This window comes from Strigops habroptila, chromosome 4 (genome assembly GCF_004027225.2).
Source record: "Strigops habroptila isolate Jane chromosome 4, bStrHab1.2.pri, whole genome shotgun sequence".
Lineage (NCBI taxonomy): Eukaryota > Metazoa > Chordata > Aves > Psittaciformes > Psittacidae > Strigops > Strigops habroptila.
Window position 1 is genome coordinate 54,713,311 of NC_046358.1, and position 71,720 is coordinate 54,785,030.

A 71,720-nucleotide genomic window follows, 5' to 3' on the forward strand; every position below is an offset into this window, starting at 1 on the left:
TCTTGCAGTAACACTCATGAGTGTATCACTCACTCATTAGTAATTCTTCCTCCATTTTAAATATGATTTACTCATTGCTTGTGTATCTGTCTTTCGTTGTGTGTAGGTGACAACAGGCGCATCAGCCACATTGCACAATGCAAAGCAATGCCTCTGGAACCAGTTGGCAAGAACTTCAGGCTCCTCTTCTAGCTCAGCTACTTGTTTTTTCTATGGTCTCACTTTCTGTCCCTTGGTCAAATCACTACTACCAGTTGTTTTGTATTTGAAAAAATGGTCACGTCCCCAGATGACCCACTTCAGTGCTGTGAATGAATGCACACCCCGACCCATTGAGGACAAACTGCAAAGTCCATATCTGTTTAAGCGCAGAGTCGATGTCTCTGTCTTCCTGCAGATTTCCATGCTATATACAATACTTCCTAATATCAGCTCCTTACCGTGTCCCGTATTACACCCATTATGGCTCCCCTGCTTCCTTCTGACAGACCCCCCAAGCTCATCTCCAGATCCCAATGACTGGCAGTTTCTATAAGAGAGCAGCGAATTCCCCACCTTTCGCTTCGTAGGAAACCACTTGGACGCTGATGATTTTGATAAAACTTGTAGGAACTTTGTATCTATGAGATGTCGGTGTTTTACAGTCTTTCCTTGTTACTATAGCTGTCAGATGTGCCCTAATTCCTACCTGTGAAGTGACCATCCCAATGTGAGGATACTAAGTATGGCTGACAAAAACTCATACTCCATTCTGGAAAGCAGAGCTCTGAATATCGTGGCATAACACGGTAGAGCTGGTTGAAACTTCTTAGGGCTTACTATTGTGTTATATACTGCTCATGTAAAAAACATGCAGTTGTTAAATAAATTATGACTTAGTCCCAGAAAAACCCTGGGAAACAAACTGGAAGAAACCCCTTATGAGGGCAACATTTCTTCATTTCACATTTCAACATTTCATCACGGGGAGACAGAAAACTGAGGGGTACTGCAAATGAGGAAAAATCAGTAGGCACAGCCAGTATCAGAGAAATTTTCATGGAAAGTTTGGCCAAATCACTGGTTCACTTTGCATCCGAACACATCATATTCCCCTCATCCTGCCTGAAGCATGAGTTGGTTCTGTTACTGGGAACATTTTTTTCATGTAAAGTTGTCAAACGTAAATCAGCCTTGAAAAGGAATAATTAGAGCAAGTTTGAAGATTAAAACCATGGGAACGAACTGAAATATACAACAACTTTTCTGTAGCTGTGATTTTCTGCGGGGGAGGAAGGAGATTCTTGTTCTCTCTCACTCACTCTCCATTGGAGCATTTTCTAGTGAAGGGACAGCATTGTCGCTCACTCTCAGACTCAGATTTGCTCATGCCTTTTTTGTGACTGTGATGATGTCTCAAAGCCTTTTCTATTAGCCTTTCCCATTATAAACCTTCTTTAGCTTGTAACAGTTCAGATGCTTTCTGCTGTAAGGATAAAGGAGCTCTTCAGTCCTCACACACTGCAATGATTCTGATTACTGGGAGGATATTTGAAATATAATATTGTGAGGAGTGGTATAATTATGTCTGTATTTGAATTGAGCTATTCTAAGAGGCTTTGCAAAGGCAGACTTTCATGGCTGCTATAGGCCCTTGGGGTCAAGAAGTTCATTAGGAAATAATCAGGACCTGAAAATGGTCTGGTTGTTTCTCAGATGCTTGGCAAATTCTGCCAGCTTCTCGGGAATCTGGAAATAATTGTTCTCATTGTAAGCACTCAGACTGGTCCGTATGTGCTGGCATCAATACCAGTGCCCCTTAGCACTCCTAGTAGTACCACCACCATGTGTTTTTTAGTTTTCCTGGCTACCTGATATGGTTGCATCCTGCAACTGCATTCACACACCAAAAACTATCCCTTCTCCTGAGCCTGGATTTCCTTTTTTCTCTTTCTCATTTCATCCATGTCCTGTCGGATTTTCTTCCCAGTACCTGGTACAGTCCTGTTTTGGATTTAAGATGAGAATAATGTTGATAACACACCGATGTTTTAGTTGTTGCTAAAGTTTAGCTGTTGATCAAGTACTTTTCAGCTCCTCCCCCCATCCCACCAGCAAGGAGGCTGAGGGCACAAGAAGCTCTAAGGAGACACAGCCAGGAAAGCTGGCCCAAACTGGCCAAAGGAATATTCCACGCCATATAACATCATGCTCAGTATACAGACTGGGGGAAGTTGGTTGGGAGCTGCTGATCACTGCTCAGGAAGTGGCTGGGCATTGATTGACAGGTAGTGAGTAATTGCATTGTGCATCACTTGTTTCTTATATTCTCATTGTTTTCTCTTTATCATTATTTTCCCTTAATTTTCCATCATATTAAATTGTCTTTATCTCAATCCACAAATTTTACTTTTTTTTCCCAATTCTCTCCCCTACCCCACCGGGGATGGGGGAAGTAAGAAATGTCTGTCTGGTGGTACCAGCTACCTGCTGGGTTAAAAAATAGCAATCCAATGAAAATTAAATAGCATCCCAAATTCTGGTAAGATTAAGGCACTTTACTTGCTCTTTACAGCTATTAGTCAGAACTGGCCTCTCAAAAACTTAGAAGGCGAAAGAAGCAGAATAATCTTCCCTCTTTGAATTTAAGGTTTGAATTTTAGCCCTTTCCAGTTATCCCTTCCTATTTTACTTTTTATATATTCTTACATATGTGCATTCTCAATCCTTGCTTAGCCTTGCTCTGTCTTGCCCCCACAGTAAGGGGACTATTGGCAGTGCCTACAGTAAGGCACACAGCAAAGTCCTTGCACAATTGTGACTTTGGTTTGCTATTAATCTTGAAAACATGAGCTCCCTTTCTCTTTTCTGACTTCTTCATGTATTTATTCCAGCAACTTAATAATGTAAAATGTGCTGTACAAACAATGGATAAAGCCACTGCTGTTAGAGGAAACCCAGCTTTCCGCTTCTCAGACAGCCTGACCTACTCCAATAGCTCTCAGGAGAAGGACAGGTTTCTTCATGCTCTTCCCACCCATGCAAGCATTGAGGCCCAAAACAAGGAGTTTAACAACAGTTTTTCCAGGATAGCCTGAATCCAGCTTTTCTGAAAAGTCTTCTCATTTTGTCTTGTTCATGGCCGCAGCACTCAGCCTAGTTCCCTCGTCCTAGTGATACCTGCTGGGTGCAGAGTTTCTTTGGAATCTGGCCTGACGAGGGATCAAACAGGTTTCAACATCTTTTTTAGAAATACTACCAGTCAAACTTAAGCAGAGAGTAATCTTCTCAACACAGGTCTCAAGGGAGGAACAGAACCAAATTTGGGTTCCTTGGGAGCACAGGCTGCAGGCAGCATCAGCCAAGCACAGGCTCAGAGGAGTGCCAGTAACCTCAAGGGCCATTCGTGTTGGGATTTCCATGAGCTTGAAATACAGTCTCTTGCTAACACACAACAGTGCTCCCAAAGCAGCCCAGAGAAATGCTACAAAAATCACATAACCTTTGCCAAGGCCAGTTTCAATGCAGCAGTCAAATGTCGTGGGTCTCAGTAACCACATCCAATCATGCAAGAATGCCAGAGCCACTGGAGCCCTTTCACAAAAAGCGGGTAATCTCCACATTCTAATTTCTTCCATCACAACACAAAATCAAGGCTTTGCCATCCAAAAAAAATAAGCTGACTGGCTGGGCGGCTCATGTGCAGAAACATCTGGACTGAATAGGGAATAACATACAGAAAACAGCCAGCAAGAGTGTCAAAAGTTCAGCAAAGCAGTAACTAAACATCATCCTGTTTCAGCCCTATAGACAAAGATATCACCAAAAAATGAAGTAAAAAATCACAAGCCTGTTGTGCAGGAGAAGTCACGAGTACATAACTTCTTAGAATGCATGGTTTCCCATTGCTCTCCCTCAGTGAAGCTCCCTATAAATTATGGTCTCTTAAAAGTCAAGCTCAGAGAATCAAATATCGAACCCTGCAGACAGCTCCAGCCATCAGGCAGACAGAGGAGGCCTGTGACAGTGGCAAGACATAAATATGTGTAATTTCAAAGAAACAATGCTAGAACTTTTCCATCCTCTGCCTAGCAACATGGTCTCACCAAACAGCTAGCAAAGGGCGTGTGAGCATCTGCTATAGAAAATGCAAAGACAGCAGTTTGCTCCTGCATGAAGTTGATAATATTGTATTAAATCAAAACCTGCATTTTAGGACTAACCATGTATCATTCTTCAGCAAATTACTGTCAGGAAAAGAAAATGCCTTTAAGAAGAGTCACATACTACAATAGCCATACACTTACATACTGAGTAGCAAAGCAAACAACTTTTTAGCTTCTTATGACAAAGTATCAGATTACTTCACTAAATTTTACTCGAGGATTACAAGGCATCCTAATAAGCTTTACTTTCTTTTGAATGAGCAAGAAAAACATAATAAATTGTAAATTATATTTTTAAAACACTTTGGAGGATTAAAAAAATCAAATATTCTGTGACATATGATGGTGAAGCAACATCCGTACCTTGTCCTTGGGGAATTTCAAGTATTACAACAGCTCTTAGCAGTAACCACCATCAGGAGGAAACCAAACATCTAAAATGGGAGTTAAACTAATCTACATATTACTATATATTTGGGTTTTATATTAATACCATGTTAAAAAGACATTGTTTAAGATACGAAGTCATATGTGGGAAAGCTTGAGTACTCCAGCTTTTCCTTGACTCATTATTGCACAGTTCAAAATGCTACCCTGACTTGCATGCTTATATTCTATTTTGTCTGCAAGATTCTGCCTCATTGAGTACACAGCACAGATGATACTCAGTGAACAGTATTTTCTTCATTGAACTCTTCAATGAACTCTTCAGCCCTCATGGCGCTACATGTTTCTCAAACCCTGTGGTATCACCCACTATTTTGCCCTTGGATTTTCTTCTAGCACTCATCACCACCACGTTCAAGCCCAGCAGAAAGCTGAAATGACAGCATGATTCTCCCTACCAGTAGTTTTCTGCCATGAGTGGATACCAGCAATCAGACCACTATGTGGTAATTTTGAATGTTTCATGGCTTCCACCAAAGTTTGTAACCCGGCTTTTAAGAACAAACTTTCTTTTGGGAGGATGGAAGGGTTTGATTCCAAATTCGTTCTGTAGAGAGGTTTCTTCCTCCCTCTCCCCATGTAATCTTTCCTCCAGAGCTGTTGATTAAAACACTGATTCACTCACCACCGCTATCAGCAGGCTTCAGCAGAAACTCCTTCTCAGCACCATCCAAAAATAAACTTCCAAATAGTTTTTATTTGAAAGGCAGCTGCAGTTTTATAGACAGTTGGCCTCACCATCATAACTTTCTCCATTACAGCTTCTCTGCCTGTGCTGAACACCCTCCTTTAACTTCCCCACTCAGTACATTAACACATCACTGATCATTATTAAACCATGACAGCAAAAGACTGTCTCGAGACACCTACCTTTTTGATGAGGCTGTACAGTTCCTCAGCTTCCAAAGGCCAACTGGGAAAATGCATCATGGGCTAAAATTATGTTACTGGAACGCACTGGTTTTTGGAACTAGCTCTGTGTTGATGCATTCTGTGTTCCTGTAGTTATCTGTGACATCTATTAGGAGGCATCATCAGGTTTGAGCCAGCAAGCCTGAAGATGTGCTTCTCTTTAAAGATGTGTAGAAGTCCCTTGCTTTTCAGCAAAGCACTTGAATATGCTTTTAATTTTGTGTCCGTGGCATTGGAGCACTTAACCGGTTTTTTGGAATTAGATTGACTATTTCTAAAATAGCAATGGGCAGCTACCAAACACGGTTGTTCTAGTTCATTTATACAAGATATTCAAGCCTACCTGGGAAAACAGGTCAGGTGTACCGCACAAGGCAGGGCTGTGCCCTGTGCTGCACTCGTCTTCAGGGGTTTCACTGCATCATTCAGGACCCAATAAATAATTCAGTGGGGTTTCATTACTCCACCAGTCCTGTTTTGTTTACTAGAATATCATCCTATGGTTCAGCACCCATCTGTCTTTAGGCATACAACCTGTGGAAAATGTAGTAAAGTTCACAAAGGCTGGAGGGAATCTTTCATGCTGGAGTCCTACAAATTCACAGTACCTTTGATTTTGAGTTTGAGAGAGAGAGCCAACTGACCTGAGAAACTCAGCATAAACTAATCTATATGTATATCTTGTTTCCTTTACAGACTGTGGCAAAGTTCAATTCTCTCACTGGGTTACTTTGAATTAAAAAACACACTGGAATTTGGGCAGCTTCTTCCAAAGATCAGCTCAAGATGCTGTGTTCCTCTTACACATTTAGAGTAAGCCCTGAGAACTCTATTCTCAGAATGCAAACAAAATAAGGTTTGGTGTATACTGCAAAAGTCTGCCAGTATCTCTCTCATGCAGGTGTTATGCTAGTAGACACATGGATTGTAACACAAAACACCGCAGGATTTCACTGTCACAGGAATACTGTATATGGGGTGAAGAAAAGTTACCAAATATTTTGATGGACCAGCTAGACAAGTGAAAATGTGAAGTCTCTTGTTATTATGCTCAACAACATCACTCCTATGTCTATGAACTCACCTTTGACCTTTTCCATTAAAACATTTATTAGTAGTCCCCTACTTAATGGTCAATAATAGGAGCTCCTGCAGAATATAAATTTATTACTAAACTATTCTGGATTAAAAATAAGAAGCATATATTAATGTCTTCATTTACATCGATAGCAATACAAATGATGGATTTTCCTTGTAGAGCACCAGCAAAACTGATAAAAATCCAGAAAGATATTCCTGCTTTTTGGTCACTTCTCCTCAGGAAGAGAACAAAATCAGACTGAACGTCAGTAGCAAGTGCGACTTTATGTGAAAAGGACAAAGTTAGAACTCTGACTCACTCATACCTCTTGATAACTGAGTTGTACCAGAGAGTTTCCGTGTCTCCTATGCCCTCTAGCTTCTAGAAGATGTATTTACCAACCACTCTCAACTTGAGCATGTTTATACAGTTTTAGTTTCTATGCAGTCACTAAAAACTTAAACAGAAAGTGAAATGCCTTCCTCTTTCTTCTTCCCAGATATAATTATTACCTGAGACTGAAACAAAGACATGACAATGTTAGTCTAGATTCTCATTTACATTAAAGGCACTTCAAAATTCTGTGGCAATATAAATGGGCTTTGTAGGTACACATTATATTTATATAAATTTGGGTCCTCTGGGAGTACTGTAAAGGAGATTCAGCTCACCTAAGAAATGCCATCTGAACTCCAGGAATTGGATATACTGATCCTGAGAAAAAAAGTGAGCTGTGAGACGTATGGGATATTACTTCTTAGTCTGACCTAATTGTAGAGTTAAATAAGGTCATTAAATGGTATACAGCAAAAAGCACCTGATGTACGAATCACAGTATTTTCTAATCAGTATGCTGGAGGCTGTACTTTGTGAAGCCACATCAGGTTGAATTCTTGAATTCAGAGTAAAACCTGGAGAGGGAGAGGGGGAAGGAATTAGCCAGGTGTCCACAGCTAGAGATCCTGCAGTGTGCAGGAGAAAGAGGTTTTCTTGCACAGTTTAGAAGGACCGATGGAGCATGACTGGCTTAAAGCCATCTGGCTGTGAGAGACAACCCAAGTTAACTTTTACCTTGACATAGCATCAAGAGCTGCTGAACTAGTATTTCACCTGCCAAATCACTAACATTTGTAAGAGCAGGGGCTTTACCTCAAATCCTACCTGCCATATCGTTAGAGTAGCACCACTGGCAGCCTGCAAAGCATAGCTTCTGCAAATGTTGCAAGGAATAGCCAAAGAAGTAACAAAACTTTTGGTGAGGGGAAATAGTGGTGATTACAGTGAGAGAAAGGCCTCAGAGAACCTGAGGGTACCTAGGCTGTTCTTTCTGTGAATGAGACAGTCTGGCAACCTGTGCTACCAAGAGATGGGACACTGTGCTAAGGCTTTTACTTACCAGAGCTGCAGCTGTAGATGCTGTTGTGATAATGTGGTATTCCACCATCTTCCAGAAAGTCACTGGACTAACTGAATAAGGACATTAATCCTATCAAGAACTTCAGCCACAAAGACTTTTCACTTAGTTAAATAATAAGCGCATGTGGTTTTAAAATACATGATTATGAAACCAGTGCTTTGACACCCGAGGAGGAAGGTAACACACAGCTCTGCAACTGCCTAGTGGAAAAAGGTACATATCAGACACTTTGTCTCTTCAGAGAACCTTAGTGAGGAAGCAGAAGCAAAAGGCAGCTTCACATAATGCAAAAAAACCCCTTGCACATTGAAGTGTGTAACATTCTCAGGGACAAGTCTGAACTAGAAGTAGCCAATGCATAATGTTTATGAAAAAATCTTTGACCTCACTGTCAATACACATAAAGTGTTTCAAATTGCTTGGTCTCTGATCTGCTTATCTGCAAGTCTTTTAAATGAAAACCAAGGCAGTTTTTGTTTAAACTCTGCAATTCCAGCATTTTGAAGGTCAGATCTATTTCCTTTTTCCATTTAATTCTCTGCTTCTATTACATTAAGAACACAAATCAATATTCATTTTCATAACTAATTTAACTCTTAATTAGTATCTTTAACTATAGAACAATAAAGAAGAATATTCCCCCCTAGGAGGAAAAGACTGCATTAACTAAAAGTAAAAACCTTGATTGGAAAATACACACACATTCAAAAACGTCACTGGCAGCACTGTTGTCTTCTGCTCTCTAGGAGAACTGACATGCTAAAAGCAATGTCTAAGCTACTGAGCCTCTTCCATAGATAAAATCTGCCTGTGCACATGAAAGCCACTGCACTGGTGCTGTCATCCTTCCCCCTCACACACTTGCTTGGGATTCATTTGCAGTAACAGGCCATGCCTACCCACTAGTAATAATAGCTATGATGTCATTCCATATAAAAACATGCTTATATCATGAGCTAAAAATGAAATTATAAACTACCTATGTAACTACTTCAGGAACATATGCTAATTAGAATAATTGGCTCCCTCCACAAGAAGAGACAGTGAAGACCTAGAACAGCCTTTCAGGCATGTCAGCAGAATAATGGGCAAATTAATGTGACTGATATAATTGATTTGGACTTTCAAAGTGTTTGCAAAGCTATGAAGAAGCTATAAAGACTCCATATAGCCAAAGGATGAAGTTCTTTCATGAAGCAGCGTGCTGGGTTGACCCTGGCTGGATGTCAGGTGCCCACCAAAGACACCCTCACTCCCTGTCAGCTGGCCAGGGGAGAGAAAATATAACAAAAGCCTCATGGGTCAAGACAAGGACAGGGAGAGATCAGCCACCAATTACTGCCATGGGCAAAAAAGACTTGACTTGCGGAAATTAATTTATTACTAATCAAATCAGAGTAGGATAATGAGAAATAAAACTAAATCTTAAAAACACCTTCCCCTCACCCCTCCCTCCTCACTGGGGTAAATTTAACTCCCAATTTTCTCTACCTCCTCCACCCAGCAGCGCAGGGGTCAGGGAGTGGGGATTGCAATCAGTTCATTACACATTGTCTCTGCTGCTCATTCCTCCTCCCACTCTTCCCCTGCTCCAGGGTGTGGTCCCTCCCATGAGAGACAGTCCTCCATGAACTTCTCCAACGTGAGTCCTTCCCACAGGCTACAGTTCCTCATGAACTGCTCCAGCATGTGTCCCTGCTATGGTGTGCAGTCCTTCAGGAACAGACTGCTCCAGCGTGGGTCCCCCATGGGGTCACAAGTCCCACTAGCAAACCTGCTCCAGTAAGGGCTTCTCTTTCCACAGGGCCACAGGTCCTGCCAGCAGCCTGCTCCAGTCCCTGGGCTTCCCGCAGGATCACAGCCTCCTTTGGGCATCCCCCTGCTCTGACATGGGGTCCTCCCTGGGCTGCAGGTGGATATCTGCTCCTCCATGGACCTCCATGTGCTGCAGGTGGGTATCTTCTCCACCGTGGACCTCCAAGCACTGCAGGGCACAGCCTGCCTCACCATGGGCTGCACCATGGGCTGCAGGGGAATCTCTGCTCCAGCACCTGGAGCACTTCCTGCCCTCCTTCTGCACTGACCTTGGTGTCTGCAGGGCTGCTTCTCTCATGAGCTCTCAGTCCTCTCTCCAGCTGCAATTGCTCCTGTGCAGCCACCTTTCCTCCTTCTGAACTACGTTATCCCAGAGGTGCTACTGCTGTCGCTGATGAGCTCAGCCTTGGCCAGCGGTGGGCCCATCTTGGAGCTGGCTGGTATTGGCTCTACCAGACATAGGGAAAGCTTCTAACAGCTTCTCACAGAAGCCACCCCGGTAGCCCCCTGCTACCAAAACCTTGCCACATGAACCCAATGAAAGTATAAATGGCCTAAGAGGCAGTGAACAAAAAACAAGAAAATATCCAGTTTTCTAAACAGCAAAAGAAAAGTGTCTCTTACAATCATGGTTTATGACTTGCAGCAAAGCTATACAGGAATACAGCTGACTGTGCAACAAATACACATCAGTGGGATCTACCAGGATGGGGACAAGTGGGGCCTATGGGCTGTCTCTATCAGCCCTGAGAGAGAAGGCGGTACCTTGCAGCATGATCAGTGCTCTGGGCCACAGATGCTATAAAAGGGACAGCAACTGTTGAGAGGCTGCTATACAGCATGGAGCTACACTTGCCCTGCTGCTATGACAGGAACCTCAGGAGATGGACAGGCCATGCAGTAGGAAGCAGCCTTTATATGCCTCTCTCCCAGGGGCCACAAGGAAACACCCTGGCCACAGGGCAAGGCTGGGGCTCCAGCCCGTAGGAGGAGCAGAAGTTATCAATCTGCCTTCCTTCTCTGCAGAGGGGCTGGGGCACAGCCTGCCCCTGGGGCACCTGCCAGCCCTAGAGCAACCTGCCCTGAACCAACCTACCAGCCCCTAGCACCTGGGACATGCAACCTTTCCAACCCAACTGGCAGAGGGGACTCCGAGGTACTAGAACACCAGCAACACTTGACTAGCACTAAAAGGAGACAAAACACCATGTCAATCAAAACAAGGTAATGCACTGAAAACACTACTCTGACTGTCCTCTCCACCTTCCTGTGCTCTACTGTGAGCACCTTCCTGTGCTCTGCTTTAACCTCTGGCCTCTCAGGGCAATGCCTGGGGTGTTTGCAGGCAGCTCACAAACAACACTGCTTACTGCATCTGCATTTCCTAATTACACAAATTGTTTAGTGTTTAAAGCCCTCATTGCTTCCTCTCCTTTGCTTCATCCCAAAGCAATTTCCTTTCTATAGCATAGCTACTGGCATCTCAAGCGCTTATGCTTGCTGGTAACCTTGGGAGAAGTTACTTAAGACAACCTTGGTAGGGCTTACTCAAGACTGTTGTACCTATGTCTCTACCATACACGACTGTCACCTACAGACAACCACAACTTGTGTAGTCTTCTCAGAGAAGTATGGCTAGTAGACTGTCAAAGAGCAATTGGAAAATCAAATGGATTTCTTGCATATATGCTGTAGTTCATGGACACTGAATAGATTAATGCAATGTCAAATTGCCTTGTGTGCTTATGTGAGAAGATGCTCTTAGGAAAAGGCATTTAAAAGAAGAAGAAATGTGACGTAACAAAAGTAAATAGAAAAGCCAAACCAGCAAAGGTGTAATTGTCTTGTGTGAACAGCCAATATGAGTGTAACAATGTACTAAGTGGGATCTGTATTTTCTCGTACACTGGAGGAGGGAGAAGCCTGCCCAGAGGTACACATTCAGACTTTTAAAGGCAACATCTGTTTTTGTGGAGGTGACGCTAATAAGTTACATACCTCAGCCCCACCCAAATGAGCAATTGGTGCAAACAAGAATTGTCATAAAGCCAAGAACAGAAAGAAAAGAGAAATGTTACAACAATTCTTAGTACACCAAGGATAGATTTGAAATCTCCTAGAAAAAGTATTGTGACATTTGGCATCATTTAGAAATTAGAATTATTTATTTTCTGGGGAAGAGAAAAAGAAAAAAAAAAGAAAAAAAAAGAACAATTCTGTGAAGAACGGGGAAAGGATGTGGTGCCTTTCAGAACAGTAAAGAGGCAGAAAATATATGCACTATGCAGACCCACCAGCAAGGGCAGCATGCACCCAACTGTCAGAAGCAGTGAGCACGATGAGCTTGGAACAAAGTTGCCAGCACTCAACAGGGACAAAATCAGGCTTGAAATGCCCAGTTCATCTCTAACAAGTATTTACCTGTTCTGAGATAGTTCAGTCTAGAAAAATGCACAGACCCAAAGTCTCCAGCGTGTTTTAAACTCCTCACCTTGCAGAGACGTTCAATCTGATAATTAGACATGACAATGCTGGATTAGATAACCAATACCAAAATTTACTACTGCCTGCTACAAGTTGCTTTTGGCAGTGTTCAGTGTCAGAAGCAATAGCATTAGCACTGCTTCTTTCTCACACTGCAGATAATGGAAGCTTTCAGGAAAATGAACTAAATCCTACTAGCAGAAGGAGAAAAAAGGGATCTAAATATCTGGAAGAGCCACAGTGAAAGTCCACTTGGGTTATTTCAAAATGATGCTCTTTCAATACATGCAGTGATGTCTTGGTGGATGATCCTGAACTAAAAACTCAGTTGCTGTCCCCTCAGCAAAAAGCACACAGCTGAACAGCTCTCACATCTCTGTTTTGGCAGCTGCAAAAATCCATGGGGACATATGTTGGTATTAGCTCCTCTGTTATCCATCACCTGGTACTGTACCAGCCGGCCCAATATCCCATGTGGTGCCGTGGCCCTGCACAGTGGCTCTGGGGGCCCATGACACCCTGGGGAGCCCACAACACCCTCCTGCATATCCCCATCCCCACAGCGCGCTCCAGCAGGCAAGCGAGTGAGTTTGCCTCATGGCATCAGCCCAAGTGGCCATCCCTGCTCACCCACCTCATGCCCAGCTGGAGGCTGCACCCACTGCAGCAGCAGATGGGTAAATACCTCACCTGGGAGGGATCCCTGTATGTCCTCACTGTGCTTATTTACTGGCCACAAGATGGTGCTTTTTTACTTCCCATAAACTCAGAGCAGAGGACTGGGCAAAATTCATAACCTTTGCTGGGCCCACACAGAACTTGTTCATACTTGTACTAGAAAACCAAACCACTAGAAAATAATCTGCAAAATTAAAGCCCCAAACCTCTATAATGTCATGAAGACAGTCTACAGTAAATTATCCTCAGATATTTCTTTCTTGTAAATTTCTTCCCCTTTTGCCTTTACTTTCGAAGTACACTCCCAAATCCTTCGTTTGCACACAGCTTAAAAAAACCCAAACCCAAATTAATTTTCAAATAATTGTTAAAGAAAACACACCCTGACAAACATCTACAAACATCAAAAACAAACTATGGTCATGATGATGCTGCCTTGTAAACAAGAAAATAAACACTTGTACATGACTGATCTGTATTGTCTTGGCTAACTGAATACTGTGTAACTTGGGTTTGATGCCACTCACACATACTGCACCAACAATGTATTTTCTGCCAGCTTTCAGCATGCTTAGAATGGCAATGTAATTAAAGTGGAAAGGTAAGTACACTAGAAACCATACTTCCCCTTATTAAAAGCTAATTCCAAAATATACTTACTCCTGGGGTAGAAGTTTGGGGTCTATTTAAGAGATGACAAGTTTAGGTAATATTATTAAGAACAGCACTTTTAAAAAATTGAAACAATTTCTTCCACTTGTTCACAGTCAGCCAAAGCAATTGACAAGTTTCCAGTGGCTCTGCAATTCCTCCCACTATGTTCACATAAAATTAAAAAATAAAATAAAATAAAATAAAATAAAATAAAATAAAATATTAGTGTTCACACCTCTAGCTTTGTCTTGTTTCAGTAAAAATCTGCTTCTCCTAAAGCTCTCAGCAACTCAGTTTTATGGTGTAAGGTTGCTATCTCTTCACATCATGGAAAAGGATGTAGAGGTCCTCACCTTTTTTCCTATTTGCCCTTGCTTTCATAGTGCTATGGTCCTCTGGTCTTTACAGGCATACTTATTTGGTTAGTGTATGGCATTGCTGTGCTGCTAGAGACCTTAATGAGAAAAGAGACAGAAAATACAACTGGACCTTGGGATATGAAAGTAACTATTTCTTCCTAAGGGAAATAAAAAAACAACCCCAACAACAACAAAAAACCCAAGCAAAACAAAAAACACGTATCAAAAGTTTCATCCAACTTTCCTCCGACAAGGACAATGTAACTAGAATCTGGTTACCAGCACCAAGGTAACTAGAATCTGGTTTACATGTTTGGTTTGTGATCTGGTGTAGAACATTAGTCTAAAGAAATCAGAAAAAATGCAGAACTTTGTTAAACTGAAAAGGACTAATAGTTTTCAGAAGTGTCGTGGTTTAAGCCCAGACAGTAACTCAGAGCCATGCAGCTGCTTGTTCACTCCTCCCCTTCTTTCCCCCACCCCCCAACCCCTGCTCCTGGAGGGATGGGGAGGAGAATTGAACCAAGACAAGAAGAAATGGACACTATGGCCGTCATACAATTACATGAAGCAACCTCAGGTGTTAATAACTTGCCTGAGCATTTAGATTTTAAAGCCAGAAAAGGTCCATGAACATTTCCTAGCTTCTTATTGAATATGAATCATTAGATTGCAAGTAATAACTGTGTAATCATCCCAATAACTGTGCTTAGGCATTTTATCTTGAGGAAGATTAAGCTGTTGGGTGCTGTAGTAGGGAACAAAAAAGACAACCAGCCACCTGTGGCCAGAGACTGACAGGGAAAGTTGTTACTGAAGTAGCCAAGTGATCTCAGCACATGACCTCCACTTTGTGCAAAGGAACATGGGGGAAAATTCCTGGAACCTGGCAAAAAGTGCTTCCGAGCTCCAAAATTGGCAGTTGAGTCTAACCCAACCAGACCCTCGTACAGGTGGCAGTGGTTCACCATGAGGGTATAGTACACCAGTTGCAGCCAATCCCAGATACTTCAGAGGAAAATGGAAAAAAGCACTAGACTATCTCTTCACAACCTCAGATTTGCAAGCCAGGTCTGATCATCTCTCCTTTCATAAAGCCATAAAAGCACTGGAACTTTTCCTTCTGAACTGGTTTATATCTTCCACAAAGTCTGCTTTGTACACTGACTTACCAGGGCTGAAATGTTCCCCAAGGAGTAAAACCATAGCCATGAATGAGCATGGTACAGAAGCGTCATCACTGGACGGCCTTACTGGCTTGTCTACATCTGGTTGAGCACGCTTCTGTTTTTGCTATTACACCTGCAGCAGAGACAGACAGAGAAATCATGAGAGCCTTAACCTCTACTTTGCACAGTGAGGTGATCTTCATCTGAACTGATGAAGCAGATTTTAGAGTCTGGCTGTGGAGCACAAAACAAATCCAAACAAATATCTGACTCAGCTACTAAACTGAAACAGCAGCAGCTTTAAGGGGGAAGTTGGCAGCACCACTTAGAAGTCCATGGCTTGCTTCCAGCTACCCTCTTCTCCACTCACTCTAATTATTTATCCCTGATCCCTAAATAAACACTGCCTCAAGATTGCTTAAAAGAAACGTACATTTCCATACCTCCTTTTTCTCTTCCTTTTTAATTCACATTTTTGACTTTAGGCAAAAATCTATGTTTCATCTGAACCACATTCTGTATAAAGACATTTAGTGTCAAACCCCACACGATGACATTTGTCTCTATGGTTTTATTAAATGTAACCTTGACTCCTTATTTTTCTAGCAAAAGTCTCACTAAATTGTGTCTTTGGGGGGTTTTTTGAGCTACAGGTTTATGAATATACATATAAAAGGCAGCTAGTCTGCCTGTTCTGAACTTCTGACTCAAATGCTAGTATTTATAGCTGATAGGGCTGTAGCAGATCAATGGGCCACCTGATCTGCCATGATGCTGGCTTAGTGCCAAGTGTTTCCATAAGTGTGTTCAAATGAAAAATCAGTTTCTCAATGCAAGTGTATCTAAAATACTTTTTTTAATTTTGTGTAAATTCACAAATGATACAATATTGAAGTGTTGTTCTTTTTTTTCTTTTTTTTTAAACATACTGTACAATCAGGTTAGTTCAGTGTTTTACATCAAGGCACAGCACACTGTATAATACACATATGCCTTGCCAGGCAGCAGTTTTAGTATAATCCCCGAGTTGTGGCAGTAGTGCCAGGATAAGTAGCATGGATCACATAAGCTGGAAGATAAATAAATAATAGATGCCGTCACATTTTATTTGAAATAGAGTTGCATATAAAAAGAATATACAATAATTTAACTTTAATAACTAGATTCTCTTGTACTATACATAACAGAAGTGTTTTCATTTGTAATAAATAAAACATTTTCAATATTAGGATGCAAAATTAATCTTATTTTTATCTTTCTTGATTTATGGAGAGGAGTCGCTTTCATTAGAAATTAAAGTTGAATTTTCAGTTTTCATGGCAATCTGAAAGAAAGAAAACCAGAGTTACTAGTAAGTTGATAGTGAAATGTTACAGTAAAATAAAGCAAATAGTTCTAACCAAACTGTTGCCTTTAGTAAATGCACTGTGAAGATAATTATCTAAGCAGAACATCTACAAAAGCTCTTCACAGTGTACACACACTACTGATATATTTGCAACATCTTTTCTATGCTGTTACTTGCCCAGCATTCTCAGAGATTATCACCGTAGGTCTGTTATTCATCCAGGAAAACTAAAATTCCCATAATACCACAGGTTGCCTGCACTGCAGATTCTGTTTATTGCAATGTATTTACCATATCCACATTAACATTCAGCTTCCTATATTTGAACGCTTCTTCTTCGCCTGCCAAAGGCCTTGGATCCCACGTTGGTTGGTACAAAGTTGTTCTTGCCCATTCCTCCTGACCTGCTCAGGAAGTCTGCCAGGCGGTGGGTCACACAGGTTGCTGTGTTGCACGCCCTCTTCTGTGCTGTTACGCTGCTTTTCAAAAGGAAGATAAAGAGTTAGTTCCCAAAGTATCTACCCTACATACAACAAAACACCAGTAAAGGATGCTATGCCTATGAAAGATTCTTCTACAGATGAAAAAGCAGGCTTGCTGTGCAGCAGGCACTTGTACCTTTTGTGTGCACAGCTTACAAGCTCTAAAAGATGCACCTTTATGCTTTTCTAAGTGTCAGGGTCAGTTTACAAAAGGTGGCTGAGCCCTTCCTTTCTTGGGCAACTGGACTGAAGACTAAGCCAAGCCAGGTTTTCAGCAACACCTGAGCCATTGCCTGCCTCCATCATGACCAACAGAGAGGTGCTGAGGAGGTCCAGGTTTGGACCATTTAATCAGTCCCCATTTCCTCCAAAAGCTCAGGTCTGTGCTTTGTTTGTAGTGCTGCTGAAGGACCATAGCAGACACTGATCTTTAATGTCTCACTTCAACACCTATGCTATGTAATACCCAGAAAACACATGAAACCCTAGCATCACAGGAACTGCGTCAGTAACTCTGGTAGTGCTGTACCTGCACAGAATTGGCCAGTTCCTTCCAGAGCTGAACCGCACATAAACATACTTTTTCCCCATGTTCCCAGGGAATCTGGGAACCCCTCTTTCCTGGAGTTACACCTGCCTACTACAGCATTTCACAATGCTTGAAGAATTTCTACTTAAGAAATTACTTTCCTCTCAGATAAGCATTAAATGACAATTTATTAATGTTAACAACAAATACTGTTAGTAACATCAATGCCAATTTTTTGGAACAGGCCTCTGATTAAAAGATACATTCAGTGCTGCAACAGAAGAACTGTAAAGAAAACTGATTTTGTCTCTTAACTTATGATTCACCTTAATTGATATAATGATACAAATACTGTAAAGATACTCAAGTTTAAAATATCCTAGTTTAAAGACCTATTGTAAATTAAGAAGGAAAAAGGGAAATAACGCAAAATTCTTACCTGGAAGTGTTCAGAACCCAGTTTTAAACAGGTTTACATTTCTAGTTTGCTTGAACAAATCTGTATGGGCCTTTCCTGATTCCTTTGCTTCTCAGGATCCTTACTAACAGTATTACATGCATGTCTGACTACATTAGAACCTATGAATGTATGTACATAATTTCAATTTCTAAGTTCTTCCAGATTGTCTAGAATTACTAGCATTGCCTCTCTTGAGCATTTAAACAAGAACGTGTACGTTTTTTCTAGCCTTACCTAGACAGTTCACATTCTAAAACAAGTTATTAAACCAAGCAGATCTAATCCTTATAGAAAAATAGGTTTATTGAACAAATGCATGGGCAAGCACAAAAGAGGAGCCTACTTGTACATTTAGCAGCCAGAAATGACAAGCCTTGTTTAGATTATTTTCTTTTAATCAGGGTCTAAGAAAATCATTTGAAATGTCAAGGAAGTGCTGTTCATTTTTATTTACTTTTTTCCCCTAGCTTGGTATGCATGTTATGTTCCCTGTCTTCCTAACATTAGGTCCATCTCAAACATTCTCTGTCGAAAACAGAATCAAAAGAACATAGCAAAGTTAGCAATCAAAGTTAGATCCACATGCATCAGGTTAAAAAAAGGGAGAAGGGGAGAAATAAGCATGTCTAGTTGTCTCCCAGGGGTTCCCCATATTTTGCATAGCGTTCGTGTTCCAGGTCACTCAGCACATTTCGTTTCTTGCCAGGAGTTCCAGCCCCGACGTCAGTGCGAGGATAAGTTTGCAATTTGTGCAATTCTTGGGACAGTTTGCCCAGCACACAAGTACTCAGACTGGCACAGCGTTTGGAAATGGGTCTATCCAGGCTGCAGGGGGAAAAAAAACATGCCCAAAGGAAGAGAAACCTCAAACATGCACATTCATGCATTTCTTCCCTAGAGAAATACATACAGTTAGTAAATGTAAAATAAAAACAAAAAATAAACCCTCCACGTCACATTCCATGCAAGGAAAGTTCATACAAATGCAGTCAGAAGAAAAACACTGTCTTTCAATAAATTCAACTTTGTTGAAAAGCAAGTTCATTAGCCATTTGGATGGTCACAGTCAGAGATCAGTTTTACTTCCCATGTATTCAGCATGCTGTTCAGCCTCTCATACATCACCATCATGCTTTGCAATACAAATCCTGTTAGGATAATGCAAATGCTCTTGCATGCCTTTGGTCTACAGGGGAGAGTGGTGCTGCGTGCATTGGGAGGAACACATCCCCCCTGCCAGGGACTTTCCATGCCTTACAACAGCATGCACTTTCATGACAGAGAATCCAAGAGTGACTGAATGGCCCCTAGCATTCCCACTAGGAAGACATACCTTTTGCTGTCATATTTTAACATAACCCCCTCATTCAAGCTCAAATCGCCCTCCACTATCAGTTGTAAAAGACAGACAGACACAGGTTAACTGCGTGGAAGCTGTTCTGCTGATACCAACATTAGGATGTCTCTGCAGTATCATCCTTTAACAGTTAGGTGACCACTGTTAGCCATAACCCCAAAAAAAGAAAAGAAATCTTGACCTGCAGAGCATCTGCTCAGACGGCTCTTGCTAAATACAAACCATATAACATTCCCCACTGCCCTTCTCCTGCCTCAGGACTGCAGTCCTTACCTGTTCCCTTCAGAGGCTTGCTCCAGCTCTTCCGCTGTTATCTGTATGAACTCTTTCACCAGCGCATTTAATAACCTCCGAGCTTCGTAATCACTGAGCGTCACTCGATCTGTTATGGACTCCAAGCCAGGTCTAAGCAGAGGCAAACAAAACAGGGTGAATAAAACCCGGACTGCTGCAGAGAGCCACACACAGGAGAGAAGGGTTTGTCACACAGTACTGCATGTCATTGACGGTGTCTTTCATGGGTGTGAATATGGAAAGCATCCTCATGCACAGCATCAGATGTTTTATATATGTGATAAAAAAGCCACAGTGTCAAAAATTTCATCAAAGAAGCCAGCTTTTGCGTTCACTGAAGTCTATACACCTCCTAGGTATCGAAAGAACATTAAGTATTTTCATACCATTCAGATACAGCAACAGGGCCAGCTTCTTACCTGACTGGGGCTGCCTGGAAGCTATCCATCTGGCACACCACCAAGGCATAAACAGCAAGGAAAGATGAAATCTTCAGCACAACCATGATTTCCTCTCTACAAGAAAGAGGTACATCAAGAAATGGCTATTTTCCAACCCTCTCAGTCTGCAGGACTGAGTTCCACCAAAGAGGTCATCACTTCCTAGCCACAAGTAACACAAATATTAAGAGCCTTTTTTTTCTTTTTTTTTTTTTTTTAATATTACCTTTCCATTTCTTTTGAATAGTGCTCTTAGTAGCCAAAAGTAATCATTTTGGTTTTGTTCAAAACCAAAAACTTTGTTTTTCTCAAAAGTTTAAGATAACTTAGCACTATTATAGGGGATATAAATGCAGCTTTTCGGACCTGCAGTTCTGTACATCCATCTGCATTCAACTTACTGCAGACTTTCCCTCAAACTGATGGAAAACACATTTCTCTGACTACTTATTGCATACAATGTCACAGTCAGTGTGTTTGACATGAACAGGTATAGCGATGGGACACAAGTCACAACAAAAAAAAAAAAATTGTCAGTGTTTAATATTTTTAAGAATGAAGTGCCACTGTCAGCACTTTACCTGAACTGCTTGCTTCCTGGCAGCTAGTCAGTAATATCCCAGCTCAGATTACACTAGGAGAATTAACTAGTTTAATTTCAATAGCTATTTCTATTCTGAGGCCAGAAAAAGAATAAGTTAAAAATTAAGTCACCAGAATAAAACCTGTAAAAAAATTGTCTGCTTTGAGATACACCTCTTTTTCTCACAGCATCAATGTCTTAGACTCTGATCTAACACAGACCGTTAAGTACCAACCACACCAGGTCCCAGCCCCCGACAGGGCTCACCGGAACGACGAGGCCCCTCCCGAAGGACGCCCCGCTTTCCCACGCGTCCCCGGCAAGGAGCACCCGGCCGGGCACCGGGGACAGCTCCGTACGGAGAGCCGCCCACCCGCCCGGAGGGACACCCCACGCCGTGTCGGCGGGAAGAAGAAATAGACCGAGGACTAACTTTCTCCCACGCTCCTTGCACACGCGTGCACAAACACACGAATGAAGAAGGCATTACGGCCGCGGGGAAAGTTCCGCATCCCGGGAGGAAAACGGAACGGGACTTACGCGACCGGCCGCAGTGAGGGCGGCGGCGCGGCGCGTGGCGCGGTGCTTACCGGCGGGGCCGTGCGGCGCGGAGTGTGGCGAGGCAGGAAGCCGGTAGTGCCGCCGATCCGCGCTACCACTCTGCGCCCGGCCGCTCCGCTTTATACCTGCCGCCGCGGTAGCCTGCGTGGGCGCCCGCGCGGGGCAGCCAGCCAATCACCGCCTCGGCCGCCCGACGCCAAAGGCCGGTTCGGCAGTGACGTCATGCTCCGCTCCGTGAGCGCCCCATTCACAAAAACACCCCGTCGGGGGGGGAGGCACTGCGGAGGGGACGGGGGGGCCATTCACGGCGCAGGGCCGCGTTCCGGCCCCGCTCCCCGCGGGATCGCTCACGCGTGGCGACTTCTGCAGAGGAGGGACCGCATTGCAGAGCAGGCGCGCTCCCTCCCCGGGACTCCCCCACACCCCGCCCGTCGGCAGCGACTTCGGCGGGGAACCCGGTCGTACACATCCGCCCCGACAGCAACTGCGCTTGGGCGGGCGGGGATCCCGCGGCGGCCGGGTCCGGGCAGCATGTGCCGCGGACAGGGGCACCGCACAGGGAGGGCCCACGGCCGCCACCTCTCCGGGGCGGGCGGGGCAGCGCTGAGCCCTGCCCGAGGAGTGCTCTCCGGGCTCCCCGCTTCCCCGGCCGGCTTGCGGCAGGCATCCCGTCGGTCCGCCCGGAGCAGGGACCCCTGGCACCTGCGAGCGCCCCCGCGGCGGCAGCGAGCTGCTCCCCGGGACCGGTCAGTGGCGTACCCGGGGGCTCTAGGACCATCACCATCACAACTCCAGGGGCAGGTGCAGCGCCTTTCCGCGCACGGAAGAGGCACGGGGGAAGGAGGGGTCGCCTCCCCCCGGCGCAGCGCGCAGCCCCGCCGGCGGGGATTACAGGGCAGCTGCCCGCCGCCCATGCATCACTCGCGGAGGGCCCTCTGTCACGGCGCGGCGGCGCTGCACCTGCCGCGCAGGATGTTTGCCCCGGCGGCCTGTTTGCCCAGGCGCGGCAGGTACCCGCCCGGCGGGGGGGGCGCGGGGAGACGCGACGCGACACGGGTGGGAGAACACAGCTGTCAGCCGGGACGGGCGGGGGCACGGGGAAGGAGCGCGCCGGGGGGACTGCTCTGCAGCGCCTGGACGCGGAAAGCCCTTCCAGCGGGCCCCGGGAGTGCCTTCCCTGCCCGCCGTAAGCCGCAGGGCGCTTGCCGAGGGCGGCGGCACCGGCATTCACTGCCGGAGCGTGCCGCCCGGCCAGGCCCGGCGCGGCTCCGCCCGTCCCTCGCTCCCTTCCGCTGCCGTTGCATTTCCCCGTCCCCGGCAGCTGCGGCACCGCCCGGTGAGTGCCTCCCGTGCCTCGCCGCTGCAGCCAATGCTGCGGGCCCCGGCGGGGCTACCGCAGCAAGCGGAGCCCCGCGCACGATTGCGCGGTCGGATCGCGCTGCGCCGCACCGCGGGGTAGGTGCCGAGCGCAGTTACATTGCTCGTTTCGCCACTTAAAATGAATGGGGGGCTCTCTCGAGGACCTCCCAGCGTTCCTTCGTTTTTGCTTTTCAGACACCGAGGTCACGGGTCACTCCCGATGGCAGGAGTTGTGCGTTTCACCGGGCGGCGAACAGCCACGGGGGGAACCGCGGGGCCGGTGCTACTTTGTTGATGCGAGTTTAGCTTTGAAGTTTAAAAAGGAACACGAACATACTGAAAACGGCACCGCGAGTCGCTGATCACCCCATGGGGGTTTCTGCTTCCTTCCTTGGCTGTACGCCTCTAGGAGTGCAGCACCCGCTGCCGCCCGTCTCCCCGGCCCCCCCAGCTCCGGGGCGCCGCTTCTCCGCGCTCGGTTTGCAGAACGATGATTGCAAAACCGTTTGGGTTCTTGGGGTTTGGGTTCTGGGTTTTTGTCTGTTTTTCCAGATGACGAGTAGTGGTTTGTTTTTTCCTAACACGTCTTCGTAGGTTCCATGAGTTACAGCCCTCCCGGGGTGGGGGCGTTCGTGCGCTCCGACCTGCCGTGCTCTCCCGCAGCCGCAGCGATGCGCGGGCGGGGAGGGCGGTTGAGTGCCCAGGGTGGGGACTGTGACTGGCGCCAGCTCGCTCTTGGCGCCCAGCACCATTCGGCGGTTCTAAGTGCAGTGCCCGCCGCGGTGCGGGCTCGCCCCGGGGCTCCCCTCGCCAGCCGCCTTGGCTCGCCGGCGGGTCGCCGCTCGGCTGCCCTCCCTGGGAGGCTTCCTCCTCCCCCCCGCACTGACAACTTCAACATTTCGTTGTGAAGAGCAGCTCCATCGCCCGTACACTCACCACGGGACGCCTCCGGGAGAAGCAGTTTAAGTATTTGATTTTAAATCTCATCCGTTTCCACGAGTCCTGCTCTGGTTTTTAAGCTAGTTTTTCTGAGGTTGCACTTACAAACATTAGGTAGCACCTGAGAACCGGCTCAGCATCGCTTTTGCTGTTTTCACGTGACTTGTACAGCTACACCAACAGAAATAAAGTGTAGGAACTTGAATGACCAGGCTTCCCGTCGGACATTTCTCTCTAACATCACTGTCCCTTCTCCTCATCCTATGTTAACAGTTAATCGTTCACATGCCCTTAGGGGATTTAATTACTCTTGTCCACATAGAATATTCCTGGTTTAACCTTAAAAAATGCAGACGAGTCTAGTGTAATAGCATGTTTCAATGTTTCAGGGAAGACAAAGTTAAATTTCATCTTGTGGTTGATGCCAGGCAGTTCAAGCCCTTCTCTTGCCAGTGGGACTCAGCCTCGGGCTGGAGCCTGCAGCCATTACAGGATTTCAGAAGCTAATATTTCTACTTTAAGCTTTCACAGAAAAAAACCCGTAAATTTAAAGCAACAGGTACGAATGCCAGTAGATCTACTTTTGTGCATGTATAGACGAAATAGCACTTGGATGTTGGCAAGCACTTCGGCTGCTCCTTGCCAGAGCTCGTGGAGGGACTCCCAGCTGGAAGGCTCGTCCTGTTTTTTTCCCCTCAGCTATACGTCATCTGGTGTCACCAGATGTATTTTCTTCCTGCAAACCTCTCTTCCTTTCTACGTAAGATGGAAAAGAAAGACATTTGACCAGTTTGTCTATTTTTGAAGCTGTAGAAAAGATACAGATCATTGTCACAGGATAATGGTCTCCTGTTGATAGATAAATCCAAAACTAGAGGTTAAGTATCCATGGAAAAACTAGCACAGAGGGGTACTTTGGAGCACTGCACTAAGAAAGCAGGACATTTACCAAAACAATCTGTTCCAAGGAGCTTGTTCTGCTTAATGTATCAGGTAAAATAATCAGTGGGTATAGGTTCAAAGCAGATAAAATGAAGAGCTACAGAATTACTGGATTCATTTATTTATTTATTTAAGAAATCAGATGATCTAATGCAACCTGCAGCTCCAAGTAAAAGGAATTTCCTCTTCAAATAAATTTATTTAAATTTGTAGGGAATAAGAAAAATCTGCCCTATTTTAAAGTTACTTTCTTTCTCTACACTAGATAAAACTTCTTACAGTATTCTACTGTTAGATATTATTTAACCAGTACATATTAAAGTGCACCATTTTTGCCACTGTAAATATTGCCATTCTATCATCAAGCCATAGACTCTGCAGTGAGGTTCTTTACTGTTTCCAGCTGACATGCTGTTAAACAAAAACATCATATCTATACGTTATGTTAAGATTTTTGTTCAATAATAAAATGTAATTCTTCAAGATAGACAAGACTGTGAGCTGCATGGACAAAATTTCTGTTCCCAAGAATGGTTCATATCTGACAAGAAGGGACCCTATAAAAAGGAAAGGGTAGACAGTGACAATGCTCCAATCCATTGACACAGTAAGTTCTTCACGAGAGAGGTAAGCATAATTCAGTTCTCTGCTCTCTCTAAGCCTGTTCTTCACAGCATGTAATTAAGCCTTTTTCAGATAAGGACAATTCATGATAAAAGCAGTTGTGAAAATCATGTGGTTTTACTTTATGAGGAGAAGCTGGGAAGTTACTTACAGCTGTTTCTGGTGGATGCCTGGTCTGTCTAATTCAGCACCTTGTCTCAAACAGCAAGAAAATACTGCCACCTAAGAAGCCTCTACAAGCCACCTGGGACAAAGTGAGCACTGTTGAGCTCCTGTGAAAGCGTCTTTCCAATATTTCATTGTAAACTGTTCTGCAGAAAATGAGAGTTAACAACATGGTGCTGTTATAAAAGCAAGCTGTATGTTAAACAGGAATATCATGCTTAGGGCCTGAGAGGTAATCCTTACACTCTGCTTGTTGCCAATAAGATGTAGACCTGCAAGTGTCCTTTGTTCAGGACAGCATGCCATACCTCAAAAAGACTTCGGCAAGTTGGAGAAACTCCAGAGAAATACCAGTAAGAGTTATCAGAGATGCCATAACATGATTTAGAAAACAAGCTCGAAGACTGGGGAAACAATGAATAGATGGAAAGACTATGGAGAAATGGGATAACAAAAATATAAATACTTGCCATAAAGCACTAATAATTTACACTGTGATACTATATTCAAAATAACAAAAATATATGGACTTAAAAGGCGACAAAGGAGATACAACAGATTAGAAAGAGCTTTCTACAATTGAGGTTAATGACATATAAGAATAGGTTGCATTGTGGTTACGGCGTATCTTGCACTGGAGGGTTTTATGGCATGGTAGTGTAACATCTGTCAGGAATGACAGGTATAGTTGATCAGCTCTGGGCAAGGAACATAACTAAATATGTTCTCTTCATATTTTTCACCTCCAATTTCTGTGATTCTGTAATTTTAATAGGTAGAGACTGGCTTAAACTCTGAAACATAACACCTTACCGATCACCCAAACTTTTGTTAGCATTTGCTTTTGCAAAACTTGCATTCTTGATTGGTCTAATCGTTTCCTTAATTCTGCTTCCATAGCATCCAACAGACCATCTTCAGATTACAATAAGCTCACATCGAGCTTATCAACACAAATAGTATTTTACTTATCTCTCTTGTCGTTTGGGTTTGAATTTGGCCCAAACATGAAAGTCTCTTTTTTTATAAAGATGCAGTATTTCCCTGAGAGCAAGAATGATGATATAGATTCCAACACTAAAGCATTTCCTTTTTAATGGACATTAAATCTGGGTTTGGGCTTCTCCAGTGACTACTTTTGAGAAAGTGGAACTGCTGCTGAACTAGTTACTGAGAAACCTATGAATCAGTCTGGAAGCAAATTTTCTTCCAGAATGCCTTCGAAAAGCTTCCAGACTGATGTATGGGGGACATTTTAAACAGAAGATCAATGTTGCACTGTTTTAATCTCATTGAAACATTTCCACTAAGATTTTTTGCTCAGTAGGTTTTGCAGCAGTTTCCCTGTATATACTCAAAATCCAGTGCAGAACAATCTCTTAAAGCTGGGCCGTACTGTCCTGCACTGAGGTTTGCTTGGCAAGGCAGAAGGGGCAGACCACAAGGAAGCTGGCTGTGGCTTAGTCGTCTTCTGTTCCGCATTACCATAGCTCAGCCTCCAAGCAGGTTCACAGAGGCTCCAACCGTATCTCATGCTACCTGGCAGCACTCTTACACCCTCTGACAACTGCCAAAACAGCCATGCTCCAGCCTGACCTGGTTCTGTCCCAGCTGCATCTCCAACAGGCTGACATGGGGGATCCCTCCAGAGGAACTCACAGCTCACCAAATACAGCCAGGGTCAGACCTGTAGCATTACCAGGGTAGCACAAAGGGGATGAACTATGGAGGAAAATCTCACTCTGAAAATATTTGAAAACTGGCACCTATTTCCACTTTAGTTTTATGCATTCTGCAGGTGAGATAAGAGTTGAACAAACTACTTATCTGGAAAACAATCTCAGACCAGAAAACTAACCTTGTTAAGCAATAGCATTGTTATAAAACTTGACTGCTTGCACAAGTGCTATTCTACTATCTTATACATCATCAGAGCATGTCAGCAAAAATAGCATGAGAAACTACATCTTAAGTCCTCAGGGTAATCCCATGCTTGTTCTTTACAGGATATAAGAAGGGTGGAAGATCTCATGTCATCATTTCATTCTTTGTATTGGTAGTACTGAGGTCTGAGTAAGCCACAGTGTAACAGTTTTTCCTAGTCCCTTCTAGGACCAGTCAGTTGTCCTGGCATTGTTAGGTTCTACAGCAATACATCAATACATCCCTGCTGTTTCCCGTACTGCCCTCTGCGTGAGGAGGACCAGGTGCAATTGTTTCTCAGCTGGCTGAGACAGGAACTTGTGCAGTGGCAACAATTTAGCCTGTACTTTCTGCTAAATCGGGGACCAAAAAAAGATCTCTCCCCTTTCAGTGCTGGTAAATAGTACATGAAGGCAAAGGCTATCTCAACGTAGTATTTGCTAATCTACTTACAGCAGAGTTTCTGGCAACCAATAGCCATATGAGAATAACAATTAAAAAGATAAATTTCTAAATTTATGCATAAAATTGACCTAAATATACTCTGAAAGGGCCAGCAAATAAAATATGCCCAAACTATTTTGAAGCTACAGTTTTTAAGCCAGTGTCATAGCTTCCTGCATCTGCCTGACAAACAGAAAATGTTTAGGCACAGTAGGACTGTGATAAAGGAAAAGAGTCTTTTTCAGCAACTGATCACCAAATTCACAAGGGAAAACATTAGATGTGGTTTTCTGTTTTAGCAAATCTGTAAAGCACCAACATTATCTTAGGCTTAGCTAAGGAGATAATTGTAACATAGAAATCAATTATTTGCTATGATGATAAAGGTGTGTTAAAAAGAGATAAAGTAAGTGCAATAGGTAACATCTGCACACGACTCTAAACATGTCAGTGGGCTTATGAAATTAGTTTCCTCACTGAGAAGCATGCCTACTTTGGTACACCTGTACACATCTCTTTCTTTTCTGTGCCGTACCTCAAAGAAAAGGAGCAAAATCTTTACATTTCTGGCTAAAAAGAAGTTGTTTTCTTGTATGACATTACTTCACTGGACAAGAGACATTGTTACAGGAGTGGAAAGCACTTCAGCCTGATCAGAGTTTACCTGATCAGGTGATCAGTGCAGCAACGATGTCAATGCTAACGAGTAAGAAAACCAAAGCCGGATTAAAACAGTAGCTGAATACAAGTTCGTGAGATATTTAATGGAATTTCGGATCTAGTTAATTTTTCTCCAAGAATGTAAGGGAATCACCATCAGGATCTTAATACCATTACTAAAAGAAGAGCCACATTTGTCAGTACATTTCTTCAAAAGTCAAAGCTATGTACGTAAATGTGTAGTCACTCCCCACCGAAGAATTGCATTCTGCTTTTCTTGAGAGGGCGGGAACACAATCATTTCCTGTTACTTGATTGTTTCCAGCTTCTCCTTACAGAATTTACAATGCAAAGTCATTGTAAATCTTGATGACTAGAATGTTTTAGAATTTAATAAAGATACGTGCTTTAATGGCTTTTTTTTTTTTAGTCAGACATAGTTTTTATAATTGAAATCAAAAAAACTTCACTCATCCTAAGAGTTTGCTATTTGATCAACCATGATTAAGATGAGTAGAACCTTCCCAAAGAAGCAATTCAGTACAAGCTGCCCCCACACTTGTGACAGAAAGAAAGACACACAAAAGGATCAGTCAGAAATTGGCAAGGAATCCTGCCCTTGAATAGCCATTGGAGTCTTGCATCCCTAAACCTGGATTCATAAGTGATTTCATCTGTTCACAAGGGTTTATTTATCGCTTACTTTTGACAACTTTGTCATATTTATCCATGCTGGTCTTTTTTTTCCTCCATTTAATCATGCATCCTTTAGAGGTTCCTGGATCTTTAATCTTGGCTGATTCACCACCTTTTCCATTCAGCTTGACCAAAATGGATTTTGCTGTTCTGCAATAATGCTCTTCAGTTTCACTTTCTCTGTTACAATGGATACCATCACCATCTCTCTTCCAGCACTAAGGCTTAAGCACTATGGTAAGGTTAGTGTTGACTGTTCTCTCCCCTGCTTGAAGATAATTGCCAAATCTTGTCTGCTTTTTTCCCCATACAAATCTATTTCTTCTCTTTTAGCCAAACATTTGGACTTTTCTTCTGTATCTTTTTTCTTCTTGGGTCTTTCCTATGTGCATTCTTTTCCCTGTTTTTCCCCTTGAAAACGCTTACTGCCAAAACTGTCAATCACCTTTCCTTTCTTTTCTTGCATAGATGCAGTGGAAATCATGATCATTTAAAACTTGGGGTGCATGTTAAGTATTGCACACTTAAATGACAGAACATTGAAGATAAGCAGTAAACCCATCAAACCTCTTTTTATGTTTCCTCAGATACTTTGGAAACTATGCAAGTATCATTGAGGGAAGGATGAGAGGGTAAAAGTGCCAACCTCTTTTTTCCAAAGACAGGAGCTTATCTAGAAGAATGTTTTACATCCTTCTAACTGAGACTGCAGTAATAACAGTATGCATATACACCATACTCTAACCCTAAATGCACCAATAATCTGGCACATTAATGTTTCTACTCCACTACAGTCAACAGCAATTTAATCTCACAAGTTAATTCTGTACAATTGTCTGTAGGCTGTCAGTCTTTCTCACAGTGTTTTGAAGTGTTTTTCTAACCAGCCAGTCTGTGTGTAAGTAATCAGGTTTAAATCTACTTGAGTTTGCATGCTTCAGCACAATTGCTTAAGCACATTGTGTGTCTTGTTTCAGTCCTTGGCCATTTCTCCTTACTCTGCCTTTGGCTCAAGCAAAGCTGAGTTCCTAAATCTCTTGCTCTCTGGTGAGAAATCTTAAGGCTCTGACATTGAAATATTGACACTGAAATATTTTTGCAAGTATGGCCCAAGTAATTCAGTTAAGACACCTAGCAGTATCATACTGGAAGACGGGATGAAGAAATAACTTGGAAGAAGAATGAAATAAACTTCCAGCAGTGCCCAAGCTGCTTCTTTGTACTTTGACAACCTGGGTAAGATTTGATAAAGGAGGTTGGCACTGACACATGCTCTGCAGGCATTTGGCAGCTAGGACAAAGAAAGATGTTGAGGCAAATATTTGTTGCATGGAGATTCACCTTAAAATTAAAGTCTGTCACTATATTGGCCTACAGAAACCAGCCCATGTCAGTGCCTGACAACACACAGGCATCAGCAACTGTGGCTGAGAAAACTGGGTCAGCATTGTCACACTTGACTTCATTAAAAGTTACTGGCATATTGTTCTGGAATATACATGACTTTTATCTTTCCTTCTCAATCTGCCCAAAATAGGCAGACATGAATGAGTATGCTCTTTGAATCTTGTTCTCTCTTTACACTTCGTACCCTCACACTTGATCTATTCAGCAAGTGCCCAGATAGCCAGATTGATTGCACTGAAGCCAGACTGCCAGCTATAAAGCTACACTTTGTCACTTCCCAGCTCCCCTCCTTGTTCTCCTGTTGCACCCACAGCTCTTACCTTCTCTTTGTACTCCCAAAACAACGGCCTTCACTGTGTTTGTGTTCTCAAGCACCTGCCTTCTGAGCAACACCTTGGGACCCTCCTCAGCTTTTGTGCCGTGTGCTCACAGGTCAGTACCGTCACATTCGAAGCAGAATGTCCCATCACAGGAACATACTGAGAATTAAGGATTCAGTGATTAGATTATCAAGTACATAGTGCATTTTCATCAGTCAGGTTATTAACAAGCTTCATCAGCATAAATTCTTTATCAGTTTAGATCTTATTAACATTCATATGAATCAATGTAGAGATATGAATTCAACAAAAGAAATCTCAAGTTGGAAACTCATAGCATAGAAATTTTAACAGCACAGAAGTGGTTCTGTTACCTAAAATTGCCTGTAAAACAGCAGTACTGTAATAGCAAAAACAGCGCAAGTGGAAACTTGAGTTTTGTATGAAGAATTTCAGCAGGATGTCACACTGCTTAGCAGCATTGCTTCCTCAGCTCTGCAGTAAATGACCTTGGCCTCTTCAGCAACTTAAGCCCTCTTTCTCAAGGCATCATCCCACTGAATAACAATAGCCCTTACATGTTGCGTGTGTGATTTCCTCGTGGCTTGATCACATGGACTGGGGACATTTCCTCCCATGCAGGGAGGCTGGGCCCATTTCCCCCTGCCTGCCTTCTGCAGCACTCCGGCATTGCTGTTAGCTGGCTCATGGGGCCCGAGGACAGGCTCTGCAGGACTGGGAATTATGGGCACGGTGTCTGAAGCTGCCAGCTACCCACTTTCTAGCAAAAATCAGTCAGATACACAGATTTCATGTGCTGTGGTTGGAGAGGGCAGAGTGGGAAAGACACTCTTGACGCACAGCTACACAGGCCCCAAGAGGTTCTGGGAAAGACATCCCAGAACTATGGATTTTGGCTTCCATAGAGACTGAACAACGAGCGAATAACTGCTTGTTACTCTTCTCACTTATCAAGGTCAACCCATGCCGCACACACTCAGCAGCGCTTCTTCAGCACTTCACAGACCCGAAAAGGGAAACTTTTAACATTACTCCACAAAAAAGAGCAAAGGCAGCCCGCGTGAGTACGGAGACCCGTTTTCCCCACTCGGCAGGCCCCAGAGGCCAGCCCCGCTCCTCCCGCCCTGCCCCATCCTATCCCATTCAGCTCCGTGTCCGACCGGTTCTCCGCGGGACCGCGGCTGGCCGCCGGCGGCACCCTGCGGGAGGCGCTACTACCCCAGCCCCGCCTGACGCGAGGGGCGGAGCCGCCACGGGCCAATGAGCGGGGGGGGGGGGGCGCTGCCACAGCCCAATGAGGCGGCGGGGCGGGGGCGGCGGCCGGAGGAAGCGGCGCGGCGGCGGCCGGGTCGATGTGGCCCGCGGAGGGGGGCCTGGGCGTGGCGGCGGGCGGCGGCGCCTGCGTCCTGCTCGTGTCGCTGCTGCTGGTGCTGGTGGTGCGGCAGCTGCTGAAGCAGCGGCGGCCTTCCGGCTTCCCGCCCGGCCCCGCGGGGCTGCCCCTCATCGGCAACATCTACGCCCTGGGCGCGGAGCAGCCGCACGTCTACATGCGGCGGCAGAGCCAGATCCACGGGCAGGTACCGCCGCTCTGGCGGCATCTGCCGCCTCCTCGGGGCCCCGTGGAACGGGAGCGGGGCAGGCTGGGATGGGGCGGGCAGCGCGGCCGGCGGCAGCAACCGGGCGGGCTGTGCCCGTTCCGGCCGTCTTGGAGCTGCCGCGGAGCCTGGACCCGCACCGGGAGCACAGCGCGTGCGGCCGGGAGAGCCGTCCCGCCGCCTGGCTCCGGCCCGGAGCGGCTTTCGGTGCCCGCGCCTCGCCGGGGAGCGGTCAGCAGCGCGTGGCCGGCCGACCCGGGTTACACCGCCCCGGGGAGGAGGCAGCGGTGTCGCGGGCGGAGCACCCCTGCTGCTAGCGGGAGCAAAGGGCCGGTACCCGGCCGGTAGCGGGTCCGGAGCACCAGGCTCTGGCAAAACCGGTTCTGCGGTCATCCCTGCCTGTGGGAACAGGGAGACCAGCGGCATAGAAGAGTTGTCACCCTTCCGAGCTCCCCCGTTAGGGCGGGAGGGGCGGAGGGGAGCTGTCCACGGGCCTGGCTCTAGAGTTCATTTCATTATTTTGGTACAGTGCTTACACTAGTGTCCTGCTGCCAGTGAAAGGAGCTCGCTTTCATATCCACGAGCCTTGGGCATGCCAAGAAGGCGGCTTAAAATTAATATAAGTACAACAAGCAAATAGCAGGCACTCAGATAAGGCAACATTTTCACTGAAAACACATAGCACCTCGAAGGTGCCCTCAGTGGAATACTTACAGTCAATAACTACATGAGAACAGAATTTTTCTTTCTTATGTGTTTCTTTTCATCAACCGGTTTCAAGCAAGCAATCTGTTTATAAGCTTCATAAAAGTTAAACCTGAGACAGGGAAAGGCAGGCAGGTGCTAGCATTCGTAAGTGTGTGTGTACACATACGAGAACACACACAGACACAGTGCACACATCCTGGCCAGCCGCTTGGCATGCCTGTACATCTCCAGACTGTTTATTACACCTGTGGTGTTTTACTTAGCAGGATTATCACTGGAGGTGTGTGAAGGGCAGCTTTGTGGCCAGCAAACAATGGTTTGTCAAGAAAATCACGTCCTTCAAACTGCTAGATGTGTTTAAATATAACACCCCTCACAGGCAAATAAAACTGTTTTGAGAACTTAAGTCTGTCAAAAGCTTTTGTCCAGATAATTTATGAAAGCTACAGCAGAAACAGAGTAAGTCACAGTCTTGTCACAAATGAGAAACGAAGAAAAGTGCCTGAATTAAAAGCCTGCTAAATAGCAGAAACAAAAGGATAGGATTCCCTTTTGTTTCATTTATTTTGGCAGCAGAAAAAAGTAAATGTGTTTCAGGCAGAATACTAGGGACAAATAGAATGGAAATGAGAAGGAAAAGTGTCTCGACAAATAAACTAAGCTTTCTACTTCCCTGGAATGCTGTATGTAGTTCTAGTCACCTGCTGTTAGAAAGGATCCTGCAGAATTTGAGAGAACTTGAAGGTGGCATATCAGGATTTGGGGGGCTCTGGAAAAATACAATAAAAGGAATTTTTTTTAATTCTGTATGACATAGGAAGAAAGATAAATAAGATATGATCAAAGTATACAAACAGCTTGCAGAAATTTATTAGGACTGTCTTGTTATGTAAAAAAGAAGAGCCATTATAACACTGAATATACCAAGTTTGCTAAAACAAAATAGTCATAGAATCATTTGGGTTGGAAAAGACTCCTAAGATCATCAAGTCCAAAGGTTAACCTAACGCTGCCAAGTCCACCACTAAACCATGTCCCTGAGTGCCACATCTACAGGACGTCTTTTAAATACCTCCAGGGATGGTGACTCAACCACTTCCTTAGGCAGGCTGTTCCAGTGCTTGACAAACCTTTCAGTGACAACTCATTTGTCACAGAGTGTTTAATTAGGCTAACTTTATTTCATATTGTGGAGGTCAACAGCTGAGATGAAGGAAAACCTAGAGATTTGTGTAGGTAAAAATACAGATTTATAACACTAAGAGAAGTAGTGAAAAGGGTACAGGATTTCAATCTGGAGTTTAGCCTTGGTTTTAATATTTGAAACTTTGGTTAAGATTTTCATTTTGTTTATCCTGTATGTGCCTTCTGCAGGATGTATTGCATCTTTCTCCAAAGCACCTAGCGCTAACCACTTCTGGAAACGGGAGATGGGACTAGCTGGGCTATGCTGTCATTTGTTGGCTGTCATCATGGCTCTCACTTCTATCATCTGATGGTTCTTTGGGAGCCTGTGCAGAGTAAGCTGGTGTCCAGTTTCAGAGGTAGAAAGGACTGAGTGCAGCTTGGTTGTTTTCACAACTGACACCACTTCTGTGTCTGCCATTACCAAGTGACATGTTGGAAGTCTTCATGATACGAGCTTACAGATTCAGTCATAGTGCCCTTAACCAGATTAAGCTGTTGGAATTTACCTTTACTCAGGCAGGGAGGAGGAGCTGATGCAGTAGTAAAGCTTTCCTCCATCCTGTGGAAATACAGTGAATTAGCAAAGTAGACAATATATGCACTCTATTTCTAGTTCAGACATAAAAACTATACCTTGTATCTAATAATGTTATATACTTATATACTAATACATACTTATCTATGCTCATGTTAGGACACAGTACAATGACTATATGAAAGCATCCCCAGTGTTTACTTTGGAGAGCTGGTCACTTTAGGTGCACAGCAAAGTACAGAATGTAGTGTGGGCTGATTTCCTTTATCTTTTGACAGAGGAAATTAGCTCACAACAAACTCTGTAATACCACAGTTGCATCACCTCTGGTTACCTGTATGCCCTACTGAAGTTTATTTGAGTCTGTGTTTTGCATTCATGTGTAATGTTGCTTCACATTTTCATACTTGTTTTTAGTTGTTTTCATTATTTGTTCTTGAGATTTGGTTGTAATAGCATTTTACAGGTTTTATTATTTTTTTCAAGATCTTCAGTCTTGATCTCGGAGGTATATCTGCTATCGTACTGAATGGCTATGATGCAGTAAAAGAATGCCTTATTCATCAAAGTGAAATTTTTGCAGATAGACCATCTCTTCCCTTGTTTAAGAAGCTGACAAACATGGGAGGTAAGAACTTACATCTTTTATATAAAAATTGAGGGTTTGTCCAATAGATGGGCTCATGATCACGTGAAACATTTGCTTTACTGTTTTCTCTACTTTTTTATCTCCTTTCGTAAAATACTTGGTGCTTCTTTAAAGATATTATTTGGAAAGTATTGTCACTCTTGGACTATCCATAGCAAGATGTGTGTAATTTTTTGTCTTCTTTTTTTGTCTTGTTAAATAGTTTTATGATCTTACGGGGGAAAAAATAAAGCGTTGCATAAAATACTGTGTCAAAATATTTTTTCAGGCTTACTGAACAGTAAATATGGCAGAGGATGGACAGAACATCGCAAATTAGCTGTAAATACCTTTCGAATTTTTGGATATGGTCAAAGGTCCTTTGAACACAAAATTTCAGAAGAGGCTATGTTTTTTCTTGATGCCATTGGTACATACAAAGGCAGACCATTTGATCTAAAGCACTTGATAACAAATGCTGTTTCAAACATTACTAATTTGATTATTTTTGGAGAACGTTTTACATACGAAGATACCGAATTTCAGCACATGATTGAGATTTTTAGTGAAAATATTGAATTAGCTGCTAGTGCTTCTGTATTTTTATATAATGCTTTTCCTTGGATTGGTATCTTGCCATTTGGGAAACACCAGCAGCTGTTTAAAAATGCAGCTGAAGTCTATGACTTTCTTCATGACCTTATTGAACGTGTCTCTGAAAATAGGAAGCCTCAGTCACCTCGACATTTTGTAGATGCATATTTAGATGAGATGGATTGCAATGAAAAGGATCCAGAATCTACATATTCAAGAGAAAACTTAATTTTCTCTGTTGGAGAACTCATCATAGCTGGGACCGAAACCACAACAAATGTTTTAAGATGGGCAGTGTTATTTATGGCTCTTTATCCAAACATTCAAGGTAAGAACTTTGACATTTTGAGGAACTGATACACTTTCCTAATGCAAATTTAAAATGCTTTTTCAAAGTGGTGCAGTGATTCATAGTTGTAACCAAAAAGAAAGAAAGGGCTATATATATTATTCTATTTACCAAACATACTATGGATAGAGGTGAAAAGCATATTTTGTATGCAGATGAAGAGGACATCATCAAAAGTTAAGTATAGTGATAAAATTTTTGTATATTATTTTGTGAATACATTTTTATGAAGCTTTAATATTTTCAATAAAGTATTTTTAATATCTTTTAGTTTAGTGTAGTGATGCATAACATTGGTTGGTAGATGTATTAATGTAGTTAGTAAATAATAAGCAAATGCAATTAAATATGAAATTAATAAAATAAGAATGTAAAAATATCAGAAAAAATGTAAATCAGGTTATGGTTAACAATTTAGGTGCAATTTCTTCTTATCCTTAAGTGCCTCAATTCACAATAGATTTATGTATTACAGACATGTATATTTATAATTTTGGAAGAACAAAAATAGCATTTAAAAATAAAAATAGAAAGATGTTACAGTCATTCAGAGGTAAGACAGCAGTAGATGTTTGAATGTCAGCCCAGACATTTTGTGTAGACATTTGGATTTTAGAAGTGAACAGTAACGTTTCTTGTTTCACTGCCTCCACTTTGCTTTTCCTATCAAAACTTAGCAGGGCTTAGTTCAACTGGGGACTTTCAGTATTTGGAGAAAGAGCAGCCTTAGATAACTTGGAAAGTTACCATTGATACTTTGACAAAAAAATACTGCTCTAACATCAAGTTCGCCATTATCATCATTTCAGAATGGGGATAACAACATGACTGGTAGCTATAAGGCTCTTAAAGATCTGAAGTTCTGCATAGGAACCAGATATCTTTATGTATGTATTTTCTTCTTATGGTAGACAGAAAGCAATTATTATCTTAAAATTAGAGATGAAATTTTGTATTTACATTTCAGGTAAATACAGCTTTACTTTAAAAAAAAAAATGATAATGTATGTCAAAGCCTGACATGCTATAAACAGTGGAAATCATTCAGTTTAGATAAAGAAGTTCATGACAAAGCTCTTTCATTGCTGCTATTACCATTATTTTAAGTAAGTCCCATATTCACTGAGCTGGTTTAAATATCTGGCTAAGCAAGTAGAATTATCTTTGCAGTCTTTTGCTTGTTTCTTTAGTTTTGAAGAGCTCCAGAAATAAAAAGATACACAAGCAAAGAAAAGTATGTTAAACATTATTTTACTGAGAATAATTACTTCTGAAATGAGGATTACTGGTGTATATATATATGCTAGTAGTAATTCCTATTAGCAGGGTAAGGAATATATAGTCTGAATTTAAAAATTTATAGGCTACTATATTTTATATATTTCATGTTTCAGCATCCTTTAAAAAGTATATATTTTATAGCTTAAATTAAAAAATTAAAGGGCATTACACAATAAGCATCAACTTTTATTCCTGTTCCCAACAGGGCAAGTTCAAAAAGAAATTGAATTAGTCATCGGCCCAAGCAAAATGCCTACCTTAGAAGAGAAAAGCAAAATGCCATACACTGAGGCTGTTCTACATGAAGTTCTAAGATTCTGTAATATAGTTCCACTAGGTATTTTTCACGCAACTTCCAAAGATACTGTTGTGCGTGGTTACTCTATTCCTGAAGGCACTACAGTGATTACAAACCTCTACTCCGTTCATTTTGATGAAAAATACTGGAGCAATCCAGAAGTGTTTTTTCCTGAGAGATTTTTGGACAGCAGTGGGCAATTTGTCAAGAAAGATGCATTTATTCCTTTTTCACTAGGTGAGTGATTCCTCCCACTGTTCCTTTTCAGAAACCTAGAGATGTATAACATAGAAGTCACATCAGTAAATCAGGAATGGACAGAATGATATAAAATTTCCACAGTTCTGATGAAACAGCTATTTTTAAGATATTCAATATAATGCACTCTGGACATAATACATTTTAGCATAATGTCTTTTATATAGATAAGCTCATTATTATATGTAAACTAACAAAAAAATGACACAATATCTTCTGTGTTGTCAGAAGACAATTATTTTATATCATTGCAGCACATAAGTGTTACTTGTTTCACAATTAATAGTAATATGCCGCTAAAGTCATTAAATATAGGTAATTTAAACAACCAGCTTTCAAGTTTCAGCATTCAGATCAGCACCAGAAACTGCAGACTTGATACACAACTAGCTTGGGCGTCAGCATGCAGCACTTCATTCTGCCCTAAGGAAATACTCTTGACGGTCCTAAATCATTATAGATTTGTCTTTTGATGCCTATAAAAGTGAATAATTTACCTCACATATGATTACCAACCTGAAAAATTAATTTTGTTGTCTTGGTTTTGGCTGGGTTGGAGCTAATTTTCTTCCTAGTAGCTGGTACAGTGCTGTGGTTTGAATTTAGTCTGAGAATAATGTTGATAATACACGGATGTTTTAGTTGTTGCTGAGTAGTGCTTACTCTAAGTTGATTACTTTTCAGTCTCTCATAGTCTTCTAGTGAGGAGGTGCACAAGAAGCTGGGATGGAGCCCAGCCAGGACAGCCGACCAAATATTCCATACCAAAAACGTCATAGTATATAAACTGGGGGGAGGTGGCCAGGAGTTACTGATCACTACTCGGGGATGGTTGGTGTGGCACTTAGTTGCTGGCTGGGGTTAAACCACAACATCTGTATAAGCTAACTGCCAGGGCTACCTCTGCAGACCATAGACATAGCCTTGTGTAGAGCGTGACTTAAGTTTACTGATGTGGGACCCTCTTTCTCCAAAAAATAGGAGATAGGACAAAACAATTCCCTTGGAATAGATGCACAACATCTAAAGTTAGATTTGATGAAGTCTACCTTTATTCTGTATTCTGTTTCTTTTTGCTTGTTTGACCTTACCAATTCCCGATGTTGTTACCCATTCATCTGTGTCTTCCACATTTATTCCCTGTAACTAGTTATACATAGAATGGGAACTAATATTTAAAGGCCTTATCCAGACCTGTTTCGTATCTTTCTACTTCCCAAGTTATAATTATTGCCAGGTAATAATGACTGACAATAGATGCAATTAACAAAACAGTAGGGGACAAAGGCTGAAATTCACAGATTCATTTTTTAAAACATCTTCTGTCTAGCTTGCTACTTCAAGACAAGATAAAGTAGCTAACAGCTTATCTAAATAAATTTGACAGAATTTGTGTAGTGAGAGGAACAGATTGGTTTCTTGCTGTAAATTATCACCAATCCTCTCTTATAGAATACTGCAAAGTTCATACAGCTCCTCTTAGAACATGGAAATGACCATTCTTATGAAAAAGAATGAAAACACATTTTAAGTCTTTCTAAAACTGTCTTTTCAATCCAGGAAGAAGACATTGCCTTGGAGAACAACTAGCTCGAATGGAAATGTTTTTGTTTTTCACTTCATTACTACAACGATTTCACCTGTGTTTTCCTCATGGCGTGATTCCAGATCTCAAACCAAGATTAGGCATGACGTTACAACCACAGCCATACCTCATCTGTGCAGAAAGACGGTGAAAAGAAGGATCTAGATTGTCAGGTAGAGCACAGTGTTGCAAGTTGCAGCTGAGGATCTACTTTGCCTTCTATTTCTAAATGTCTTCATGTCAGAAGAAAAAAAAAATAAAGGACTTGCAGATAAACTCTGATTATTTCTGCATAAGTTAATAGTTTCTTTTTACTTGTTTTTCACAAAAAAACCCCACCCTCAACCAAAACCATGAAACACATCCTGTGTTTAAAGTTGATGTTTTTACTGCAGAAGTCTGCTTTTAATTCTTAACTTCTTACTCAGCTTTTAAATATTTAATTATTTAGCAAGGCATTTTACTTTGAGAGGATATTTTTATAAGCACGGAGAATATGGCTCAAAATGTTTATACTCTGATTCATCCATTAAAATCTCATCTATATTATTCCAGCTAAGATGTTCTTTATAATTGTCCATTATATTTACATAGCTAAAAAGTTTTTAAAGGTGTCTATTTAAATTTCTGTAACTCAGAATAAACTATCTTTTCCAGCTTTAATAAATTGTTTATTAAAGGATTTTAGTCCTTCCTTCTCCTCGCCCTATCTTCCCTGTTGGTCATAATTTTTCTAGTGAATCAGATGACTCTGTGAATTCACTTTTGAGATCTTTTATGGCTTGCTTCTTCTTTAGTGGCATATACTCAGTGTTCAGTTATTGCCATACTCCTGACAATCACAGCAATTTTTTTTGCCAGTTTATTGCATTTCTAGACTATGTCCTCCATTGCCTCCCAACACAAAGCATTATGTAATGATTAATCTCTGCCTAAGTAGTCTGGAAAAAACAGTATCTGTGTTAGTCACATGCCCCTGTACTATGAGTAAAGAAAATAAGCTGGTCCTGAGTCTGACCAGAGAAGAGACCTTTGGGCAGGGGGACTGGAATAGGATGTGGAGAAACAGATTTTAAATGGATTTTAAACACAAGTTTTAGGCTTCATTTTTTATTCTTGACAGCTATTGCTTTATTGGTAGATAAAGATTTATGCAGGCCCTGCAGGAGAATCTGATACTCTTAAGTATGGTACGATCAGTTCCCACCATGTGGGGAGAAGTAGGGCCTCAGAATAGGGTTCAGAATGGAACATACACTGAGCAAGTTGCTCTTTAAGGGCGGGGCTGGATATTAGACCTCGCTCTTTATACAGCTTATGCTTCAACTTGGAGCTGCAGGAAAGGTTAAAAGCGGGAATTAGTGTTTTTCTGCTGACCTGACGTTTTCAGCTTATACTGGGCAGAAATGCCTCCTTTCTTTTGAAATAGCAAAGGAGAAGGATCAGAGCTAATACCGGTCCACTTATGTAATAGTCTAGTGATTTAAAATGCAGTAGGTCCAGATTAAATTACTTACTCTGTCTGAGGGTAGTCAGACCCACATGTCCCGCAGACAACATCTCAAACATATGTTCCTGGTGCACTGAAGAGGGTTGTCAGGCTGCTCCTGTTGCTGAATAACTGACTTTCTGTAAAGATTTAAGATTCAAAAAGCAGAGGAAGGAGGTAAGCCTGATTGCTGTGCATTGAGCACACCATGAAAGCTGCAAATAAATAAAATATTGGCAAACAGTGGTTCTTTGGAGTCAAGATCGAGGCTTTTCTGGATACCTGCGTAAGTAAACGTAGGGTGCTTGTGAAATGCTTAAGAGAAAATTGGGAAATCTACCAAATTTAGGTGCCTTCAGTTTGAAGCAATACCCAGGAGGAGGGTTCAATATTACAGCTCTGGACTCATGCTAATTCTTCCTGTATCCCACCCCGTGCTCTTAGATGAGCCAGCCAGAGTTTTGTTAGTGTCTAGGCTTCCCTTCTGGGTTGCAAGAACTCTAGGACAGCCTTTGGTTAAAACGTGATTCAAATAATCCTGATATAAGTGGGGGGGATAATTATTTAAAAAAAATAAATCAAGAACCAGTTCTTGCAGAGGCTTCTCTCAAAATGCAGCTGACCAGTGATAATTCCCTATTGCTGAGGTATTCTGAGATCTAACTCTTGGCTAGTCTTCAATCCATTTAATGAGAACCATAATGATTCTATGTCATTCTGGTTTATAAATCAAAACACCTTATAAAAGCCTCAGAATATCAATCCAAACTTTTACCATTACATGCCAATTTATGGTGTCATTTAAGCAAATACATTTGACAAACTGTCTTTTCTAGAAATTGATATCAGTATTAGTTATATTTACATGTTTCATTACCAACTTTTTCATTATTTTCCCTCTGACTTAGAATTATCCTAATGATCCAGTTTAATAATTTGAAATACTGACGTAGTTTTTTTCCAGTCCTCTGGAAATTCTCTATTGTATCAAGATTGATTAGTAATGAACATCAGTAGCCAGCCAGATGATCAGAATTTCCCAGTGAGAGTTTTCTACAGTTGAGATATCTAGCATAGCTGGCTGCTGTTTAACATTGTTCAGGGATTAAAGGTTGATAGATTAACCAGTATGTATTTTTATGGCTGTAGATTTAAGGATGAAGAAAGACATTAAGTAATGCATTGAGGTAATATTGTTCCTATTTGCAGAAGTTTTTCTGGCTTTAAATGTCTTAATGTTTTGTATTAAAGCAATGTGTCCAGATACTGATGGAAAGATTTCTTGAAATTTAAGTTGTAATGTCTCTGTTTTTGTATATTAATGTCATTTATTGTGCTCTTGGTTTCACAATTTTTCCGAATTTTGTACCCTCCAGTATTTTGTCTTTTGCAGTTAGCTCTTTGAACTAGAACTGGAAGTACTGTTTCCACACACAAGTGTATCACAACCACAAGAAGAAACTTTCATGTACCTTCTCTGTAACTCACTGTCATTCCCAAAGGCATTGAAGGACTTTTTGCTGTAAACATAGCTAAAAATGTGTATTCAGCTTGCCTTTGCTGCTTTCAATCCCTGTACAGCTTTGAATCATTCTCTTTTTCTAGTTTGCCCTGTTAAAAAAAATCGACTTTGGCTTTTTTCTCTTCCTGTGAGATTACTGCAATGTTCTTCGCACTATTTTTTCAGTCTTGTTCAGTATTTGTAAATGCAGGCAACATTCAGCAGTCTTTCCTAAGGAACAGGAATTTTAAGATTAAGACTTGATGCTGTATTCTTTATGTAATTATTTTAATTTCTGCTTGAGCAATAACTAGTTGTTGAAGTATAATCACAGAAATTCTGCTAATTGAAGGAGAATACAGTCAACTCACCATTGTATTAATTTGCTATATCACATTTAAAGATCTCCACAGCCTTCTACAATATAATACTAGTAGGAAGGTTATGAGCTGCTCTATGTTTCTCCTACATCCTTTTTCTCCATCTTGGCTTTGGTTTTGCATACTTGCCTTAAGCCAGAAACTACAGAAGCGGTTTTGTGCCTTTGCTCTGTTGTGCCATTTCTGTACCATGAGAATGGGTGCTTTCTGCCCTGTTTCTCAAATAGTCTCTTCCTGTATCTACTCGTAGACTTAAGGCCAGGCCCAGGGCAATGCATCTTGCTGTCCAGCAGGAGATTCCCTTCTTAACAGTGAGGCAAGAGCTGCAGTCAGCACCACCATAGTATCTTAAATCCCCCTTTCTAAAACTCTATCCTTGAACTTAAGTTTTTGGATTAACCTTGGCCATGCCAGCATCCCCAGAAACTGAAAAGGGGACACTATAAGCATGTCATACATGACACTGAAAGAGTGCCAAAGAAAATTAAGCACTTAATTTCGCTGAACTTGCACCAGTTTACGTGATACTGGGGAACATAAGCTTAGTGTGAACCAAATAAATGCAAGAAGGTTCATTCATTTATGCCTTCAGAAATTAACTACACAAATTGATATTTCATAAAAGTTCAAGAAACATGACTTCTCCAAAAGCAAATAGTTTGAATTTATTGTGATATATTCTTTATATGTATCCAGAATATGTTGTGATATGATGTGAGAATCATCATAATGCTGTATTGTAGTTTGCCAGTACATACTAGAAGTAGTTCAGCTAACTTGGACTATGTTCTAGGATGTAGCTGTATCTTTTTTCAATGAACAATCTCTCATGTCTTAAATCTCAAATTCTCGTAATGGGATGATAAAATAGAAACAGGGAAAAGGAGAACATTCTAGCTGGTGTTTATGATACACCATGCATTCTAATGTTATGTACACACTGTCAAATTTGTAATGTTTAGCTGCGAACTAATAACTGTCCAGAGAACTGGTCATACCTGGAAAAGAGAGAAAGTCAAATAAAGAAAAAAAATTTTAAATAGGGGCAAAAAGAGTAGATTGAAAGCAGAAAGACAATGGGTTCTAATTTTTGCAGCTATTCACAAATCATTCTGAAGCATGAGTGGTTTGTCTGGAAAAATAATTACAGTTCCTTTGATGACATTTCTGGATTGAATAGGCAGAATTTTTCAGACCAAGTACCAGAAATCGCTGTATCTGTAGCAGCCAAAGTGCTGTTTCAAACTGGAAGCTACAAAGAGCCTGCTTCTTTCACCCTTAAATCAAGTATATCATAGAATCGTGGTAATTTTTAAAGCTGTACAGAATCAGGGTTGGAAAGGAGCAAAACTTACTCATGTTTAAGATCTGTAATGTCTTAAGAGCTAAAATATGTCTGGAAGATGTGATCTCCCTTGTCTGTGGTTTGAGCATCACTGCAGGAAACATGAACTGAACCTGCAAGGGAAATGGACTTCTCATTGGGCAGAACCAGTAGTTCCTTCTGCTATGGGGATATGTCACTGTGTTATGGGTAAAGGAAAGCGCAGTGCCTAGAAGGCGTAGAAATCTTTAAGGAGAGCAAAGTGAATATGCTCTCTGTAGACCCAGAATAATTTAGGTTATGTGGGACCATGATGTGGCAGTAGCTGAAGGACCTTGCTTAAAACAGCCCTGGAGATTTATGGCAATGCCATCTTTAGCCTGTGGGTGGCTGGACAACAGCTGGGAAATTTTCAGGTGTTTTGTGAGGATAGCTGTCACCACACGGACAGAAATATCTCCTTTTGTAGCTTCTGCATATGTTGAGAGAACAGGAATATCATTCAAAATAACGTGTTACCAGCCAGTCCAAAGTTCCAGTTACTCAACATGCTAAGGACAAACCAGGCAACTTTGCATGAAGATGTTTACGGTGAGCTAATTTCTTTGCAGATCATGTTCAACAAGGATTGTTGAAGCAAATGGTCTAGGTAGGATATCATATCAGCTCCTAGTAGTGTCCAAGGTGAGATGTTTGGGTTAGCTTTAGAGATGTACATGCTTTTGCAGAACTGCACTGATTAGACTGCAAGGGAAGAGAAGCCTGATTGGTACCTGCTTGTATAATAGCATCACACTAATGCAGTTTCTCTGCTTATTAACCCAACTTACCCTTAAAAAACATTCTGCATACTTGTGGACTCATTCCCCTTTCTTCTTTCTACTGACATGAATATTTGCTGAATCTAAAACTGCTGAACAGATGTGCATGTCTCCCTTTACACCTAATTTTCTTGCAAAGGAAACTTCAGTGTACTCCAAGTGGGAGAATAATTCTGCATCCGCAGTGTAGGCAGTGTTGATGAGTAGTAGTATGGTACTGCACAGGATATTCTGGTGTGCACTGATTTTCTGCTGCAGGAATTTAGCAGTCTCTATTCAGATGTATTCAGCATTTCTCTCCAATTTTTCCTTGCCCATAACTAAACTCAACCAGAGTTTGAGGTGAAGTCATGGATTTTTCTGCATTTGTTTTAGTGATCCCTCCTTAAGCATCATCAATGTGCATGTAATTTTCTAATACAAGATTACTCTCTTTTTTTAGTAATGTTGCAGAAGTTATAAAATGGCAATTCTGAAAAGAATTCCGTTCATTTACATTCATTTCGTATACCCATGCTACAATCTGTTCATTTCACAGAGTATGTTTTTTGACCTCATGGGCCAGATCCAATATCAATACAAAGAAGGTCTTTACTTTGGACTCTGGCCTTTTTGGACATGTCCAAATATAAATTCAGATGTCTGTGAGCCACTGACACAGAAAACAAGCACAGGATTAGGGAAATCTATATTGAAAAGCTGTAATTCTGAAAAAGCTTGGGATTCCTGGTGGATTGTTAGTTAAATATGAATTTTACCTCTGCAGCCAAAAGATCATAGGATCATTTAGATTGGAAAGACATTTAAGATCGAGTCCAACCATTAACAGGTACAGAGGTTATATATGTGCTGGCACAAGCATTCCTTAAATACTGTGTCTTGCTCTGCTGTCTATAACTGTTAAAAAAAAAAAAATTTAAAAAAATGTAGTGTTCCTATAAAGCTGTTAAAATTACTAAGAGTTTGTTTATGCTAAATATTCAGGATTGCTGCAGAGAAGTACTTCTGCTGATTTATGAGCTGACCAAATAGTATGTGATCGTATCTGGGCAGCACTATATCCAAGCTAATACACTTCCACTTCAGAATGATTTATTTCGGACTTTGTGGCACACTGGCACTGCTAGACAGTTTTTTGATAAGTTGGAGGCTTAAACAAGGCTCCAGAATATACACCACAGAAATGTACTATAGAACATACTGGCCAGTGACACATTCAAGACAATTCAATTTATTCAGTGCAGCCCTGCGGAGAAGGACTTGGTGGTGTTGGTTGTTGAGAAACTGAACATGAGCCGGCAGTGTGCGCCTGCAGCCCAGAAAGCCAACCGTATCCTGGGCTGCATCAAAAGAAGCGTGACCAGCAGGTCAAAGGAGGTGATCCTGCCCCTCTACTCTGCTCTCGTGAGACCTCGCTTGCAGTACTGTGCACAGTTCTGGTGTCCTCAACATAAAAAGGACATGGAGCTGTTGGAGCAAGTCCAGAGGCGGGCCACGAGGATGATAAGAGGGCTGGAGCACCTTCTGTATGAAGACAGGCTGAGAAAGTTGGGGCTGTTCAGCCTGGAGAAGAGAAGGCTGCATGGAGACCTCATAGCAGCCTTCCAGTATCTGAAGGGGGCCTATAAGGATGCTGGAGAGGGACTCTATATCAGGGATTGTAGTGATAGAAGAGGTGATAGGTTTAAACTTACACAGGGGAAGTTCAGGTTAGATAAAAGGAAGAAGTTCTTTACCATAAGGGTGGTGAGGCACTGGAACAGGTTGTCTAAAGAAGTGGTAAATGCTCCATCCCTGGCGGTGTTCAAGGCCAGGTTGGGCAGAGTCTTGGGTGACATGGTTTAGTGTGAGGCATCCCTGCCCATGGCAGGGGGTTGGTCCTTTCCAACCCTAACCATTCTATGATTCTATAACTCATTCTCTTGGTTTACTGAACACAGTTGACTTGGTTACAGTCTACATCTATCTAAACAGGGAACAAAAAGTTGAGAAAAGATTTCTTCAGTAAGTAGACAAGAATATAAATAGAAATCAGGGTGAAATATCTTTAAACTATGAACTAAGTTAATACTTTGAAAGGATTTAGATGAAGGATTAGGTATATAACCAGCAGTGAAGATAGTTATTCGTGGATTGTTGCAGAAATTTTAAAATCAGTTATCAGACCTTTCTTCTGTGCTCTGGTTCTAATGTGCAGTCTTCAGCATGAGTAGTAAACTACATAAATTTACCCTCCTGTCTTAATCATCATCTTATAAAATTTACTGTTCTCTCTGAACTCCAAATTTCCACTAGCTATTCAAGTGTTAAATCAGCCAAAGCTCACATAGCTATCAGGTCTTTTCTTGATTTAATATGTTGTTCTGCTATATAATTGGACTCTGAATCTAACTCTGATTCAGTCTGTCTGAATACTGAAAATAAAATATTAATCTGCATTTTTTTAGCCTGAATTGAGCTTAATGGTTTGTACAAGAACTAGCAAGTAGATAAGGCAGATTACGTTGTCATTAAGATGGCACATTCACCTGAAAAGCAGCAAGTTCTGAGAGAACCCAATAAAAGATAGCCAAATCACTTTGCAAAAGGAGTGAAAATAAGATTATGTAAAATTTGCAACAATACATTGAATGGGAAAATATAAGGATTAAGGATAAACAGGGGGGAGTCATAATGGTGAAGATGCAGGATCAGAATTTATCTATTTGATGGAATGATGAAAACACAAGATAACACAGCCAAGTACTATTCAATATGACTATTCAATAAGAGTCTGAAAGATAAACTCCCAGTATTGGCCTGTGAAGGTACAGACATACATTTTCATAGCAGCTACATGTCCAAGGTGGTTGTTGGTTTTTTTCAGTTGGCCGCATAATTCAAATGCTTTGTATGATCAAGATCAAATTAAACTTCCGCTCTGGAAATACTATTGTTTATTCTGTCCTTTCATACAATACAATTTGAGGAACAGCAGCTTCTTCCATTTCTAGATTATCCTTTTAGATATTTTTGAAGGCTGTCAGCTATCTAGATGTCGATGTCATCAGAATTAGGCAGAACCCATACTCAAAGTGGTAATTTCTTAGGAAGTCTGCCAGACTTCAGGAGACATTACATTTGTTACATTCTTCGGAATATGTAACATTCCAAATAGATTAAATCCATTAAAATAATGGAGCATATCAGGAATATGCAATCTAATCCAATAGTTTACTGTTACCGCACCAGATGGCTGCTTGCCTGGAATTTTACATATGATATATACTGGCCTATAGTAATATACCAGAAAACAGAATAAACTTACTATTTATTCCCTTGCCATTTTTAAGTGATGACTTCCTTTTCTATGCTTGTACTAAAAATTTTAAAGAAGTATTTTAATTTGCATAAACTATGACTTACCAGAAGCATAAAAAAAAGTTACACATTAAAAAAAAAAAGATGAGTTTTTTACATTATAGGTAATTTGTTAGGATGCTTAACCACATTAGTCCCACCATTAGGCTTTAGACAATAGGGTCCCCCACTATACACCCTATGGCCACTCTTATACCCTCAGTAAAATGAGGGAATAAAGGATGGCTCAATTGTTGTTCAGGTCCTTCACTAATATAGGTAATCCAGGTAGGGTTTCATACCAGTAAGGAATGAAAGTTAGGTAAGAGAATCACTATGGGTCAGTTATTCTCAGGTAATTCAGTTTCCTTTCTCCAAACACATCCCTGTTTAAGGGGTCCAAATGCCGTTTTGGTTCTTTTCAGCTTCTCACAATAAGCTCAGTTAAAATAATAATGCTGGTGAACATGCACCACAGCAGAATTTTATAAACCTATTTTTTCCAGGAAAAATATACATACTTATGACCCTTGTGCCTATACAGGTTAGGAAGTTAACTGGTCTTTTTGGAAGCAAAAAAGTTGCTTTTTAAATCCCATTCAAGGCATCTTCAGATCTCATTCCATTGTATTTTACATTGTATAAGGATGCACTGTTTCTCTCTCAAAGAATGTGCAGTCTAAATTATCACAGTATAGAGGAAAATGCAACATTAATATTGAGTTTACTTCATCACAAATTCTAGACAGTCCATAGAATATTCAAGTTCTTCATGTCATAATCAGTGTCATGATATTTGAAAAGTGACTGTAAGAATAATCCATTGTTGATTGCAATAAAACTTAGTGCTAAGGGCTAAATTTATCTAAAAATCCATACCTGCTTAAACTAATCCTCTTTGTAAGTATATGAATTACATCATCTTCAAAAGCATCCAACACCTCCCAATGTCTAAAGTATGCACTTTCTTAAGATCTAGAGAGGACCATAGAGTTTGACAAATACTTAAAATATAATAAGCTTTAGGAAAGTAACTATACACAATCTTTTTTTTTTTTTTTTTTAACATTTTGGCTAATCCATTTCCATTTATTCATAAGATGACAACTAGTCAGAATCTGAACTCTGGCTTACCTTCAAACCTTGTCTGTTTTTTCAAAAGCATTCTAGTTCTCTCCCTCAACAAATAAAAAGATTATTTCTGGTGGGAGATGTATTACCAGTTAAATACTCAGTAAATGAAAAGCTTTTAATATTCACTGAATTAGAGATTAAGTTAACACATCCAGTTACTGTTGTTTTAATGTTATTATTTTACTATTTTCTATCATTGTGCACATTTTCTTATTAGTATTTAAAGCAATCTGTATCAGATCTCTAGTCCTAGTATTTAAAAAATGAGTCCAGAAGGGATCTCAGTAAGTTACGTACTTCACTCATCTGACCCAGTAATATGTTTTTTTCAGACTGTGTTTTATTTTCAAAGACTTCCTTAATACTCCAAGGCAATATATTTCAGTGAGTCACAGCCCTCTCAATCCTTAAACAATTTGCCATGTTGGGCCTGAATCTTACTCCTTGCAATCTAAAGCTGTTACTTCTTGTCCTAAACACTACGAACACGGAAAGTATTATTCTGATTACTTTGCTCTTCAAAGCAGCCGTATTATTTAAAACCTCAGAATATCTCACTCAAGTCTCATTTGCTCTAGACTTGCAAAAATATCTGGAATTAATTTAACCTTTCTCCCTTCTCTTTAGGCCATGTCTTCCATAATTCTGGTCAGTCTCACCAATCTGTACTGGAATTCTACAATCTGTCTAATGGACAGATACTTTTCTTGGAGTGTGACATCTGAAACTAGAAACATTGTTTTGATAATGCCTTATTTCTGATGAATAGAACAAAATTATCACAAACCCATTCTCAAAGATAAATAGGAGGGCTTCTTCATTCACTTCTTTGAGAGAAAGCTTAGTTAATATATGAGTCAGATAAATTGGCAATACCCTAGCGATCAATAAATTCTAGTAGGATAAATGTCATGATAAAAAAAGAGGGGTATACTAAGTTTATTTGAATGACCACGTATAGGAGCAAGTTTTCACATCTAATTGGTGTAGGTGACAAAGTCTGCAGCCTGCTCTCCACGTCCAATAAGTAACGTCAAGCTTACCATTTGGATTTTTGGTATAAAACTTACATTTTAAGCTAAGCATTTGTCTTTATTTTATATGCAAGAAAAATGAAAATACTTTGATCTCTTGGTAGGTGCAAAGGGTTCTGCTGATCTGGAGAGATGAATCAGAAGTGACTCATCACCTGTTTTTTTGGCAGGATATTTAGAACATGGACAAATCACAAGGTTAATGGTAGGAATAATTTGAAACACTACACTCTCTCACTGTTATTTAAAAGCTCTATTGGTTTAATGTTAACGCATTCCTACTTTTCTGAAACCTCACAGATAAACCAGAAGGCAGAAGGTTTCTCCTCAGTATAAGATTTTTACTCTCTTAACTTCGATTTCACAGATGGTAGCATTCTGCCGGGTAATACAACCTGCGCAGTAGAGTATCGTATACACCAGATGCTATCACCTGTGATCTCTTCAAGCACAGAAACCAAAAGATGACTCACATGGTACAGATTCCAAAAGAATCCTTCCGGTCAAATGTTTCTGACTGTGTTGTGCCCTTTTTAAAGGCTGTGTGTAGTGTCAGGTAGAACCAAGTAAGTGTCAATCCCTTAAATATATTAAGCATTTATTATTCAGTATCCTGACTATATCACAACAATAGCATTTAAAGTCAGCCAATTTCTGGACAGATGTTTCAATCTCAGTACCAAAGGAAAACAGTTTCTTCTTTACTGGAATCACTTTCTATAGCTTAATGCTATTATTAACCAAAAAAGCAATTGCTAGTTACTCTTTTTTTTTTTTTTTAATTTTGAGTATTGCAGGTAACCAGAAGTATTCTTTCCAATCTAAGCCAGAAATGTCTTAGAGAAATGTGATTAACGAATGGACAGCAAAACCACTGAGACAGAAAAGCTCTGTATCTATTAGGTAGATTCAATAGGATGTGAGGGATATACACTATGCCAGGAGGGTCACTGCCAACTAGAAACTCAAGTGCATTGGAATGTTTATTCTATAGCAGCTTAATCCATAAGCGTAATTTTCTCTTTCCTCTGAAATATAAGACCTTATTCTTTCTCATTTAGCAGAGGACAAAAGTACTAATTACTTATGGCCCTATTAAATGAAATCACATAGGGCAGTATCTGATGAATGAATAAATGGTAAATGAAATCAGAATCTGCAGTATGATTCTTATAGCAAGTTCAAGGCTTACTTCAGAAGATATTGAAAGGAAAATTCTTTGCAAAAAATGAAAGCAATTCATAACCTCATTTGCCTTAATGACATGAAGCAGCACGTTGTCCAGAAACATAATACTGAGGAAAGCTGAAGGAAAAAAAAAACAAAACACTGCTTTGATCATAATTTTTGTACCTCGTTTTACCAACTTCATATGTTTATTTTCTCTCGTCTAATCTTTATTGGCCACAGAAAAATAAACATTCTTAAACTTGCATTACAAGTTTAAGAAAATTTGTGTTGTAATTAGTAGTATAATTTAATTTTCATTTCTATTTTAACTTTTAATAATCTAAATATTCTTAGCAAAGTTGTCCTGTTTCCACATTCTATTGAAGACAATGAACTGGCTTGAAACAATAAACAGTGTCTCTCTTCTGAAGAAGAACCATGTGTGTGTGTATGCCATCCTTACATCTCCTTTCTAATTCTCATCACCTAAACCAACTCCATCTTTTTACTCCAAAGCATGTCTCTCAGACTGGGATTCCTGATCTCATGCTCATCAGTGTATGAGACACTTCCAGTTCTGCACCTCTCACACCTTCTCAAACGTTTATTGGACAAAAGGGAAAGTACTGCACTGTGAATGTTAGTGCCACACACTGGATTACCTCAAATTCTGTGTATACTTTTAGAGGAACCAGAAGCCCAGCCTCAACTACGCCTGCCCAGGTGGAAGCACCAATGTTAAAAGTGACTTCTTGAATTCTGGTAACTCCTGTTGTTGATTGACCTGCCACTGGTTGTGGTTAAAATTGAATTCAAGAGCAGAAATGGCTCTATACACAGAGCAAATCAGGTCTTGCAAAACTTTGTTAATTTGGACTTACCATGAGCAACATTACACCAGTACTTTCATTCTGAATCTTAGACTTACCAACCAAGTTTGACATGGAGGAAGAATTCATGGGAAGAGGATCCATGTAGTTAGTTTTGACTAGTTCAACACCACTATAACATCCAGATCTCCAGAGGCATGGAAGGAATTTGGTGCTTACAGAAAACTTTGTAGTGAAGTTCTGTATCCACTCTATGCATAGAAGTAAGTAATCCAACATACATAGTAAAAGGCAATGAGGAGATAGGAGATTTTTGATAGGAAAGGGGCTGAAGACTTTACTTAAACCTGAGAATATTATCCATAAAAGGTGTATCTACTGTAGCAGCATAAACGTCAGTGCAGGCTAATTAGGCCTACTTCTTCATACACACGAAAAAAAAAACAAAACCGAAAAAAAAACCAAAACCAAAAAAAAACCCCAAAAGTGAGTATTACTTTAGAAAGTATTTTATGTGTGTTCTTTTGCGTACTTTTCTGTGCTCCTTAGCATCCCCTGGTAGCTGTAAATTGAAGTGTGATCACAGATGTAGATTGGTTGTAATATCTCAGTGGGTTGTTACCAGAATAAGTGATATGCCTTATATGGAGATGTATTATTGTTGACAACAGCTCAATCAACATTCAAATGGCCTTCCATTATAATTTCTGAAAGATTAAGACTCCTTCAGTTACAGTTACATCCACTTCTGCAAACATGCCCTTTGATGACATTTGTATATTCTTTTCCCCTTGCTCCTAGAGTACCAATTAGTCACATATTATGTATACAGAAATAACAGACATTTTAAGGTGGATTTTGGATACATTAATAATTAAATGTATCTTTGAAGCAAGCTATTGTAACTTGAAAATATCTAACTGGAAATACATATCAGCATTATAGTTTATTAAACACTGAGGTTTGCTACTTGTTTCTGAATTTTAAAATTGCTTCAGTATTTCTAAAGAGTTTAAGGAAAACCTGAGATAAAAAAGTTGCTGGCAAAGTTGTCACCAGATATAAATGCTGCCAATGCTTTAGTAACAGATAAAAATGTTATTTTTACCTTCTTATTTTTTTCTTTGTATTAGTTTTAAATCTTCATTTTTAAAATGAAACTAAGTGGAAAACTATCATGTAAAATAACATAGCAGGAACTTCAGACAAGCCCATTTGCATCTTTTTTCAGTTAAAGCAAAATGAAACTAAACAGTAATAAAGTGAATTTTTTTATATACAAACACAAAAGCTAAACAGAAAATGCTGACAAAACAGCATACTGAAACAAGCATAATTTATGTAGACTTCAAATTATCTGTTAGGAAAATATATGAACAAGATATGTAAAATACAAGTGAATGATCAGTAAGTGCCAGCTTCAGTAGTGCAACATTTTATTAATGACAGAAATACCTGGTTTTTAACACTGCTTATGTTACAAAAAATGCAGTGATAGTAATAATGGCAGCAAAGGGGGATTTGGCACCGAATATATAAAATAGCAAAAGCATGTCTCAGTGGTCTTCTAAATGATTGAACAAAAAGCTTATTAGTGGAAAATAATAATAATAATAATAAAAAGAATTCCTTTCAGTTATTTAAACTGGCCAATCAAAGAGCAGAATAAAAATTTGTTTGTGTAACATAGTGCAATACAATTTACACAAGGTTTTCTTAGGAATGTTACCTTTTTTTTTCAAGTCAACTGATGTAAATGTAAACACAAATATGCTAAGTTTAGGAACTTACACACATGTGCATTTGTTTCTATTCAATTGAACTGCACAGCATATAAATATTTATTACTAAAAGGTGCACTTTCAAAACTAGTTTTAGTTGTGACTTGCTTGCATACTTGTAGCCAAATTTATGCCTTTTTTTTCTTATTATTATTTAGACCTACAGTGGTACTGTTCCTAAAAATACAAGTGTGGAATGTCTAAGTTTTATTTGAAAAGTCAACAATCTAAAATGTAATATAATACAGTGATATTTATATTACTATCAGGCTTTATACAAAGTTTTCACCATCTGCTTTCTGTATGTCTATTTCAGGATGTACATCAAACTTGAAGGCAATATAAGCTATGTCTTTGATAGGAGAAAAGATGCAGGGCACATTAAAATACACTAGCCATTTTGAAACAGTAGTTTATCTTTTTTTTTCCTTTTTTTTTTTTTTAATCTTTAATTCTCCTAAAGTTTTACATACAAAGAATAAATGAAATACGATCTTATTTCCATAAAATTTAATAATGGAAATTGGTGCAAAGTAAAAATCTATGATGTGGTTGACTTGTTTTTAAACAGGAACCTGAGTAAGGGCAGGAAATATAGCATTAGACTTAAAGAATAAGATTCCTTAATAATTTAGGTAGCTGAAAAGGTTTTTAATGTTTACCACATAACAGCAAGGCAACAGATGATAATGGCCTTGTATTCGATGAATTATCATGAACACCCACTGCAAACCTTAATATTTTCTGCAAAAATAAAACATCAGGTTATGCACAATAATAAAAAGCATCAGAAATAGATGCACCTGGATTTTTTTTTTTCTTTTTTAAACCACAAATATCAGAACTCAGCATTTATGTCACAGTCCTTGAACAGGTGCTCTGAGGTGACTACATTAAGCACACTACTGCACTAAGTAGACACCCCACAACAGGCTCGCACTGCAACAATGACAGTTTTCTTATAGGCACAGACTTTTTCTCATTCATGTTCAAAAACAACATGAAATAAACAACTCAAGATAATATTAGGATTCATCCTACATTTCCTTGTTAGCAAAAAGTTCTTGCCACTTTGGTAATTGAAGTCACTGAATGCTTTTAAAAATTGCAGGTACCTCAAGGAAAATGAGTTCCATATTCAGCAAGGCAGCATTATATCAGGATATTTTATACCAACTAAGGCATAAAGAACTTTGCATCAGGGTATACAATACTCAATCTTTGAATAAAGTTTCATATTCTGTGTGGCGAAAGTGCATAGGAGTGGGATTCCACTAGAGTAGAAAGAATCCTCTCACAGTATTAAGGCCTTTCAAATTTTATGTGAACTGTGTCAGGCTAAAGTCAGCACAGTGGAAAAAAAAAGTAGGCTATCATCATACTGGACACCACTGAAGATTTCTTAGCATGTCTTGTCTTCTAGTTGTCTCTCATCATCTTCATCAGCTTCCTCAATAACCTGAATTTCATCTGCTTGAGGTAAAGGTGAGATCTCAGTCAGCAGTTTAGCTCCTTCAGCTTTACTTTTTTCTTCCTCTTCAATCATTTTCTTCCATATTTTGTGATTTTCACTGAGATGGTGTGTTAGCTGGCAAAATATTCGTCTACCTTTTTTTCTTTGAGCTTCTGTAAAATTATAAGCATATTTGATTGTTTGAGATTCAAAGTAATTGTATTTTAAACATACAAAACCAATGGCACATTTTAACACATGGACGCTTATTCAGAATATTTAAATAGTGACATGGCAAAGGATAACAAGTTTGTTTCAAATTTCATGTCTCCTGGTATTAACAAAATTTTATTAAAAATTTTATTAAAAATTTTGTTAAAAATCTACAACATTTGTACTATACAATTTCAAACATCTTTGCTATGTTTGAATCTATTAAATGACAACCATAGGCACCAACTGAAGTACAGAAACTTACTGAAAATAAGATCATGTTCCATTTCTTCATCATCACTCTCCAACTGTGCTCCATCATCATCTTCAGTACTTTCTGCATCCTCCTCTTCATCAACCCACTGGCCTGGAAGCAATCCAGCTGCATTATAGGAATTACAAAGGGGGCCAACTATGTGAGTGATGAAAGATTCTTGCAGTTTTGCAAGCTGTGGAGAAGAACGATCCATGAAGGGGCTTATAGGTAATCCAAGACTTGCTTCTTCATCACCCTGAAAAAGAAGTGAAAAAAATTATCAGAACTTCTCACAAAATTAGCTTTAAATGTTTATTTGAAAGATTACTTTTAAGGAACCAAGTAACCACCACATGGATTGTATCTTTTTACTAGAGGCAATAATAGTATAGACTAAGTGAATGAAAACGTAAGTAGGCCAATTTAAAATAAAGAAACACTATGGCTCAAACTTGCATAGCCCATAACCCTCCCTTCAGCTTTGCTGTGAGATACTCTTCTGCATAGATGGAGACCTAGTTCTACTGGAGCTGCCAGTCCTCTGCCTTTACAGGACAGCTTCAGGGTAGGCAGAGCTTTCCAATTGCTGAGCTAATGAACAGAGAAAATGGGAAAGCAATCAGCTAGAGTAAGGCATTGTAGTAAATGACTTCCTCCAAGAGTCATCGAAAAATGAAATGAACTATAACATCTACAATAAATGGTTTGGTTTAGGGTTTTTTCCCATTTTATAAATTGGAGAAGAAAATATTGAACAGTTGCTCATACACAACTCTGAGTTACAATCCCTTACCTCAGCACTTCTGTGGACCTGACAGTTTTACAAAAAGGTTTTTTCTTAAAGGAGCAACTTAGAATACTACAGTCTTACAGTAAGCGTAAGCACTTCTGATTATTATTGCTATTGCTTAAATCTCCCAAGTGATTTTGTTGTTCACTTTTATCTTCCTGGTTTGAAAAAGAAATTTTTCAATCCTTGCTTGTTGCCTCATGAATAGTTAACTCCTCAGAAAGTTGACTACGGAAAAATGTCAGAGTACAAATGTAAAATATATTTAGGGGGGCTTACAGAAGTTGTAAATGTAAAAATAGTCAATGAATTTTCAGACTTTTTCCCAGTTAATCTTGATAGAATTATTTACCAAAGTTCCACTGTAAAGTTCTTGTTTACATTTTAATACTTTTAGTTACTAATGTGTATTTTTAATATTTAACTTTTTAAGTAACTTTTGAAATATCTTCTGTCTTTGCACTAAGAGTTAGGTGAATATACATTTCCAGTCTTGTGGATACTCTACATACTGTTTCACCTGGAAACATACCAGTGAACTTAACTTCCCAATGTAGAAGAAGTTATGCTGTTTTATCAACATCATCCTACAAAAAAACACCAAAAGAAAATAAACTGATATCTGAAAAATGGACAACATTGGCACAGAGCTTGTTTGCTCTGTGCAATGCAACTGATAGCAAGTAAAAGGTCATGTTCATACACTACCTATAAAAATAAGTTTTCAGTATTCAGAAAGAGAAGACAGAAATACCTTACCTGAAGATTTAACACAAGGAATAATGTTTGATTTAGTTATATATTAGGTAGTGCAAAGAATTGATCATCTGTCTGTCATTAAAAAAGAGTAAATTGCACTTTCCATACCCACCTGTTCATAAAATTCATTAACAATGCCTTCTGTCCATTTCAGATGCAGCTCTCTATCTTTTGCTGGGCCATTAATATCTGCCAGTTTGATGCATATTTGACAGGCCAGTAGGCGATCATTTTCATTGCTCCATTCTATACCATGACTGTTGATATCATTGACCTGGATTGAGAAAATAAATTTTTAAAATTAAGTTAAAACAACAGACACTTGCATTATTTTTTCTATATAATTTTTTATCTTATACAGTAAAAAACCTAAACCAAACCAAAAACTAACACAAGAACAACCACTGAAAAAAAACCACACAAAAAGCCCCCATTAAAAAAACCATAAAATTTACTATCTCTCAGAAGATGGAAATGAGAGATATGATCAATGTCTCCTGGGGGTCCCTATGTCAGATCTTCTAGGCTTACTAAGCAACCTATAAAACAAAGTACAATTGGTTTGTACAAAGGAAATATTTATTTGCATTTTTTTAGTAACTTAAATTTAAATGATATAAAACTTTAAATGCAAGTCATTAGTATTAATAACTACTGAGTAGCAACACTAAAATCAGTATATCATGACCAGCTCAGTGCAGACGCTAAAATGTAACGAACCTTGGCATTAAATTCTGCAAGGAAATCAAAATGCTTCTTGAGATCTGTGGCAAGGATTGCTTCAATCACTAAGAAACGAAAGCGCTTGAATTCTACATGATCAAGATTTGATAAAAAGTTGTATTCTGGTCGTGATAAGAAAAGATTCCAGGCAGAAGCAGCATGGTGATTTTCTAAGACTGATCTGTCATTGTAGAGAACAGCCTAAAAAAAACCAAACAAAACAACCCAAAAGAGTCATAAATGACAGATTAAAGATTTAAAATTATAATAAATATTCTGAAGCTTAAGGGCTAGTTAGAAACGAGTCTTTATTACAAAAAATAAAAAAAGAAAAAAGAAAACAAGCATTGGCAATGATGTTTTGCCTTCTAGTTTTGAGAGTTAAAGAAAAATGGCAGATGAGGATAAAAAAGAACAATGAAACTGAACAATTAGCAAAGCTTTTTCTTTCCTGAGAAGTCCTTAATAATATCCTAGTGACATCTACATTCATACTGCAGACACACATAAACAAACCACCTAAAATGTAGACCTTGCACTCTTGGCAGGATTAGGGGAGCACACACACTGACATTTATAAAACCCTCCCAAACCAAACCTAAACCTCAGATCTAAGTACATGCTTTTAATTCTTCTTAATTTCAGTATTGTTAAAAAACAAAACAAACCCAAACCAAAACACATGAACTCCAAACCATATAAGAACTGTGGTTAATATGAAATGGTGTGAAGAATCACTAGTTTTCAATGCGCTACATTTAATGCTGATGAATACATTTTAACTGTGAGTTAACTAAAATATTAAAACAGTAGGTTTTACTCACAACTCCCATGTTTATACAAAACATCCTAGAAAATAATTAATTTAATGTAGATTACATAGGACCTGAAAAAGTTATTTGGAAAATGGCAAAAATAATCTTTATGTTTTGAGGAAAGGAAGACATTATTAACAAACTGAATGTATTTCTGAAAATCAGAGATGAATGTCTCTGTTGTTTGGTTTTATTCTTCCTTGTGTACTGTTTTCAGCAGAAATACGTAACTGCCTGCATCCTAAATGGGTTTTTTTTGCAATAAGGAATTGTTGAAAACTGACTGGAAAGTTCACTTTTAAAGTCTCCATCTCCTGGCAAGCTGTACTGGTTTCTGGTTTACTATTGTGTTGTTCTTGCTGTTGTTATTAAGTTTCTTGTCTCTAATTTATTAAGAGATCCAAATAGCCATCATAAATATTCTTCCCAGGTAATATTCCACTCTTTAGATAAGAATATCTCACCATGCAGTTCAGGCATCTTTTCTTCAGAGCTTTTCCTTCCTTTCAGTTCTTCCCTGCCCCACCCTTTTTTTTTTTTTTCTTATCTGCTATTTTGTTTAGCTTTATTCTGCTTTACCTCTTTTGTCTTAGCCTTTTAGACCCTGAAGTGCACAGCATCTCCAGTCTTTTTACTCCCTGTTCTAACAACAAAGTTGAATATGGGAGATAAAAACAAAGATGCCTCACTTATTTCTTCTTATTTCACTCGCTCTCCCTTAAAGGTAATGCTTATTTACATTTTTACAGTAATTGCAGACACCACTATGATTTCAGAGGACTCCCAAAATGTAAGATATTAATGAATTAGCTGCTTAGACAGTCCTAGGGCCAGCTTTCTATGAAATAAACTTTTACTCTAACCTTCATTGAATTATGTTATTTTAAATTTTGTAAATTGAAATTATTTTTACACCCATACACAACCAATATGGAATTTATGAGGAGGAAAAAAAAAAAAAAAAATATTATACAAGTTAAATACAAATTATTTTCCCCATTTCTTAAGTTGGGCAAATGATCTTGAGCAGGCTACAGTAGGGATATAGAAGAGAAGTTGTCATTAATCTGATTCCAGATACAGACAAATAATTTTCTGGTTAAAGGATTTCTTACCTGAGGTGCATTTGTAGCTACTAGAAAAGCATTTGTACGACCAGGATGATCATAATCATGCATGGCAGCTGCTACGTATAAAGCCATCAATTCCAAAGCAGGAATATTTGATGCCAGACAACCATAACTATCATCAGCAATAAAACAACTTTTTGAAGAAATGTAGCTGACTTGAACAGGAGAAATACCACTGGCTTCATCTAAGAAAATACAAAAATACAAGTTGTTTTTTTTTTTTTTTTAACATTATTTAATTCATATTTTTATAACATTTTAAATGACTCAGCCAGATAACTATCCTGAGCACCATCTTAATATAGTTATCCTTGTAACTGTGGAGCTGAATAATTGGCAAAGAAGAACTTGTACTTAAAAAAGAAAAGTCACACTGTTTTTTATAGATAAACTACCAATTTTGAAGAAAAGTTGAAATGCCAGTAAGTTATAAATTCGCCATGGCCACATGGGCTGTCCAAAAGGGGAGGGAGGGCAGCCTTACAAATACATAAAAACCTTCGGCTATTTCATGACATTAGACAAGGAGGGCAAAATCCTACAGGACATTGTGGAGCCTGTAAGAAGTGTCCCAAAACTGGGAAGTGGAATGTTGCTGTTCTAAAACCAATTCTTTACCTAGTACTGTATACAGATATACCTTGGGATCATTTTTTTAGACAAGGTTTTCCATTACAATGCTGAGTGATAACTATCATTCACACAAATAAAGGAGACTTTCAGAAGAGCTTTGAACAGTCATAATCAGGAAAAAGAAGTATTTTTAATACACCACAGTCAGAGGTCACTCTTGCCATGCAATTTTAGAAAAAGAAATAGATTTTACAATTCTGGCAATATGTGTGGGGCACAAATCCACACTTCCTGCCCTCATCAGAAGAGGAGAGGAAGGAAGAAAAAATTTGCTTTGGTCCTTGAAAATCTATGGTGCCTTAGAAGACATAAACCAGAGGAAGTCACTCTCTTTGCAGCTACAGTTCACTCCATGCTGCGCATGGCTGGTTCAGAGGAATGTTTCAGTAAGCACAGAAGGTAATCTAGTGGAACAAGGGACACTGCCATCTAGTCTGTGCCTCTTGACTGCAGTAGAGCGGTCTTTTAGATTAGAAAGTAACCATAACAATCTAAGTTTTTAATTATTAAAATGCACTTCTAGGTATTTGTTCCATGGGAGGGAATGAAGAGGAGAAAATCTAACAAAAATGTACATCTCAGAGTCCAAATTACAGATCTTGGAAAATCCACATGGATACAAATGGTTCCACGTTACTGTTAAGGTCTCTTACTTTTTTACTTTCCCCTTACTGTCATGGTGCTAAACACTTCCTGCTGTTATGCAGAACTGGAATTTCATTACCTTCTTAAAAATGACAGCACTAAAAGAGAATTCTACAGTTTCTCTCCAATATGAAAAATAAAGTAAGGCAAATAAAGGATCAATCAGCATCTCCTGTAGTATTTCTATAATTTGCCCATTTCTTGAACTGCAGACCTATAAGAAAAGCTCAGGGGACAGTGGAAACTACTGCAAAAAGAACTAAAACCCCTTAAGTTAGAAATATTTGCACAATAAGGAGATTCACAGTTTTATTCTCCTCTTCCCCCAGACAAAAACACTACTTAAAAAAAAAAAGAAAAAGCAATAGTACTTCTTTCGTCACTGCATAATAAAAGGAGGCCCTTCTGCCTTAATAGAATAAGCGAGGATTAAAAATCCTAGTAACACTGATACTGGAAGAGTTCCAAAGCAATAAGAATATATATTTATTATTTTAATGTACCTTTTTTTTTGTAAAAGGAAACAAAAATATTTTTCTCATTTTTCTTTCCTCCAGTCAAGTCTCCAGTCCCAACCCTTTTAACACTCAAAAATGCAATAGGGTACAATCAGTGGGTATTGACAAACATAGAAAAAAGAGAAAGGTGACAGCAGGGGGGGCTAATTAGTAAGGAAAAAATAACATATAGTGTATGATGTTCTATACAGTTCACAAATTACTTCTTAAAACTACAGCCCCATCTTGACATTTTTTACTTCACATATAAAACAGAGTTCTTAGAGAATGCTTGATTTCTCCATATTATTTTCATTAAATACATAGATTTTAATATAAAAGTTTATATTTAGAATCATTATATTTTACTTACAGTACACATTTTAGTAAAAACTACAAATCTAAGCTTAAAAATTAATTCCATGAAGTCACAGACAACAGAAAAGCAAGCTTCATTAGAACTAATGTCATATAAAATTTGAATTTGAAGTCTTTATTTCTCTTTGAAGGATGTTACTGTTAGGGTAGTCATTTCAACGTCTGAATGTGATATCTAATACAGGATTCCAAAATACTAATTTTTACACTAAAACCATTAAGGAGAACTTACATTAAGTTATATACTTTGACTTTGGTATTTTTACTTTGGTCCATTTAATTTTCCAGTTAAGAAATATTAGTCTAATGTATTTCAAATACCAAAAATATGCTGACTGTAGCAGTATACAGGAGTTTCATTCACATTAAGTGAGCCTGTATTCTTGTCTAACAAACTCAACATCACCCATCTAATAATTTTCCTAAAAATCTACTCCATGGTATCTCTGAATGGTGCATACTAACACTGTGATATTTCTATTGTCTTATATTAAAATACAAACAAATATTTGAGTTATGAGAATAATCAGATATTTTCTTCCAGAGTAATTTGTTTTACCTATTGTAGTTTCATTAAAACATTCTCATACCAAAAGAAAAAAAACCAAAAACCTATGTGAATACATACCCATATCACTTTCCATTATATGCTCATTAGGAATTTTCTGGAATCCAGGAATAGGTCGTGTTGTCAGATACCATACTGCATGAAGAACATCTGTTGCATGAATGCGATTGTGATCTGAAAATTATCAACATATTATCAAAAATATTATCTGAAATATAATCAAGAGGATCAAAAAGGGAAAAAAAGGAAAAATAAATTAAAAAATCAAAACAAAACAAAAACAAACAGAAAAAAAACCCCCAACAAAACAAAACAACCTGTAACGTACCAAATTTACTATAAGGGAGATTTTGATTAAATATAAAGGCAAAATTGAATTTAAATTGTTACTAGAGGCTGTATCAGCCAATGTTTAAGAAACAAGCTAGATAAACATCAAACATCATCCAAGCATACTTCACATGCTTCCTGAGAGTCAGGAAGGGATTAAGCAGCTTTTTAAATCAGTGACATTGAGCCACTAGCACTGCTTCTAATCTAATACCTACAAGCACGTGGTATGAACATCTGTGACATGGGGGCTGGAGGGGTGGGGAAAGGTGGAGGGTGTTTTTTTGTTTTGTTTCCCAATAAATGTGTCTGCCCTAAACAGCAAGATGAATAATTACTGTCAAAATTCTCTGTTTTCTTATTATTCTATTATGGGCCTAAACCAAATTTCTATTAAATCAGCAACTGTTCACCCATTGAGTTCAGTATGTTTGAATTCAACTACTCATTCAAATTCAACCTATATATGAACAAATTCAGGTTTTGAGTCCACCAATTTTTTTTGCTGTAATTCACTAATCAGTTCTAAATTCTGAAAAATTAATTAAAAATATAGTAAGTTCAGATATTGTCTACCTAAATATCAAAATAATACACACACTAAAGGAGACACTAATATAAAAGAAAAATTTATGTAATTGGATAGTACTTACAGGGAATATCTCGGTAGCCATTTTCTAGTGCACAGAAGTAATTCATGAATTCTTGAGTTGGGATTTTGAAAATTTCAAACAAACCAGTGTCCTGAAATAAGGTGTAAGTTACCTAAAAATATATAAGTGCATTTTAGTTTGAAAAATATACCTAAGCATAGTCTGCTTTTTCAGCTTTAAAAATGTTCCTGTATTCAAAATTTTGCTTGCTAATAGAGTTGGAAATTATTGACATTCCATTAAAGAATATTTGAAAGCTATTATTAAAGAGACATGTTTAAATATTTTTTTATCACCCTCTCAAATACAGAATAATAAAAGTTTTTATTTCTTTACTGATAAATTCTATGCATAACTGATTATTTTTAATAAAATTCTCCAAAATTTGCATAATGTTAAAGAGCTCATGCTTTATTCCATTAGTGACCTAAAAAAAGAGAAATCTATATTCTTACTTACTAAAAAATTCAAATTACTTAAATATAGTAGCAGAGACAAAAAACCCCAAACAACTAAACAACAAAACCAAAACACCACCACCCACCCCCTCACTCCTCCCCTCCCCCCTCCAAAAAACCCCCCCCAAAAACCAAACCAAAACAAAAAACAAGTCAAAACCACTGTATGTATTTTTGAGACTCTGGCAAAGAAATCTTATTTCTTTTATTCATTTATGACCTATCTTGGGTATTTTTAACAAAGCTAGCTGATAAATGAAAAAATATTTCAAAAAGGTACTTGGAACACCCACACATATATATACTCCACAACCATGTGTACATGGTTTAGGAGTAGAACTTAGTGACTGGAAAGACCTAATCCTCCCCCAAGACTACAAATATTAAAAAAGCTATTCAAAACAAGTCACTGTTACTGATTTTTGTCCCTTCCTTCCCAGACACTTAAGAGAAAGACTAAGTTCTGAAGTGTGGGGGGTGCCCAAAAGAAACAGGAGAGCAAATGAGGGGACATCCCTCCTTCCACCTGCCCCAACCATTCCCCTTACACGTACCCAATCTGAGAACCTTACAACTGATGATAGTAAAATATAGGTTTTAATTGCCTCTTAACTAAGATATGTATCAGATGCTTACACAGCACAATGGACAAAAGGACTGGGACAGGAGGAAGAGGACAAGTAGTACACATACATACAATATCAGGAAGAACTGATACAGAAATACTGGTAGAATTAAGTTGAAACCTGCACACTGAAGTACTTACAGGTTTGAACTATCCCCTAGATTGCACACAAATTAAATGCAAGCTAATGTGCATCAGAGTACTAGTATACTACGGTAAAAACACCACTCAGAATTGGATTGTGGCATTCTAGTCTGCACATTAACAGTTGTCACCAACTGACATGGCAAAAGATCTGAAAGCATTTGAGCGAACAAGGTTAATTGAAGATTTAAAACAACACCCAGAATATTATATATTATGAAAGAAAGAAACAGTGTCTAATAATAAAAACTATATTATCCCAATTATTTTTGCCTTTCTTCAGTATAGGTGCAGGCTTATGGTTCCAACTGCACCTGAGTGCTTCTAACCTGTTTCCTTCCCTCCCGCTGGTTGTTCCCAACACTACCCTTGAACAAGAGTAACACGCATTCTACTCCAGGGAAGAAAACTAAGATACTGGCAATAAAATATTTTATGGTCAGATCAGAAGCAAATCCAGCCCACACTATAGCTCCATGATTGCTAAATCCACTATAAAGAAAGAGACAGAAGCTTCCAGATGACATTGATGAATGGAAGAGGCTGGGGAAGAGCAAACAGGATCATACTTTTGCACCTGCCAGTAGGTTGGCTTCAGCACACCATGAAACTGCACAAAAAGAGCTTAGTAGTAAGTCAGAAAGAGATAAAAAGGGATACTACATGCAGAAAGCAGCATGGAAAAAAAAACCCATTGTTTGTAGGATCAAAAGGCAAAAGACTGCCTAAAAGATCACTTCTCTTCCCGCACAGGTGTAGTGCTGGCAGAAATATTTTACTGAAATAAAAAAGACAAACAAGGTAGTAATTCTGAAAGCAGGAGACCTTTTTTTCATAGCAAATGGCATATTACTACAAAACCTAGTAAGTGTGTATCTAACCTATTTTTACATTGAGAATAAAATTCAGAAAATTTGGACCAAGTTGTCTAGAGATCAATCACTTTTTATGGTTTACAATGAGATGGTGTACATGAGAAATGACATTTGCACTTTTCAAGCTAGCATTCATATGTATGTTGACTGCAAAACTTCTTCACGGTTTAAATAAAATATGAAAGCCTGACAAGTTTTACACACCCTCCCACATATAATAAAAGATAACAAACCTGGCTAAGGATCCTCCCAGACTGGTCTCCCAGTTCTTGTACAAGGTCAAAAATTTGGAAATTCCAGTTGCTCATCTTCTCCATTAGTGAATCATGGTCTAATAACATTAGTTCTAATGTAGGACTCTGATCCACCTGTATGAAAGTAAGATACTTTATCATCCCTAAAATAGCAATGAAAACTAATTTTTCAGTTTTATTGGCAAAAAAGCCATGAAAATGATAAATCATTATTGAACTTATTGAATAGTGTTGTAACTATGACTATGAGAATATAATAAATCAATAGTACAAATAGCACAGTTAGGGCTTGACTTTTCCTATTTTCAGGCAACAGACTCCAGGGCTTTTTGAGACAGTGTTATATTTTCATTCTTATTCCTTTTTAAACAAGATGAGTTAATAAAACAAAGGAAAAATATGCATAGGCTTACAGAACATTTACTAAGGTCTAGCAGTTCATAAATTAAACAAGCTTTAAAAAAAATAAATGTATAAACCTAGAATGTTAGTAAAGCTTGAACCATTTGTCTCCCTGCACTTCCAATATACTGCACTATGTGAATGTTCATTTTTAAGTCTCACTGAAACTCCCCCATCTTTCATAAACTTCCAAGAGAAAATACTAGGCAGTCAGAGTTTGAGCATTCTACCAACGCTATATCTACACAAATTAATATTGATCAACAAAAAATTAATACAATCACCATCATTCTTGTCATTTGCTAGTGAAATTTATGCAAGCTGGACATACATAATTGTTAAATGAAAATCTGAATTCAAATGATGCACCATTTCCCTTCAGAAATTACAATTCTTAGCAATGCAAAGACTTTTTTACAGAATGTTAGAAATGATAAAGGAATAATGTATTGATAAAAGTTATTGCAAGGTTTTTTTGCAATTACATGCTTACAAGCAGATTATTTTGTGCTTGATCGATCATTTCCTTCGTTCCATCTTTTTTCTTCTCTGTATGGTGGAAAGATTCTTTTGAAACACTATCACTTCCAATTTCACCTTAAAGAAAATACATACATAAATACTACATCAATAATTTATTTATAAATTACTACTGTCTAATAATTCTTGAGCTGATGATACAGATTAATCACAGAAATATCAGTAATAGCTTGTTTAAACAAACAATAGCTTGTTTCACAACATAAAGTTGTAAAAGACAAAATTTATTAGACTAAGCCTATTTGAACATTGAAGCTAGAAGCATAATTTTTTACTTGCAAAAATTTTTTCAGTGATTAGTTTAGCTGAGATGGCAGAGAACTTGCTTGATATATGGAGTACAGAACTATAAAGTTATGACTAGAAGCCTGTTATAAAATCCTTACTCTGAAGCAGGCAATATTTTAGATTATTTTAATTATCCTAAGTCACAAACTGAAATAAAATATGTCTATATGTGCTACTTAAGGTATAGGAAAAAAATTATGTAGAAATATAAAAATTTTAATTTCATTGGCTTTTTAAGAAAAAAGGCAAATTGATATCAAATATTTGTCTATTTTGAAATCTCACCTGATCTTCTGTCTTTATATTCTGCAAATTCTGGTTCTGGCGTGGGAACTGGCTTGAGTATCTGACGTCCACAGCTACAGAATACATGAAAAATATTTACAACATTGAGTAATTTTTCTTTTGCTACAGCTCTGTTGTACTGAAAAATAACTGTAAATGTCTTAAAAAGACATGTTTTTGAAGGTTCCTCCACAAAATGATCTTAGTATTTTCTCCTAAATTGGGCACACACAGATTTAGCCTGTAACTTACAAAATAATCAAGCATCACCCTCATGGACTCATCTCGCTGCATTAATAAAGTAGAGCTAACTATTTAGAAAGTATTCAGAAATACAGAATACAATTCCCAGGTAGGAAGTCCTCCTTTTCTAAAAGTTTGTAAAATATTGTTACTCTATAATAACTGCTGCTTTTGAGGATGAGCTATCTGAAATCAATGGCATACATACAGCATTCTTTAGTCTCCCCTGGACAATATAGTTACAGATTATTATGAAATCATATGTCTTTTTTTTTCCTAGTATACTAGTAGCTGTATAAGTCTCGTTCTGTTTTTCATTTTAATTGTATTATTTTCAACACACATGAAGTTACTAAAAAAGCAACAGTTTACAGTACCTGCTACACATATAACCTACAGATGTTTTAACTTGCTGCTGAAAATCTGGAGAACTAAATGGGTATCCTGGAGGCTTATGTATATTAATGCTTGGTTTTGTAAGAAAATCAGCAGTATCAGGAAATTCTACAGGCGACCAGCAGCTGAAAGCCCCACTGGAGACAGATCCATGACTAGGTGAACCCACAGGACTCAGGCCAGGAGATGCACCTTCCAAAACAAACATTACATGGGGTTCAGATTACAATAAAAACATTACTGTGTAGAAAGACTGAAATTAAACAACAAGAACCTTTCTATATTGTAAAGAATATGCAAGCTGTCAAGATACAGTTGCTAGTTCACACTGTCAAGCAAATATTAAGCACCTAGATCTATACCAAGTTTTGAGATTTACGACTATGTAGCAGTCTAGGCTAAATGCCTGAATGGGCAAACTATGTAATGTATTGTAACATCTGGCTTTCAAAGGTTTGATTTTGTTTTTAGATTTGGCAAATTTAATCAGTAGCTAAAACTTTCCATATTCCTTTCTGATTCAGGATTGCTTTTTCAAATTTTCCGGGGGGGGGGGGGGGGGGGGGTGTTAAAAAAAAAAAAAAAATCATCAAAACCAATTCTGTATTTATAACTGACCTAGATAAAAATCTTTTACCACATTGTTTTGCAATAAAGAAAATATATGCTTGAGACCTTTTTAAAAACAAAGTAAAAATCCAAAAATGGGTAATTACAGAGAAAAAACAAAAGCAAACAAGCAAACAACAAACAACTCCATCTTCCTTATGTCAATGAAATTCCCCATTCCTGCTCAGACAGTAAGCTGGGATTTACTTCAAGCTTGCGTCCATGTAAATTAGGAAAGAAAGCTGATGAATCTGGACTTTGGCTGCTCTGCGCCTAACACAAATTTACAACAAAAAATTTTGCATTAAGCGAAACATAATTTCTTTCCCTTGTGGAAATATACAAAAGACAGGTTCTATCTACAAGCGCCCAAGGTAACTTATAGCCATTTCAAACACACTTTTGTCAAAAAGAATGAAATGCCCATGAGAAAGAAGAGTATTGCCATTAAATAAGGAATGCATAGATTATAGACTTCCAATAGCGTCATAGGCTACGCCGACTTGACTCACACGCCCTGAGCAGTAGTATATAATTGCATTTTGTTACAGTAAAAGACAAACTTTTTCAAAGTCCTCATTGCTAGGTGCAGAGACAGAAGTTTTAGAAAGCAAATATCACTTCACTACTGCAAAGAAAGACTGGAAAGTTGAGAAGCAATTTGTAAATTCCCTTCCAGAACTTAATCAGATTAATACTCTAATGTTGGTTACGTAATTTCATCCTTTTTACATGTACAAATTCAGCAGGTTTTAATGCATAACATTACACTTCATTGTCCACAAGATTAAGTGGAAAAAAGCAGAAAGCAGCTCAGCTTTTATGAAGACAGAACCATTAAGAATGTGCAACAATGAGTTTACATGCAGATCTGGCCTGAGTTTGTATGGTTCCTGGTGTTTAGAAGACTGAAAGGGAAACAACCAAACCATCAGTAAGTAACACAGAGAAAACTGGTCAAGTTTTGGGTTTTTAAACAACAACAAAAAAAAAATTAGAAGTGCATTCTCCTCGCTCAATCCAACCTGCTTATTTAAACTTTTATAAAACAAAATTATTAGACAAGTTTATTTTTAATCATGGTAAAATGGATAGGCAAAGATAAGTATCAAGTTTTCACTTAATATGGGCAAACAGTCCAGTTATAATCTCTGAAATTCTCATATACACATTATTTTAGCACTACTGTTACAATATTTACTAGCTTATTACACTGACAGCATTAGAATAAAATCTATGCCAAATCCTTCCACAATTTTAATATTCACCTCAGATGGCTATCAGGTCTTTAGGAGTGTCTTACCTGATCGTCTGGGACCTATATGATGAGCCAGTGTCACGGAAGATGATCTTTGTTTTGGTATTATCAGCATGTTTGCACCAAAAGATCCATTTGAATGAGATCCTTGGCTGAAAGTAAAACAGATTTTTTTTTTTCTTTCCTACCTTGTTTTCCATTTTTATTAAATAAAATGCTTATAGATCAGCCAGACTGCTCTGTTACAGGCCTACTACCATGCAAGAAAAAGAGAGTATAGAAAGAAAAAAATCCAAGATCAGCTAGAGAATAAATGTCAATTATATGGAATAAAAACTGTTGGGTACTGAGCAAAATCAAGAGAAAACTTTATACAGTCCTGAAATGACACAGTATATTTGGACAACATGTCATAGGTTTTACTTTCTAATATGGTTTTCTTGAACATTATGACAAAGCACGCTGTTTTCTAACAGATTTGAGAACATTTAAGAGTGATTACTTTGGAAATACTCTGACAACCTTACACAGCCATGGCCTGGCTTTTCAAATCTATTTTTCATATTTAATGATTTTATTTATTATAACCTTAAAACTAAGGCTGGTTTTGACAAAGACATACTGTACTTCAGTAGCTAAATCGTTAAACTCAACTGTTAAATTATGCCATCTGCTGTTCTAGCCATGAAATTGCACTCCAAAATTCCAGTTACATATTTCCTTTAGTAAAAAAATACGCAATACGCAATTAAAAATAACTGTATCATGTACTGTAAAGTGCAAATATTTTAAGTAAATCTAATTCTTTCATTTCAGTATGGGAAAACAGTATTTACCAAACCAGATTTAATCTTGTTTGATCAGATTTCAAACAAAAGTTAAATACAGAAATATTACTTGATCTCCCATAATTTGTTTAAACATATGAATATACAAAAATGAGTTAAGTAATAAATACAGATT

The 71,720-nt window shown here is 39.2% G+C and overlaps 3 protein-coding genes across 7 annotated transcripts in view; 1 reads left to right on the forward strand and 2 right to left on the reverse strand.

Annotated features, from left to right (window-relative positions):
• Positions 1-16,825: 16,825 nt before the first annotated feature.
• CALCB (calcitonin related polypeptide beta) lies at positions 16,826-21,348 on the reverse strand. Of its 3 annotated transcripts, none has more exons than XM_030482995.1 (4): positions 21,245-21,306; positions 20,051-20,146; positions 19,611-19,742; positions 16,826-16,985 (listed from the first exon to the last, which is right to left on the reverse strand). In XM_030482995.1, exons 2-4 carry the CDS (start codon positions 20,134-20,136, stop codon positions 16,826-16,828), a joined length of 378 nt encoding a protein of 125 aa, XP_030338855.1. In that variant the 5' UTR covers positions 20,137-20,146; positions 21,245-21,306. The 3 variants fall into 3 exon arrangements, with proteins under 3 accessions (XP_030338855.1, XP_030338853.1, XP_030338852.1); XM_030482993.1 differs by having other exon boundaries at positions 16,826-16,988; XM_030482992.2 differs by lacking the exon at positions 16,826-16,985 and adding an exon at positions 17,967-18,805 and having other exon boundaries at positions 21,245-21,348.
• Positions 21,349-32,090: 10,742 nt separating this feature from the next.
• LOC115606396 (vitamin D 25-hydroxylase) lies at positions 32,091-40,025 on the forward strand. 2 transcript variants are annotated; one of them, XM_032919887.1, is made up of 6 exons: positions 32,091-32,292; positions 34,393-34,538; positions 35,228-35,369; positions 35,659-36,291; positions 37,799-38,128; positions 39,710-40,025. In XM_032919887.1, exons 3-6 carry the CDS (start codon positions 35,363-35,365, stop codon positions 39,883-39,885), a joined length of 1,146 nt encoding a protein of 381 aa, XP_032775778.1. In that variant the 5' UTR covers positions 32,091-32,292; positions 34,393-34,538; positions 35,228-35,362; the 3' UTR covers positions 39,886-40,025. The 2 variants fall into 2 exon arrangements, with proteins under 2 accessions (XP_032775778.1, XP_032775777.1); XM_032919886.1 differs by having other exon boundaries at positions 32,217-32,292; positions 34,393-35,369.
• A 10,946-nt stretch (positions 40,026-50,971) lies between these two features.
• The window catches only part of PDE3B (phosphodiesterase 3B), a 96,470-nt gene continuing 75,721 nt past the window's right edge, over positions 50,972-71,720 (reverse strand). For both annotated transcript variants that reach the window (XM_030483353.1, XM_030483352.1), the window contains 13 exons: positions 70,803-70,909; positions 68,872-69,082; positions 68,252-68,325; positions 67,632-67,735; positions 66,716-66,850; positions 64,381-64,492; positions 63,458-63,571; positions 60,662-60,861; positions 58,729-58,932; positions 58,121-58,282; positions 56,469-56,715; positions 53,225-56,163; positions 50,972-53,177 (listed from right to left, as the gene is read on the reverse strand). In XM_030483353.1, coding sequence (XP_030339213.1) covers positions 55,940-56,163; positions 56,469-56,715; positions 58,121-58,282; positions 58,729-58,932; positions 60,662-60,861; positions 63,458-63,571; positions 64,381-64,492; positions 66,716-66,850; positions 67,632-67,735; positions 68,252-68,325; positions 68,872-69,082; positions 70,803-70,909 — 1,894 coding nt within the window. In that variant the 3' untranslated portion in view covers positions 50,972-53,177; positions 53,225-55,939. The remainder of the gene's footprint in view (positions 53,178-53,224; positions 56,164-56,468; positions 56,716-58,120; positions 58,283-58,728; positions 58,933-60,661; positions 60,862-63,457; positions 63,572-64,380; positions 64,493-66,715; positions 66,851-67,631; positions 67,736-68,251; positions 68,326-68,871; positions 69,083-70,802; positions 70,910-71,720) is intronic.

Excerpts from the sequence above, each read along its gene's own strand:
- LOC115606396 (XM_032919887.1), top strand. Across the intron at positions 36,292-37,798 it reads TCTTTATCCAAACATTCAAG|GGCAAGTTCAAAAAGAAATT; the intron begins GTAAGAACTTTG and ends TGTTCCCAACAG. Across the intron at positions 38,129-39,709 it reads ATTTATTCCTTTTTCACTAG|GAAGAAGACATTGCCTTGGA; the intron begins GTGAGTGATTCC and ends TTTTCAATCCAG.
- CALCB (XM_030482992.2), bottom strand. The coding sequence starts at position 20,136 with ATGGTTGTGCTGAAGATTTCATCTTTCCTTGCTGTTTATGCCTTGGTG. Across the intron at positions 19,743-20,050 it reads TTCCAGGCAGCCCCAGTCAG|ACCTGGCTTGGAGTCCATAA; the intron begins GTAAGAAGCTGG and ends GCCTCTGCTTAG. Across the intron at positions 18,806-19,610 it reads CAAGCCTCTGAAGGGAACAG|CCTGGATAGACCCATTTCCA; the intron begins GTAAGGACTGCA and ends TTCCCCCTGCAG.